Source organism: Ursus arctos, unplaced genomic scaffold, assembly GCF_023065955.2.
Source record: "Ursus arctos isolate Adak ecotype North America unplaced genomic scaffold, UrsArc2.0 scaffold_4, whole genome shotgun sequence".
In the NCBI taxonomy this organism is placed as follows: domain Eukaryota; kingdom Metazoa; phylum Chordata; class Mammalia; order Carnivora; family Ursidae; genus Ursus; species Ursus arctos.
In genome coordinates this window covers 76,016,512-76,088,600 of record NW_026623056.1, presented here as the reverse complement: position 1 = coordinate 76,088,600, position 72,089 = coordinate 76,016,512, and the positions used below count along the sequence as shown (strand labels likewise).

At 35.0% G+C, this 72,089-nt stretch overlaps 1 long non-coding RNA gene across 3 annotated transcripts; it reads right to left on the bottom strand.

Annotated features, from left to right (window-relative positions):
• Nucleotides 1-41,797: 41,797 nt before the first annotated feature.
• On the bottom strand, nt 41,798-63,440 carry LOC130542653 (uncharacterized). 3 transcript variants are annotated; one of them, XR_008957359.1, is made up of 5 exons: nt 63,242-63,440; nt 47,455-47,562; nt 44,258-44,412; nt 42,868-43,189; nt 41,798-42,711 (listed from the first exon to the last, which is right to left on the bottom strand). It is a non-coding gene; the product is annotated as an uncharacterized LOC130542653 (long non-coding RNA). The 3 variants fall into 3 exon arrangements; XR_008957358.1 differs by having other exon boundaries at nt 47,455-47,559; XR_008957357.1 differs by lacking the exon at nt 47,455-47,562 and having other exon boundaries at nt 41,799-42,711.
• Between the last annotated feature and the right edge of the window lie 8,649 nt (nt 63,441-72,089).

Sequence of the window (72,089 nt, the reverse complement as noted above, 5' to 3'; positions counted from 1 at the left end):
GATTGCCCTGGAGAGCTTTTCCCCCAAATGAAGCATTGTTTATCCTCACGAGCCAATTGTGGTGGACTGGCTAACAGCCCCCACAGACACCTATGTCCTAATGCCTGGAATCCCTGAATGTCTCCCCATTAGGTAAAGAAGGTATTGCAAGTGTGGTTAAATTACAGATCTTAAAGTTTGGAGGTTATTTTAGATTATCAGATGGGCCTTAACTACAATCACAAGTGTACTTATAAGAAGGAAGCTAAGGAAGATCTCTCACAGAATAAGAAGGCAATCTGATGACTGAAGCAACGTACTACGTTGTGGTTTCTGAAGATGTGAGAGGCCACAAGCTAAGGAAGGCAACTTAAACCACTCTAGAAAATGGAAAATTTTGATAAAGGGGATTGTCCCCCAGAATTTTCAGAAAGCATAGCCCTGTAGACATATTTGTTACAGCGAAGAGGATAACATTATAGACATCCAGCTAGGTCTGTCTCATCTGAGTGTGCAGAACACTTAAATCTGTGTAGTGCAATTTTTGAAATTTTTAAAAAAGATTTTATTTATTTATTTTTGCAAGAGAGAGAGCACACGTGCGCACCTGTGGGGGTGGGGAGGGGCAGAGGGAGAAGCCGACTTCCCGCTGAGCAGGGAGCCTGCCAGGGTCCTGGGATCATGACTGAGTGGAAGGCAGATGCTTAACCAACTTAGCCACCCAGGCGCCCAATTTTTGAATTTTTTTCTTTCCAGTCTGATTTCTTAATTTTAAAATGTTTCTACAATAAGCATGTTAGTGTTTACTTTAAAATACATTAAAGTATTATTTTTAAGAAGGAAGTTCTGTTTATGGGCAAGCTGGAGGGTTTGTCTCTGGACCATATGGCAGCTGGAGGACTGAGGCTGGAGTAGCTTCTTCATGTGTTGGGTTCCTTGGTACCCATCTGTCTCTCCCTCTCTTCATGACAGTTTATCTTTCTCAGTTCTCCCATGTCCAGTCTTCTTACATTATAGTGGTTGAAGAAAAGGTAAACTTCTAATATGATGGCTGGCTTCCAATGAAGCTACAAGGCCAGGTAGGAGCTATGCCTGGAACTCTCATGGTGTTATTACATGTCTATTTGGCAAAGAAATCACAGGACCCCCTGAGAATTAGAGAAATAGACTGCACCTTCAAATGTGGGCATGGCAAGGTTACATTGCAGAAGCGTGTGAAAATGGGAAACACAGCGTGGTCATCATTAAAACATGATTTCCTGAAAGAGGAAACTTTTAGAGAACAGAGATCTGACAATATTTTTCTAGGCCAGGCAAGGAAAAAACAACAGTAATTAGTGTGCTCTTGAGGTAGAATTGTTTCATTAGTTCTTACTTATAGCCTGAAGAAAACACTTCTATGATTATACTTTTCTCTTTGATCATCCCCACTGAGGAACTTTGTGCATAGTTAGCTAGAATTTTAACATGCCTGATGTGAGGGAACAATTATTCTAATTACCACAAAAGTATTGGGTTAAAATGTAGAATAATAAAAATGATATGTTGGTTAGTAGAGGCATTCATATATACATTTATACCTCCATATATGAAAAGATTTTTTTTTTATGTGCTAATTACTATTGAATGAAAGATGGTATATTGGATGTTCACCTTCAGGAAACAGTCTATCAGGTGAGGTGGTGAAGAGTTACTTAGTTATAGCCAGACTTTAGCAAGAGGTATTAAAGTGCAATCAAATCATCAGGATGATGTCAATGAGTAGTCATCACCTGGACAAGGGTATGAGGAAAAGCTTCTAGAAGAAAGTACATTGGGAACTTGGAGGACATCTAGAATTTCAAAAGTAACAATGTTGAAATGTCCTTCAGGTAGGGAAAATAACAAAAACAAAAGGACAGAGTTAGTGGGGAGTCTGGGCTATTTCATGTTTCTGAATTCATCTTTCCTTCATACCTTTACTCATTTTTTTCAGCTTTAGCAGGGAACTTTGATTTTCCTCCATTCTCAACCATACTCCCAACTCAGGAAACTGACACTTGTCAGTCTCTTCCCCCACGTGTCCACATATTTCCATTTCTTCTCTTTTCAAGTCATGGTACACTTACTATTTTCTCATTAAGGCCTTCCCTGAATTCTTTATTTCAAAGTACAACTCCTCCCCAACCCTCCCCCAACCCCAACATTAACTATCTCTCTTTTCTATTCACTTTTTTTGCAATACCTTTATCACCAGATAATATAAAATAAATTTCCTTAGTCATTTATTTACTATTGTTCTATTTTCTTCAACTTAAATACTAGATTCTTGAGGGAGGAAGTTTTGACTGGCTAGTTGACTCCTGTGTTTACACAATTTAAATATATTTGCCACATAGTAAGTCTTCATTAAACAATAACTGAATTACCAAATGATGAAATGTAATCTAAAAACAATGAATAGAATTGTTTTATATATAATATAATCTATAATAGTATTATATTATGTTATATTAGTAGTATTATATCATATTATATTATGCAACCTATATATATATATATACACACAAACACACATATTTAGTTTTATATATATATACTTTATGCAAGTATATATATATGTATGTATGTATATATATATATATATAAAGGGGGTTACTTGTAGGAGAAATATAATATGACTTCAGATGTAGAAAAAGGGAAATTCAAAGTGGGTTGTTTTTTTAAAGATTTTATTTATTTATTTGACAGAGAGAGAGCACAAGCAGGGGAAGCTGCAGGCAGAGAGAGAGGGAGAAGCAGGCTCCCTGCTGAGAAGGGAGCCCGATGCTGGGCTCCATGCTGGCCTCGATCCCAGGATCCTGGGATCATAACCTGAGCCGAAGGCGGATGCTTAACCGACTGAGCCACCCAGGTGCCCCCAAAGTGGGTTTTTTAATTTAAGGGTAACCAGAAACCCATAATTGTGATTAAGGACATATATCTTCTTTCATGTAAAAATCATGCTCCATGCCCTGTATCTTGACAATTTCACAATCCCAAGTGTGTTCTGTTTCATTTTTCTCCAATAGGTCTCTATTCCTAAGTCACCAAATGTGGTTCCTCAAGTTCCAGGATTAACATAAACATTCCAGCCAACAAAAAAAGGAACGGTAAGAAATTTATATTCTCTCTGCCTAAGGAAACTTCCTGGAAATTCCTCACTCCCCTGGGCAGGATTTGTTCCCTTTCACATCCATACAGTAGAATGCTGGAAACTATATTTATTCCTGTTAAAAATCAATATTTTTATTGGTATGAAAGAGGAGAGAACAAATCTTGAGAAATAGTCTCTGCCATACAAAAAGAGAGGAAAAATTAACATTTATTGAGCATTCACCATGGTCTAGCCATTGTGCAAAGAATTTTATTAATATTATATTATTTAATATTGGCAGGCTCTATAAAGCACAGATAAATGGTCTTCACTTATTATATAATTAGTGCTTATTAAGTATTTATAAAATTCACAGCTGGAATGTGATCCCACGTCTGTTTAACACTGAACACCATGCTTTTTCTATTACAGAAATAACTACAGTTGCAGAGTGGGACACAATCTCCCAAGGCCAACAGATTTCAATCCTTTCCATTTTTCAAGTAAAAAAAATCTCTTCTGATAACAAAAAAGTGTCACTGTGCAAACTTTTTAAAAAGACTGGGAAGGATAATTTAATATAAACCCCAAAGCATATTTATGTTAAAATTTTTTCCTCAAAATAGTATAGAACAAAAAACTCTTGATACTAACTCATGAAAAGTGTTGAGTAAATGTATATTAATATGATGAAACCAAATTAAAAAAAATTAAATTTAAAGTAACAAGAGAAATAGGAAAGTGTGACCAATTCAAGGAAAGAATTCTGATGGAATGATAAACATTTACTCTCCTTAATGTTACAGAAATTCCAACATTGATATGTACACAAGATAATGGAGTTTTAGAAGGATTTCAACCACTGTTTGCAGGATTTCTTCAAAATGTGATTCGACTTTTTAGTGAGTTATAACTATGGACTGGTTTACATTATAAATAAATTTCAGAAACCATTAATAACTCTTCTGGTAAACTAGCTCTGAGCAGCCCATACTTTTGCATTACGAAAAAAAAGGATGGAATTGTGCAGAGTTCATGTACAAAAGTCTGGGAGAAGACTTGCATTTTTAATTAATATACAAGCAAACAGGAGGGCTTCGTAATCTGTCAGTGGGCTATGAATACTCCTCTAATAATCACAGTGTAGATTCTTGAAACACAGATATAACGGTATGAATTTAATTTGATCCATTGAGTACTACAACTTTTTCTTAGAGTGTGATAATTGGCAATGTCAAGCGTAACACTTATGGTCAGTGGGTAAAATAATTAAACTGAGAAGTAGTGAGAAGAAGAATCTTCATTTGGGTAGTAGAAATAGCAAAGACAGATTTACCTAAAAGACACTTTTTTTTAAAGATTTTTTAAATTTATTCGACAGAGATAGAGACAGCCAGTGAGAGAGGGAACACAAGCAGGGGGAGTGGGAGAGGAAGAAGCAGGCTCATAGCGGAGGAGCCTGATGTGGGGCTCGATCCCATAACGCCAGGATCACGCCCTGAGCCGAAGGCAGATGCTTAACTGCTATGCCACCCAGGCGCCCCTAAAAGACACTTTTGAAATGGAACTTAAAGTATTTTTTTATTGACTCAGAATAGTTGGAGATGGAAAAGTCTAAAAGTTCAATTAAATAATAAAACTGGACCAATGGGAAGAGTTCTGAGGCTTTAAGAAAATAAGAAAGTCAGGAGGAGAAACCAATTTAGTATAGATGATACTGTGTTTAGTTTAGGTCATGGTGAATTCAAGGGACTGGAAGAACATTCAGGAATTTGTGAGTTATTTTTTGGTCTGGGATATAAACTTGAGGATCATTTAATTGCACCTTTAAAGGAGAGGAAATTACCAAAGTTGGCTGATGATAGATCAATAGGTAAGTAGATAGATAATCTTTATATACATTTTTTTTCTACTGAAACAAGTTTATAAGAGGACAGTGTTTTGTTCATCATTGTGTTACTTAGAATTACAGCTCAAAAAAATACTTACTATATGAGTGAATAAAAGTACCTGCTTCAAGCAAAGAAACTTTACTAGATATTATTTCACACAGGGCTTCATAACGCAGCTTCACATTAGACCCTGGGGAAATATTTTCAAAAACTCCAGTGCACCAATCCCATCCCAGATCTGTAACTTGAAGTCTATGAATTGTGGGAGTGGGATGTAATCGTGTAGAACTTGAAAATCTAATTTGAAAATTTCCACTTAAGATGAGGCCATTTTAAAAACAATGTAACAATTTAGGATTATTTTCAGCATTAGAACCTGATTGATAGTGAGGGGTGCTGAGACTTGTATTTTTGTTGCTTGGAAGAACGGAAATGATGGGAAAACACAATTAGGTAAAAATCTTATATTTACAAAACATGCTTTTCATGTTGTTTATATTGACAGTATTTAGTATTTTTGCTGAAAAAGGCTTGTGACTTAGAAAACATATTAATGCATTGCATTTTGGCCAAGTTTGACTTTCTCATAAGAAAAGAGGATTATTTATTTGAACATACTTTCCTAGCACTTCTATTTAAAATGACCACCAAGGATCTATATCAAGGCATAACTTACTAACTACATTAGCAATTAGTTTTTGGAACTGAAGCCTATAAATTTTTGCTAATTGCATTACTTTTATTTATTTATTTATTTATTGATGTTATTCTTTGAAAACAGATAAACTCCTATTTAGGATTTTATATTTACATTCACCTTCATTTGATTCTAATTTTTTTAATACAGTTGAGGCATTTGGTATATTTGGTCCATATTATTATTATTTTTTAGAAAGAAAGAAATGAAATGTTTAAAATGGTAAAATATGAAACTTGATTCAATACTCAAATAACATGTTTCTGAAATTACATTATTTGGGGAATCGAATGATCTCTAACCTAAATTGTCATAAACCATTGTGACACATTTTATAGGCTTCTGTTGCCTTTCTCGTGCTTACTTGGGAATCAGATACATCTGGCAACTCATTTAGGTCAGTGAAGTTTATTAATTACTTCCCATTATTTCAGTGATGATGTATGATGGCTTTCACACTTGTGAGACTTCAAAAATATCTAAAACTGACGCTTTCACTTTCCTCATTTAAAGATGATGACAAAGGGTTCTCCTGAGAAACAACCACCTGTGTTGTTAGCTGCTCCTGGTCACCCCAGGTTTCCCGATTAGACAGTTGGAATGTGTTCATATTCCATTCGCTACTCACTGATTACAATGCCTTTCAAGTTATTTGAATCCTTTGATAAGAATACACTCTATTTTATGATTAATATTTTACGAAAGAGAAGACCACTTACTTTGCACTACGTTCCTCTTGATACTTGAATTATATAGAATCAATGAAATGATAAATATAACAATGTTAATAACAAAGGAAATATCCAAAAACTCATAGGCAACAAAAAAGGTCTTCAGATGTATATATTTTATAGTTAATATATTTCTGAAAATAAGAGTCTTGTAAGTCAATGTCTTCATTAAGTTTGAATCTTATAACTCAAATTATTTAACTCTGTATACTTGAAAGAGAGAATTCCTATCCAATGCACATAGGATAAATTTCTCAGAACTATTTGAATATCACAGGGAGATGGGGAGAGCTAGAAAGCTGCAACTTATTAATCTGTCTCAAGAACCTCAAATATTATTTTTGTCAGATTAATGCTTTTTTGACATAATTATAGTAATGGCCACATAACCCAAATCTAGCAAATCTGAATTAAAATGATATTCTCAAGCCCAACACACATTTGTGTTTGTTTTGTTATTATATGACAAATTATTATCAGGGTAGAGAAAAATTTACTTAACGAAAGTGGTTAGAGAGACCTCATATCCTTGCGGAGAAAAAAATCAAGCGCATTTTCAAATAAAAAACCAAAAACTTCGGAGCAAGTACTCTTAAACAAAAAATAGAGGAATTAAGAGGTTTTTGAATGGTGAACTTTTCAATAAGAGAGGGTAAATGAAAATATCTCATATTATGGTGACAATCTATGCTGGCCAAAAAGAAAAAAGAAAAAAAAAAAAAGACTATCTCTGATGAGAAAAAAAAAGTTTATGAAATTAAAATCCAAAATAACCTGAAATTATAAAAGTCTGGGAAAAAATATATGAAAACCCTCTGTAAAAATGATTGTAAAATAGATTTCATCAAGACTCTCTGACAGTGCACAAATAAAAAATTCAAATGTGTTTATTCATTTTACAAATGTACAAATTTACCAAATTTACAAAGGTAACTCCTGTTAAATATCCTGATATAGTCTCTTTAAGGCTGCTCAGTTCTGTTATCACAGTCACTATGTGTGTTGAGCATTTTTGTGTTTGCGAATGAGTGAAAATGGGTGATAGCAGAAAGGATGTATTGTGAATGAATATCTCCCAATAAAACAAACAAAGAAAACTTAAAATTTCTTTATTTTCAAGAACAGGCTGAGTTTAATGATTGGCTGTTAGATCCAGTCAATTATTTCACCACTCAATATAACCACAGCTACATTTTATTTTTCTTAAAAAAATGGAATCATGTCTTGGTCATATTAATGAAATTTATTTGTGTCAAAACCTAATTTCTATTTGCTAAAGTTTATTTTAATTAATCTGTTTTCTATATTTCCATCTCAATATGCAATTTTGATCTCAGAAATTCACTGAAAAAATCTTATAGCTCCTTTCTTTTCTCTACATGATCAATTTTTCTTTCAGAACTGATGCAATAAATTTGTGCTCCCAAGTACTGAGATGAACATAAGCACATTGAACAAAAGCAGATCTGTTTCTAGTGAAAAACATTTGGATAATAACATAAGTTTGATTGTAACTGAAAAGCGGTTGCTTCCATTTTGGAGAAATGAGCATACTGTACTAAATTTTAGCTTCAAGGCTGTGGGGAGCAGTTATAACGGAAGAGAGAATTGCTGAAGTTCCTGCTGAGCAGAGCTTTAAGAACCTGTCAAGTAAATCTAATATTTTTCAAAAGTTGTAAAATCTATTTAGTGCATAGAAGGGAAGTTAATGGGAAGGTTTCTGATTCTGCCCAAGGAGGAGTACAGAAAAAACAAAAATGAAGAATGCCCTGGAGTTTTTTGTTTGTCTGTTTTGTTATTTAATTTTTTCAAATTTAAACTGACAATGAAGTAGAAGTAAAACTTAAGGAAAGTTAAAGGTCTCCATATCAGAGATGCAGCAAAATATAATATTTGAATACTGCAAGTATTATTTGATTTGAGATCCAGACTCTGAGTTAAATGTTCTTATAATTTAAGCAATCCAGGATATTTAAGCAATCTACTTGTTTACTATTTAAGTGAATATAGGTTGATACAAAATTCATACTGTTCTCTTTCTATTTTGTGCCTTGAAGTGTCTCAGGAACGTCAGATACAGAAACAATATTCCAATATTCCAGTGGCAAACCTAAGTGAAAGAGAAGAACGATGTTCCATCTAGTAGGAACTTTTATATATTTGATAGGCTGAAAATATTACTTTACTCCTCTGCTATGTAGACAAAGAATGAAGCTGTTGTAAACATATTTGAAAAAAAAAAATCCCTTGAATTGTTATCCTTTCATCCATCAGTTGGTATTTGGGTTGTTTCCACTCTTGGCTATCATGGATAGTGCTGCTAGGAACACAGGCACGCAAATATCTTCTTGAGATCCTGCCTTCCACTGCAGGCAGAGATGACATCTTTGGATCATAGTAGTTCAATTTTTAATTTTTCATGAATAATAAAATGTGGTATGTATGTACATACAATGAAATTTTATTCAGCCTTAAAAAGAAAGGAAATCCTGTCACATGCTACTACATAGATCGACCTTGTGGAAGATATAATAAGTGAAAAAAGGCACGTACTATATGATTCCACTTATAGGAGGTATCCAACATGGCCAAATTCATAACGACAGAAAGTAGAGTGCTGGTTACTGGAGCCTGAAGGAAAGGGAAAAAGAGAAATGTGTTTAATTGGAAGAAAGTTTCAGATTTTCAAGATGAAAAAGTTCTGGAGAACGGTGCTGTTTTACAGCGATGTGATATGCTTAACACCACTGAATTATACACTTAAAATTAGTAATATGGTTTTAACGTGAGTAAGATGGTAAATTTTACACCATGAGTGTCTTTCCACAACTTTAAAAGACCTCTTAAGTGGCTTATAGAATAGTCACAAGCTAGAATATACAATGTGAGATGTTTGTCCTTTGGTGAGACAGAATGTGTAGTCTGTGGGCCAAATAGATGCCAGAATGTCAGCTGTCCTCCAGTGGTTTGGATGGGATCCTGTCTAAGAAGATAACCTGCAAAGATGAGTGGTATTTAATGGTAAGGAGCTGTATTAATTATAATTTTAAAGGATTTTAAATGCTTTTTATTACATGTGCTCTTAGAGACTTCCAATAGTGAAGTCTCTACCTTACAAAAATATAAGATGTTCTTTTAAAAGTGATGACAAATCTGGCATTTGCATTAATATGGTTATTTTCCTAGAAAGACAGCATAGTCATCAAGTATGATTGTTTAAATCATTCACAATGAACAGGGGACAGTTGAAAATAACTTGTCATAAGAAGAAACAGGAAAACATGATCTATGCTCAAAAGGAAAGATTATCCATGGAAACCAGCCACAAGTTGACCCAGAAGTTGGAAACAGCAGACAAGGAACTTATAATAGCAATTATAATCATGCTTAGAAAATAAAAGAACGTATTCCTATAATGAGTCAAAAGGGGATGTCTGAGCAAAAATAAATAAATAAAACTGTAACAAGAAGCAAGTAAATATTCTCTAAAAACACAATATTTAAAACTTAAAAGATCATTGGATATGCTTAACAGAAGAATGAATATGAAAAAGTGTGACTCAATTTTAAGGTAGGTTAATAGAAATTGTACAACCTGAATAAAGTAGATCAAATATAATTTTTAAATGAGCAGAGACTCAGGGACGTGTGGCATAGCATCAAAATGGGTACCATATGTGTAATATATTTCCCTGAACGAAGAGGAGAGAAAATGGAGCAGAAAATAGTTTGGGAAAATTATGGCTGAAACTGTTTTAATTTTTTAAAGATAAACATACATTTTCAAGAAGCTCCTTGAAACTCAGGTGGGATAAATACAACACACACACACACACACACACACACACACACGTTCTTGAAATCTGTGAAATAAGACCAACAGCCAAATAAAACAAAAATTCCTACAACCTTAATAGTGAAAGGACAAAAAATACAACATAAATGGGCAAAGTTTTTGAGCGGAAACTTCACAACGAAAGATATACTTATAGCCAATAAAAACATATTTAAAAAGCTCCATACCATTAGTCGTCAGGAATGCAAGCTGGAACCACAATACAACATCACTATACAATTACCAGGACATCAAAAATTAAGGGGACTATAGCAAATATTGCTAAGAATTTGTAGCAACTAAGCCTCATACTCTGTTGCTGGAGTATAAAATTATACAGCCACTTTCAAAAATTCGCTGGTAATGTTTTGTCTGTTTATTGGTTTAGATTGGTTTGCTTTTGGTCTTTCTTTTGGCTGGTAGTGTTTTGTAAACCAACATGCATTTCTATGTTCCAACAATCCCGTGCCTAAGAACTTAAGTTTATAAATAGTTTTGTACAAGTATATTCATAACAGCTTTCTTTATAATTGCCAAAAACTTGGAACCATCCTGTTTTTCGTCCATAAGAAAATGAATATACAATATCTGGTATATTTGCACAATGGAAAACTATTCAGGAATAAAAAGCAATAGAGTACTACTGCATGCCAGCAAATTAATGGTTCTGAAAAACAGGAAGCTGAGTGAAAGAGTACATACTGAATAATTTCATTCATACAAACTACTAAAAAAGAAAAGCCAGTTTTTGGTGGAAGCAATTTAAAAAGTGGTTGCCTGGTGGTCGTGATGGGTGACATTTCTTGGGAAGTAAAATGAGGAAACATTCTGGAATGATGGTAACATTTTGTACTTCAGAGGTATTTAGGATGCCCAAGTATATACATTTTTTGGACTAACTGAATAATAATTAGAACTTTCATCATTGCATGTAAACTTTCCATTTGTGTTTATAGGACTAAAATGAAGATCAAGATTTTCTTCAGTTTTTAACCATTAATCTTTCCTCTTTATCAGATTTTCTCTATGTCGTTTGTGTTTTATGTCTTCCTTTTGTTTTCAATTTTTAAATAATTTTTATAATTTTTAAAAATATTCTGGGTATTATTTATTTTTAAATTACGTGTGTTGCATCTTTTTAAATTGGCTTGGATTACCACTTTCATTATGTGCATTTTGATAAATGCCAGTTCCTTTTTTTAATAGTTTATTAATCAATCACATATCATAGGCATGCTAAGAGGTGGAGTTACGTAACCTTCAACCCTCAGCAAAATATCTGACAGAAACAGATCTGGATATTGGAGTGATCAACCACGGATTTTAAAATAACAATGAATAATGTATCTAAGAAAATGGTGAAAAAAGTAAAGAAAGGCAAAAAAAAAAAAAGAATTTCTGGATTTAGGAAATGTTTGGAAAAAATGGAAATTCTTGAATAACAATACGATTAGGGAAATGGTGAAACAGATAAAGAGAATACATATGTTAACTTGAGCATGGTAAGACTAAAAAGTGGAAGAAAAGGAAGAGAATCTCCAAATCATGCAGCCCATAAATAATTCAAATCCAAAGAAAGTCAGGAGAGAGACTGAGGTAGGAAATGTTTGAAGAAATAATAACCAAGAATTTCCTAAACTGATGAAATAGATCCACCTACAAATTAGGAATATCAGAGAAAACTAAACATGATGAGTAAAAAGAAAATTACACCAAAATTAAAATTGCCAACAGATTTATACAAAGAGAAAATCTTAAAAGTAATAATAGGGCAAAAAATGAAAAATCTTAAAAAGAACAAATTGAGACCAGTGGCTCCTACATAAAAAGAAACTATTGAAGCCATAAGAAAATAAAATAATATTTGAAGTGACAAAATAAGTTAGCTGTCAATTAAATTCTATACCTAGCAAAAATTCTTTTAAAAATAAAAGTGCTATGATGGCATATTCAGATAAACAAAACTGAAAAGTATTCAGCATCAGCAGACGTGCAAATAAAAAAATTTCTATTATTTGTACTTTTCTGTTTTTTGTTTAAGAAACTCATAATTTTTTGGTTGTCACATACTTATTTTCTTTTATTGTTTTCTAAAGTTGTAAAGCTTTACCTTTTGTAATTGAGCCTTCAGTAACCGATATATTCGGTATATGTCATGAGGGAATGAATTTTATTTTACTGCAGAGATACGTAGTTGTGTCAGGCTTATTTATTGAAAATCCACCTACTTAAAATGAAAGCTATGTCATAAAGCATGTTCCCACCATGGACTACTGAGCGTTCTACTCTGTTCTATCGGTTTATTGATTATTGAGCCAAACTGATAATTGTCATACCTCACTTTGCCATATTATCATAACTGTGTTGGCTTTATAATATGTCTTTATGTGTTGAGAGGAAAACCTACTCACCATAGTCTTCTTTAGTAAACTAATTATTCTGGCCCTTTTGTGCTTAATATAAAACTTAGAACCAGCTTGTGTAAAGTCATAAAAATCTCAATAGGAGTTTATTTTTCTTTAAGATTTTATTTATTTATTTGACAGAGAGAGAAAGAGAGCGAGAGAGTGAGCACAAGAAGGCAGAGTGGCAGACAGCGGAGAAGCACTCCCTGCTGAGCAGAGAGCCTGACGTGGGGCTCGATCCTAGGACCCTGGCATCATGACCTGAGCTGAAAGTAGATGCTTAACCAACTGAGCCACCCAGGCACCCCCAGGGCTTTTGTTTGTTTGTTTGTTTAAGATTTTATTTATTTATTTGACAGAGAGAGAGAGAGAACAGCAGAGGGAGAGAGGGAGAAGCAAGCTTCCCACTGAGCAAGGAGCCCAACCCGGGGCTCAGTCCCAGGACTCAGGGATCATGGCCTAAGCGGAAGGAAGACACTTAACCATCTGAGCCACCCAGGCACCCTGGCAATAAGAGTTTTAACTGAAAATGATTTAGACCTATACTATTTGGAAAATTTTGAAGAGATTGATATTGTTACAATATTAATCATCTAGTCCATTAACATGTACATCTCTTTTCATCTGTTGTAATATATTACTTTCCTCCTAATAATTTTTCTCTGCATAGGTGCAACTGGGTAGCTCAGTCCGTTAAGGATCTGACTTGATTTCAGCTCAAGTCATGGTCTCAGGGTTGTGAGATTAAGTCCCACGCCTGACTCCACACTGGGGGTGGACTCTGCTTAAGATTCTCTCTCCCTCTCTCTATACCCTCTTCTCTCCCTCTCTAATAATAATAATAATAATAATAATAATAATTTTTCTCTGTATAATAATTGGATACAATAAATTAGATTTACTTATTAGAAAGGCTATCTTTTACGAAATTATATTGTCTAAGTGTTTGTGGTGCATGTCAATAATAAAATAGCTACTTGCTTTAAATTAATAAAATTTTAAAAATCGTACATAAGTGTACAGATCTATAAATTTTTTGCAAAGTGAATTCCCTAACTGGAACCAGCATACAGATCAACGAAAAGAAGCCCATTGCGCTTTCAAGATACTAATCCCAAGAATTAGCATTAATGTTTCTTCTAAAACCAACGAATAAATTTGCCTTTTTTGGAAGTGTCTGTAAAATGAACCATGGGCACTCATGTGTATCTAGTTTATTTTGTTCAACACTATGTTTTGAGGATTCATCCATGTTGTTTGCATGTAAAAACAGTTCATTTATTTTCATTGATGAATTACTGTATATTCCTTCACCATTTATTTATCCTTTCCAACGCTGATAGATATTGGTGTCATTTCCAATTTGGACAATTGCAAACAGTGCTGTTATGAATATTCACATGCTCGGATGTAGTGAACATAAATACACATTTCTGTTGGGCTTATTCCTAAGGGTAGAATTACTGGATCAGAAGGCGTATAGCCGAAGTATACTCCGCTGAATAGTTTTCAGAAGTGGTATAATAATTCATGGGTCCATCTGCAATATGCAAGGACATTGCATGAGCTCACTAACATTTAATGCCAGGACTTTTTTGTTTTGTTTTGTTTATTGTTATTTTCTTACGTATTATTTCCTTATGTGTCAGCTTCACTCTTTGATTTTAACTTTTGTTTGCTGGATGCCTAATAAAATTGAGCATCTTCTCATACATGTTCTGTCCATTTTGGTATCCTCTTTAGTGATATTGAAATTCTATATTTCTATGTTTGGAAGAAACAAAAAAAATAGAAAATAAATGAACAGCAGAACCATTTTTCTTGATTTTTTTCAAAGAACTAAATTTGGCAAATGGAACAAATGTTTCTTTGAAAACAATATGTTTGTGTCATTACTCAGTTCAATTATCTCTTCTTCTCCCTTATCTCCCCACCCCTTTCTCCCATTTTCAGATTATTCCTATACTTCACCAACTTACATTAGTCCGTTCTATCAAAACTATGCATAGTGTTTTAAAATCTATAGTATGTTTTTATCGATCTACTTCTTTTAGTTCTGTCAATTTTTCTTTACATGTGCTGAAGTTGCAATTTGGGGCTTATACAATGTTAGTATTTTTATGTTCTTCCTGATGAATTGACTCTTTTCTCATTACGTATCTCCTTTTGAAAATTTACAGCAATGTATCACTTAGAGTTTTCTTACTATATATTTTTTATCCAGACCAATATTCTATTTTTTTTACTGCTTTTGCATTAATGTAATATATGGGCATGTGTCATTTTATTGCACTTCCCAGATACTGCATTTTCTTTCCGATTGAAGGGTTGTGGCAACCCTGCATTGGGCTAGTTCATTGGCACCATTTTTCCAACAACATTAGCTTACTTCCTGTCTCTGTATCACATTTTGGTAATTTTTTCACTGTTTCAAGTTTTTTCATTATTATTATATTTATTATGGTGATCTGTAATCAGCGATCTTTGATGTTACCATTGTAAGTGTTTTGGGGCACATGAATCATGGCCACGTAAGATAGTGAATTGTCAATGCAAAATGAACAAAACTTTTCAAAAATTTTAAAGAGAAAAGAAAAGAGTTTTATTCAAGCTCAAGTTAGGACAGCTGCCCAGGTTACACAATCTTTACAAAGAGGAGAGTGATCTGGGGAAGGAACATTTGTTTCAGGGTTAATACATGTTTTTTGCATAAAGAGTAACAAATCATCATGATGAAGGACATTCCAGAAAGCCACAGACTTTATCTTATGTTTTTAGTATGTTCAAGTCTGTATGACTTTCATCTTATGGGAACCGGGGAGGATTTTTGTTTTCCTTATCTTTATGTTTGGAATGCTCCTTTTTATTGTTATTGTTTGTTGTTATTATTATTAATGTTATTATTTTTAATGAAGCAGATGTACAATGTGTGCTTTATTCCAATCTTTATGTTTGGAATGCTCCTTTTTATTGTTATTGTTTGTTGTTATTATTATTAATGTTATTATTTTTAATGAAGCAGATGTACAATGTGTGCTTGAGCAGAAACAGAGCCCATGCTTTGAGGCTTTGAGGAGTCATTCTGGCTCTGGTAAATACTAAAATTCAACTTCCTTGGGAGCCCAGAAGCAGGGCCCACAAATATTAAAAGTTGAAAATTTCCTTTATAAGAACTTAATTGATGAGTGTTGGGTGTGTTCTGACTGCCAATGTGGTGGAAACAGCAAAAGAACTAGAAGTGAGCCCGAAGATGGGATGGATAGCTGTCATCTCATCAAATGGATAAGGTGTTGCTTCCTACGGATGAGCAGAGTGTTTTTTTGAGACAGAATCAACTCCTAGTGAAGATGCTGTGAAGATTGTTGAAATGACAACAAAACATTTAGAATATTACATAAACTTAGTTAATGAAGCAGAAGCAGAGCTTGAGAGCATTGACTCTAATTTTGAAAGAAGTTCTAACGAGAGTAAAATGCTATCAAGCAGCAATGGATGCTACAGAGAAATTGTTCATGAAGGGACGAGTCAATCAATGTGGCAAGCTTCATTGTCGTCCTATTTTAAGAAGCCATCCCAACCTTCAGCACCCATCACCCTCATCGGTCAGCAACCAACAACATTGAGGCAAGAATCTCCACCAGCAAAAAAGACAACAATTTGTTGAAAATTCAAATGATACTTAGCATTATTAGAAATAAAGTATTTTTTACATTAAGGTATGTACTTTTTTTTTTTTTTTTTGAGAAAGAGAAGGCATAGCAGAGGGAGAGAGAGCATACTAAGCAGGCTCCGCACCCTGTGCAGAGCCCGACCTGGGGCTCGATCTCACAACTCTGAGATCATGACTTGAGCTGAAATCAAGAGTCAGGCACTTAAGCGACTGAGCCACCCAGGCACCTGTGTACATTACTTTTTTGGGACATAATGCTGTTGCATACTTAACGGACTATTGCATAGTGTAAACATAATTTTATATGCCAGGAAACCAAAAGTTTATTTGACACACTTTAATGAGACATTCACTTTATTGCAGTGGTCTGGCAATATCTCTGAGGTATGCCTGTAAATAAATTATTTTCTTTTCTGTAGGTTATTAAGGAGTTATTACTTTATTACACAATAAGTGGTATACTAGAGATTAAAATATGTATGTAATACAATCCCATATAAAAACTTTTACATTTATTATTTCCCCCAAAATACTAGTACCTAGAATTATTTAATTCCATTTACTTCCTTCTGTCTTTTGCATCATTATGAAACATCTCAATTACATATATTTTTTAAATCAAATATTATTAACAACTAATATTCATTTATGCATAACTAGATACTTACCATCTCTCTTGCTTTTTATTACTTCCAACAATTTAGTGGTTATCACTGGTATCATTTTCTTTTTCCTGCCTGAAGTCCTCCTGTTGGGAATTAAATCAGATATTTTACATTCATAAGATTACAAAAATAAAATGACATCTTCAAATGTTAGCATGCATGTGGATTCAAAAGAAATACTTTTTTTCCTTTAAAGACTTTATTTATTTATTTGAGAGACAGAGAGAGAGTGAGAGCATGGGCTTGGGTAGGGGGAAAGGCAGGGAGAGAGGGACAAGCAGACTCCCTACTCAGCGTGGAGCCAGACATGTGGCTTGATCCCAGGACCATGAGATCATGACTCCAGCAGAAACAAAGAGTCAGATGCTTAACCGATTGAGCCACCCAGGTGTCCCCAAAAGAAATACTTTTACACAGTCTGCGTTAATTTAAATTATTACCATCATTTTGGAAAAGTGTTTGAGATCATGCCAACACTCAAACGTGTGCTGGTAGCTAGGCCCTGTTTCATCTGCTTCATTCCTCACACTCTTCCTTCTCTGTTACAGGAGTTTGACATCTGTGAGCTGAGTGTCCCATATCCCAGTGTCAGCTGCCTTCCTGTGAGTTCTACCAATGGGAATTTGGTGGGGAGGAGAGGGCAAGAGCCAAGGCATGTTTCCCTCTCTCACCATTCTTTCTGCCTCTGAAAAGAGAACCCAGAACCTGAGCTTTTGAAGCACGCTTCCTGCCCTTGTCACTCATGCCTGAGGGGAATAGACACTTCTTGCTCTCTCCAGGTTCCGCTTCTCTGCCACCTGGAGGGTTCTCACCTGAATAACGTATTTTCTGCAATACACTCCCCATGGTTTAAGAGCTCAGAGTTATTTCTGTTTTTCTGTTTAGACTCTTGAACAAAACAATTTCATTCCTAGATATCATCTTGCCCATATACATCAAGAAACAAATGCAAAAACATTCAGAGTAGAATTATTTGTAACAGCTCCACACTGGAGACCTCAGAAATGCCTGTCAGTATCAGCATAGGAAAAAAACAAATTATGATTTATACATAAAATGGATTTCATCAGTGAAAAATAGATGGCCTACGATTAACACAACCACATGGATTATTCTCAGGAACATAAGGTGGGGATTCAAGCAAGTCAAAATCTAATGCAGTGTAATCTATTTATATAAAATTTAAAAAGAAGCAACACAACAGAGATGGAGAAAAACAAAAAATATATTGAATATTTGTTACACCTATGTGGGGAAGAGAAGATGATTGAATCAGAAAGGAGCCATAGATTCTTTTGAAATATTTGTAATATAATTATTTTAAATGGTGTGTGTCTAGGTGTTCTTTTTTATTTTTTCTTTATACATTATACAAGATTTAAAATGTCTTTTCATAACTTCTCAATATAATCACAAACAATTTATTGTGAGGAGTTTGTAGTTTAGAAAATACACTATCAATTTGTTTCTACTGCCTATTTCTTTTTTTTTTTAAGATTTTATTTATTTATTTGAGAGAAAGAGTGAGCATGAGTTGGGGAGAGGGGCAAGCAGACTCCCTGCTGAGCAGGGAGCCCGACATGGGGCTCTATCCTGGGACCCTGAGATCATGACCTAACCCAAAGTCAGACACTTAAACAACTGAGCCACCCAGGCACCCCCTACTCCCTATTTTTTATCTTTCTTTTTCTTGAAATATGATACTGTAATTTAGCACTGCCTTTTTTAAAATTCTAAAGAAAACATAATACATCCTACATGAAAAGTAAATATTAAAATACTGTTCACATAATAAATACAATATATATGTGTGAATGTGTGTATATGTCTGTGTATCTGTGTATATATGCATACATATTTACAAGTATAACTATATATAGGCATGTATTCAATTAAATAAGCTTGGTTTTACATTTTAAATATCATGCAATGAATTGATTAAAATTTCTAACCTGTCAGTGGTAATTGTTTTAAAGAGGACACTCTCTGTCAAGTAATAATTTGATGATAGTCTTGAATTCCTACAAATATGTAACTTTCGTGTATATTTGACAAAAAAGGGGGAATAGGATTAGACTAGTAAAATCAAAATCAATAATACCTTTTCTGTAATTACTCAGAATAACACTATTTAAAAATAATTTGTGAGAAATAACTATCTAGGAGTCATTTATCAACCCATTTATTCATTTGATAAATTGATACAGCCCTCGTGAATAACTTGATGAGACAGTGTTAAGTGAGCAACTTTTGAGAAAAAGAAAAATCACCTAATAGTATTGAATATACTTTTTCTATGTTATTACTAAAAGTCTATTCTTCAGAAATGTTCATTTCTTTATGAAACAATAATCCCACAAGTTAGGTACCCCTTTTTCCTCCTTTTATTGACTCTTGTTTGCTGCCTATTCATTGATTTTCAGACTAATGTAATCAACAATCTGTTATCATAACCCGAAAATATTTCATTGCTATTTCTAAAGTAAATGGTATTTATTTTTCAGTAGCCATTAGTGTTTCCTTTGTTATTATTTCTATAGTTATTTTCTATAAACAATACAATTCAATCAACTACTTTCCCCAAGAAAAGTAATTTTTATTTCTCTCAGTTTCTGTCCTCTAATTTTAGAGGTCAAAAGTGGTTGGAGATTACACACACACACACACACACACAGAGAACCCCCCCCCAACACACACACACATACACACATCTGTGAATGGCTGTGGAAATACAGTAAAATTGTTATCCAAATACTTTTTTAAAAAATTTAGATAAAGCATAATTGGAAACCATGAATGTCTGTCTCCATGTGAGAGATTGTTCTTGTTCTCCTTGGTCACAAGATTCCCTTTTTTAAGTTGTTTCTTCAGTCACTAGAGTTAATAAAAAATAAAAATATTTCTGAAACTCATAAGCATATAGTTTTTTTTCAGTTATGGACAGTTTTTCATTTGACAGTTTTTTAAATTATATCTTTTACATAGTTAAGTACATGATAAAAATTACCATTTGTTTTCAAGGACTGATTTATATATAGCACATCATTCTGATAGCAAGCAACACAATTTTATTTTCTAAAGTTAAACTGCTTCTGGTCAAGAGGATTGTAGACACCTGATTTGTTCTTTTGCAAACTTCGATACGCTTGTCCCTGTTAAATGCAGTTAATCTAATCTAATTTCTATTCTCAAAGAGATATGCTTAGCCAATACTTAGTTAAATAAAAACCTCTGCATTTTTCCTTCACATTCTACTCTGAACTCCTGGAATACTGCTTGCTCACTTACCTGATTATGTTTCTTCTTCCCTGGATTTTAGACTTCCACAATTAAATATATTCTAGAACTGTGCTGTTTAATATGAAAGCCACTAGGCACGTGTGGTTGTTGAACACTTGAAATGTGGCAAGTCTGGATGGAGATGGATTTATACATAAAATATACACAGAATTTTGAAGACTTATTACCGAAAAGGAGTGTAAAATATCTCCTTAAAATATTACGTTGATTATATGTTGATATGATAATACTTCAGATATATTAGGTTAAATAAAATATATTATTGAATTCATTTTTACTTTTTAAGAATGCACGTAGTAGAAAGCTGAAAGTTACATGTGTGAGTCACATTATATTTTGTTTGGGCAGCACTTTCTGTTTGGGTTTGGTTTTGAGTAATCTCTACACCCAACCTGGGGCTTGAACTCACAACCTTGAGATCAAGAGTCACACACTTTATTGACTGAGCCAGCCAGGCATCCCTGGGTAGGACTTTTCTTGAGGATATGTCACCTCTTCTCAGTCATTGTCAATTTCTTAATTATTATCTTCAGTATGTGACTTTGTACATACAATTGCCTGTATACTTACAAGCTGTTTTTCTAAAATAGTGATAAATGATTTTGTCAAAACATAAAAATAACTTTGACCAGTAGTGTGAATGTAAGCCTGTAGGGACCCATGTTATTAGTTCTTCTTCCTGTCACAATCATCTGAATACTTCAATTTCTTTTTAAAATGTTGCTGCCTTTGGTGTCCATTCATGCAACTCTTGGTATTTCTAGCATCTTCCAAACCTACTCTAGTCCAACTCTAAACCATCACACTACTATATTTTATCCACAATATTTGTTAACATTCATTATGAAATGAACAATTGAAATATTTGTATACAAGTTGTTCAACAATTGTAATTACCAAACCACTTGGTAATTACAAATACCTATTTGTTTATTGGCTTACATCTCCCTGAGAAATTAGCTCTAGGAAAGGGCAATCCTTGTCTGTCATTTTTTTTTAAATATTTTATTTATTTATTTGAGAGAGAGGGCACGAGCACGAGTTGGGGGGAGAGGCAGAGGGAGAAGCAGACTCCTCGCTGAGCAGGGAGACTGACCAGGCAGATCCCAGGACCCTGGGATTATGACCTGAGCCAAAGGCAGATGCTTAACCAACTGAGCCACCCCCACACCCTCTTGTCTGTCTTTCTTGAGCTGCAGCTCTTAGAATAACACTTTGCTAAATATTTTTCAAACGAACACATAAATATAAAATTTTTGGTAGGTTGAAAGTATTAAATATTTCTGTTATACAAAATTCTGCAAAAATCTTTTAAGATCCAGGCACGTTGGATTTTCTCTTTGATTTACTTATTTCAAGGATTTTTATGGCTGTGACATATCACTTGTTTACCCTCTGTCATCTCTTAACTATATTCTCCTTCTATTCTCTGTAGCTAATTCTGTTCAAGGGTAGAGCATTTCTTTCTTCTCTTCTTATTGAAAAATTAAATAAATGGAGATTGACCAAAAGCAGGGTTTGTCAAAGCAATCAATACCACAAGTGTCTTTAAAGAATTATATTTAGTTAATTCATATAGCATGTGGCAAATAGACATGGTCCATTTAGAATTTCCGTTAAAGATTGTTTGTCAGAGCAACTAAGCAAAAATTGCACAAAAATTTCCACTGTGAAGCTGATAGTTTTGCCAGGGCAAAAGTCATTGTGTATCTACATAATTAATAGGTGAAAATAATTTACATAGATTGCAAAAAATATTAAAATGTATACTTCACTAAAACTCCTTGCCAGTAAATTAATATATTATAGGGAGATCTACCATGATATCAGATTGCTATCCCTGTTCTGTTGTGTATACTTGGAATCTTATAAAAAGTCAGCTTTATTATTAGAAAAAACAATTTATTTTTATATTTTCCAATTAGGTAAGACTTAGCCATTTTCATTTTATTTATTTTTTTAAAGTTTTTATTTTAATTCCAGTTAGTTAACAGACAGTGTTATATTAGTTTCAGGTATACGACATAAAAATTTAAGACTTTTAAAATTTGGTTCTACATATTTAATCTAAAATATTTCAGTTTTCTTTCTTTTTTTTTAATTTTAGAGATTTGGAATCACCACTTAAGAGATGCTAATAACATTAAGTTCTGGCCAAGATTAAAGGAAGAAAGATTATGCAAAAGCATCACTTGTTTTTCAGCATCACATTATTTATATCTTCTTAAGTGTAATTATACCTGACTTTATTTTGAAAAAAAATGACACTTTCAAATATGATAGTATCAATTTTATTCATAATGAACAATTATTCACCAGTTAATGTGTGGACACATAACTTTTAATCATACTTCAATATTGAAGAACTTGTTTATCACATGGTATGTTTGTAATAATATTTACTAAAACCTAATTTATTAGTCTATTAATAAATCAATTATATTTTATATTTTTATATGTGGTATGATGGCTTCCTTCATTTATTCTTCTGGACATTTAACTTTGCATAAGAATATTGGAATAATTTTGTTAACAATTGCAAATACCATCTCACTATAAAATACCAATGGGCAGCCCACATTTAATCAATGTAAGTTATTGATGAACCATCAAAAAAAAAAGTTTAAAATTATGGATAGCATATTTCATCTTTTCAGGATCACTGAAAGTAAATTACTTAAATGTCAGAGTGCGTTTGCTGGAAATTATACTATTTGCTTCAGTATCACCACAATGTTTCTGGATGACAATAAAGTTATGACAGAATAAGGAATTGTTTTTCCCCTAAATTCAATGAATCGAGTATGCTTCCCTTCTACCTCCCATCCATACTGTGAAATGGGGAGAGAGAGAAGACATTATACAACCACTAGGGGAAAAGGCCATTATGCAATCAGAAGTGTGAGAACAGTATCTGAGTGCTCAGGAGAGCAGAGCAGAATGATGGAAGGACCCTGACCTATTGCCAATGTCATGAAGATTCTTCACAAGCCTTCTAATGTCTACGTCTTCTCCTGTGAAAAGATAAAATCAACCCTTATTTGGTTAAACTAAAGTATTTAGAGTCATGATAGGTACTTCCAAATACAATCTTAAGAATATGTGGTGATGACATTAATTACATGTGTGCGTGTTAATGTTCATAATGCAAAAAAAAGTGCTTTTTTCTAGATGATATCAGGTCAAGATGGCACTGAAACTTTATTTTGTAAAATCTACCCACTTTCTAATCCCCCCTGACTCCCCAGATATCTTCCAAATATATATGTACATATTCATAACCATGATGCTAATATTTGTGGACCACATAACACATAGAAGGAGCTGGAGGTATGGGTCTCCTGGAATTTGGGTCTAGAATCAAGCAGAGGTGACTAAGAATTTGACTCCTGCAGGGTCACTGGACTGGAAGAATACCAGGTATGATAGGACCCTGAGGCTGGCTTATTTTTTGAAACTAAGCACTGTGGGAAGACTCACACAAATTCTCACACAAGAAGACATTCATGGAAAGTGAACCAACTGCGTCTACATAGTGTTAAAAGGAATGACACCTGGGGCGCCTGGGTGGCTCAGCCCTTAAGTGTCTGCCTTCAGCTCAGGTCACGATCCCAGCATTCTGGGATCCAGCCCCGCACTGGGCTCCCTGCTCAGTGGGAAAGCCTGCTTCTCCCTCTCCCACTCCCCCTGCTTGTGTTCCCTCTCTCACTGCCTCTCTCTCTGTCAAATAAATAAAATCTAAAAAAAAAAAAAAGAGAGAGAGAGAGAAAAGAAAAGAAAAGAAAAGAAAAGAAAAGAAAAGAAAAGAAAAGAAAAGAAAAGAAAAAAGGAATGACACCTGGATTCAGGAAAATAAATTTCCCTCAGAATAACCTGGGTCCCACTCAACCTTTTTATCATCATGCTAGTGTGCATGTGCTTGTGGTGTGCGGGTAAGACGGGGAGCCGTGGATGAGACCAAGCACTTACATAGTGGATCTCTTTGAAAATTGTACCTGACTGGATATCTTTGGCTGTGCTCTGTCTTTCCATATTATTGACAGGATAGGCTTCAGGGAGTCTATCTTGTCTTGCTCCAGGCTTGCCCTTTTCTGCTTTCCTCCTTGGAAATTAGTTGCAATATCCACTTCTCCTCCTGCAGTAATTTTTCCTGAGCCTTAGATTGCTGTCCTGCCGGCATTCACCCTCATTTGCAACTGGATGAGAAGTTGTGCCTAGTTCTGACATTTAGTTAATCCACATACTTGGCCAAAACCCTACTTCGCAACCAAGGCTCTATCAGCAATAAAATTGTTAGCTTGGCTTCAAAATTCTTCATATATATATATATTATTTCTTAAATGTTTACATCTGGTAAGAAGGGAAGGATACCATTTTTAAAGACCTCCATCCCTCAGACCATAACTAGGTTGGCAAAAGAATTCAGACAGCCATGATCAGTGCTTGCTGCCTTTGGGATGGAAAACTTGTAGCACCTGTCTTTTTTGAATTTTCCTCTCTTCTGTTTCTTTCATTCTGTAGTCACGAAACTCTTACTCCTTGTAATTTTGTACTTCTTAGTATAGCCACCAGGTCTCTCAATATCTTTCTTGAATTTACCAATCATTTGTTTCATTGTGTTGTGTTCTAAGTAGATTTAACAGCAGTCAGTTATAATACACTTATTCTTTCTGGGTCTCTACTTGGGAATTTATCCATGGAAAGAGTTGTTTGTTTGTATTTATGGCTGCAGATTTGGTTTCTAGGATATATATTCGGTCGTATTTCATATTCACTCATTAGTTCAACTTACTTGTTATCGTTTTATGACTTTCAAAGATGGGTGAAATATTTTATATTTTCTATTATTTAATTGTATTGAAAGGATTTTATCTATAGTATTTTAATTTGGTGGCTCTCTTTTTAAATATTTGCTTCCTTTGTGTGTTCTAGAATATTAATATCATCATGAATAGAAGGTGTTTTTCACCCTTGCCTTAAAATCACTGTTCTGTGATTGCCCATTTTATGATGTTCCTAAAGAAATACAAGGTCTATCATTAGTCTGAGGCAGGAAGAGGATTACAGATTACGCTGAGATGTGATGTAAAATCAGAAGGATGTGTATAAAGGGACATTCGTAGATGGTGGTAAAGTAATTGAGAGAGTTGCCATCTGTTGATAGCATTTTCTCATCTGATATATATATATATATATATATATATATATATATATATATACCAACGAATACTTACCTGGCCCTCTTCTACTGTGTCCCTTAGAAAACTTTTTTCCCTTAATCCTCTTCATGGTTTTATTCCTCTTTGTTCACCTCTTTAGATATTGAAGATTTATTGCCTATTATGATTTTTCCTTCTCTGATTTCATACACTCCCCTTAGACAACCCATCTAAAATTGTAAGTGCCTTCGTGAATATGATGGCATGAAATCGTCAATCAAAATCAACTATGCCTGCTGAGTTTAGATTTCGCGGTACCTATCTTCCCTTTGGTAATCCATAGTTACATAAAATCCCTTATATCTTTAAATATATATATTTTACATTGCTGTCAATACCATAAACCTGAGATTATCTTTGATGTTTTCTTCTCCTTTGCCCTTACATTAGAAAAAATGTTTTTAAAAAATTTTGGTAGAGGAGGGGAAACTCTAATTTTAATATTTGAATCCTGTCTCCATTTCTCCTCTTCTCCATGTGCACACTGTTGCTGAGGTGAATCCCTGATTATTTCTCACTGGATCACCGCTGCATTCTTCTCCGAGGACCTCTGAGGTCACCTTGACTGCCCAGGAACAACTTCTATCAGCGTCCACGCCACTGCTCAGCTCTTTCTTCTAAATGCCCTAATGTAATTGTCAAGAGAGTTTTGGTGGGGTTTTTTAGTTTTTGTGGGTTTTTTTTTTTTTTTGCTTTGTTTTATTTTAAGACTTATATATAGAGAGAACATGAGCAGGAGGGACAGAGGGTGGGGGGAGAGAGAATCTCAAGCGGACTCTGTGCTGAGTGTAGAGACCAATACGGGGCTCGATCCCAAGACCCTGAGACCATGACCTGAGCTGAAATCAAGAGTCCAACACTTAACCAACGGCACCACCCAGGTGCCCCTGAAGAGTTTTAATATATTACTCTAGGTACAGAATCTGAGGCAGGAATTATTCAAATGTATTTAAAAATGTAGTTGGAAGACAAAATTTCTCAAGCTATGAGATCTCCAAATATAAATTTTAAAAGCTGAACAATATGAGACTGTGATGTGAGAGTCATGACTAATTACACCAAGCATGGAATGATGAGAGAAGAAACAAAGAGAAGGGATTGTTTGTGATGCACGATAACTTGACCTGTAAAAATTGTTTTATTTTCATAATTATTCTCTGAGAGGGCTAGGTCCACCTTGGTTCTAAGTATTTTACCTTTCTCAAATTAATAATCATGATAATTTGTCATATAGTTGTTGACATTTTCCACTGGGAATGAATTTCAACTCTACTTAAACAATACTTATATAACTAATATAAACGCCTGTAATGTCATAAGGTGTCTGAAAACTATACAGCAATTGCATGAAATCTATACATTTCAGAAAATTTGAGTTCCTTAAACTTTTAAATTAATATTGACATTATTATTATTATTACCAAAGCTAGTATATTTCTTGGCCAAACCTTTTTCTTGTGTTATATATGTGTTGAATAGTATTTATCACAGGTTTTTTTTGCTTTAATACGATGAAGTTTCAGAATAATATTATAAAATATGTGATTCATATTCAAACTATGATTCACTTTTATCATCTATTCTGATAGCTTTACCTACATTTTAAAATTTCTATGAATAAAATGTGTTCTTTTACTTGAAGTGAATTTTTCCTATACTTTCTTCTTGCTTGCCATTCCACAAGAGCTTAATTGGTGCCCTCTGGCAAAGAAGCCCACTGGGTAAAGTGCTCACACTTGAGATTTCTTTAAAAGCATCAAAGAAAATCAGTTATTATAAATCTAGATTATTCCAAAGGAGTGGGTAAGAGGCTATAAAAGAGACAAATTCAGCTTGTTGTTAAAGACTATGTGTATAGAGAGAACACCTGCATTCAACTTTTTTTTTTTCAACTTCCTTCCTGCCAAATAATTACTTGTTTCTGTTGCATTTTTCATCTGGCACACACAGGACACTCGAACAAGAGATAAGAGAGGCAGATAAGAAAGTAGCAATATAAGGCAAATCATCCTCAGTTTGTACTTCACTTGGTTCCATAGTCTTTATTCAGATTTATCTTATAATGATTTATTATATGAATTGATGAGATGCTCTCCAGTGTGACTTTGTGGTTGTGAATATAAACAGACCTGAACAACATAACTGAATTTCCTAATCACATTGCCAGTGCTGTCTAACAGCCTCATAATGGAAAAGAAATGTAATGCAATGAACACTGGCACAAAGGAAAAAAAAAATAGGAAGACGTGGCTAAAAACAATAAAAGCTAAGTTGAATCAAACATTGGATCATAGCATTAATTCTGCTGGCTTATCATAGAACATCTAGATGTCTGAGAGCAGCAACAGTTTGGGTCTCTAGATCCTGACCTTTGTGGGTTCACTATGCAAATTAACTCTAGTAGACCCATCTTCAATAATTTTTATTAGTCTAGTTGCTCTTAGCCACCAGACTTAATTTTTTTTTTTGAAATCCAGTATAACTGATGACAAGGTTTCTATTCATGAGATTATCCATTTCAAAAATTGCTTGAGCCCTATAATATATAATGTCCTGTTTTAGAGTGTTGCATGTCATAAAGCAATGCAAAAATAAATTCATCGAAACTCTACGTAGTTCAATTGTTTACACCGCCATGCCCTGGTGACCTTTAAATTATGTAGTATGCTTTAATTAAAAAAATACTATGGTATCATTATTGCTATCAGAAAAGCAATATGATATTTGTCATGTCAGAATAAGTGTATCTGAGCAGCCATGGAAGTTGTACGTTTCACAATGATGAGTATCATTCTTCCTTGTCGCTTTAGATAGTTATCTTTACTATCTTGCAAATAAAGAGAGATTTTCTGTCACTGTTACCATGCTATAGATTATACAACTGAAATGTGAGTGTCATATCTAGATACAAGGATCACTGTGCATTCTCTAATAATGATGTATTGTTCACCTATGAGGCCAACCCATATTCTTTAAAACTATATTTTAGGCATCATTTCTGTGCTTATAATCTTGACATGTTCATTTTATTTGCTTCTGAGTCATTTAGAGAATTCTAATTCTATGTCTGAGCACCTGTAAGGGATGTAAAAACATAAAACAAGCATGAGGAATTGCTAAATTATTTAGGTTTGGTTAGGTTAATGGGAGAAGTAAATGTCACCTGCATGTTGATATTTGGTGGAGGCTTAAAAAAAGAAAAATCCAATTTAGCAGTTTGTAATTGGGTCAGAATATTTCCATGGTCTGCTGAATTGGGTCAAAATATTGCTATGGTTAGTTGGTTTAATTTTGAGGAATATGATCATTGAATGTAAAATAATTTCCAGGACACAGAATTTTCCATCATTTGTACATAAGGAGAGAAATCATTTGTATATTTGCAAAACAAATTTTGTCAAACAATAAATAATATACATCAGTAATAACAAGTCACATTTGTGTAATCCAATAAGCTTTTAATTATTTGTTATAGTCTTTTCGATTCAAAAATTATCTAAAACATTGGATGATGAATAATAAGTCTATATAGAGATTTAAGAAGGGATCACTATCTCAAGATGATGCATTAGTTTTAGTTAACTCTTCAGTCGTGTAGGGAAAATTAATCAGACTCATTTGGAGGATTCAAAATTCACATCCTTATCAGGAGATTAAGAGAAATGTACTTTGAGAATCCCAAGAATATTCTCTGTGAATTTAACCTTTTTGGGGAAGGGGAAGAAATGATGCTATAATCAATCTCTTCCTGATTCAATAACATACGTAAATAAGAACTATTTACCAGTGTTTCTCTACATTCATGTGCAGAGGTCAGTAATTCTTTTGAATGCCCTTGCAAATGAAGATACTGACACAAAGGCCAAGAACACTTTGTGAACATTCATCTGTCCCCATGCCTGTAGAGGCTTACAATCATTATAGTTATGTGGATATTTTAGTAGCACATCTGATAATTTAAGCCTAAAAACTTAGATTAAAAAAAAAAGAAAACCAACCTAGAATAACAGTTATTTAAACATTGTTTTTTTAACTCAAACAAAGTGACTCGAACCACAATACTTTAGAATAGTGGCTATTTTCTGTAATATATGAATAATTGATTGCTGGAACTTCAGTTACAGTACCTATTTTTACGTTTGCTTTAAGCTTTTATTTATATTCTACTTAGTTAACATATAGTGTAATACTGGTTTCAGGAGTAGAATTTAGTGATTCATCATTTACATACAACATCGAGTGCTCATCACAAGTGCCCTCCTTAATACCCATCACCCACTTAGCTCACCTCCCCCCGGCCCCCCACCTCCCCTTGAATTAGAATATCTAAATCATTTCTCTAAGAGGTCAAGACTGAAAAGTAACTAAAATGTGTGAAAAGCATCTGTTAACTTAAATGTACGTAACATATTTCCTTAGCAAATATGACTTAGTTATCTGGAGTTAATAGGCCTATATTTTAAAGTTAGTGTAAAAAATAGCAATATATATATATATATATATATATATATATATATATATTTTTTTTTTTTTTTTTTTTTTTTTAAATAGAGACAGCCAGCAAGAGAGGGAACACAAGCAGGGGAAGTGGGAGAGGAAGAAGCAGGCTCCCAGCGGAGGAGCCTGATGTGGGGCTCGATCCCACAACGCCGGGATCACGCCCTGAGCCGAAGGCAGAAGCTTAACCACTATGCCACCCAGGCGCCCCAAAATAGCAATATTTTTATTACTCAGAGCCCTGCATTAATAAGATGTAGTAGATCTTTCCCCCCAACCCTGTCCCTTTCTCTCTGTCAATTACTTTATTGAGGGAGATATGTACCCAAATGTTAGCTGGTTGTAGGAAAATGGACCTCTTGATACTTCTAAAATTTCACAAATTAAAAAAACAAAAACAAAAACAAAAACAACAGTTCGGAATTGTGAGCAAATCCAGACTAGTCAGGGTTATATTTTATTATGCCTTCCTTGGTCGCTCTACTCTCCTTTCCTCAGCAAACGCATAGACAAGTAATACACTGACCCGCGTGATTCAAAATGCAATGGTTTTTGCACACAAGGGAGCTTACGCTTCATGAAGGTATGGATGTGTCTTCTCTACGTACTATTAGATCTTTGGCAGTTAGCTCCGCTTCTGTTAGAGGGTATGGGCTTAAGGTGTATTAGCGTGATAGATTAATACTGAGATGAGAAATGCACATTTACAACGAATAAACAGTGTGCGTGAAGTAAGAGAAAGTGGAAATTCACCCACTGGTTACTTAGTGGACAGTAATAGCCTTCTGTCTTCCTGCAACTAGGTTTGGCTCTTCCAAGTCACTCTTTCTTAAAACTTTAATTTGCTTTCCAGGGTGATCATCTAATCATTCTGAAAACCTATTTGTTGAGACTACATTAAGCCCAAGTTGTAAGGTAAGTGGCGATTGTATCCCTGTAGTCTTTCTAGACATCTTCTTTAGTGCTACCAAAAAACCCACAGAAACAAACAAACAAAATGAGGGAGGGGATGATATTTTATTTTTAATAGGTTGATGTCTTTTGCATCCAGGGGGCTTTAAACCTTATGAAAGCATAGACTGTATCTGCTTTGCTTACCATTTTATTGCTACCATCAGGTTTCTACTAAATTTCTACTAAAGGGTAGACTTTTCAGGGCTCCTCATTGCCTCAGGGTAACGGGCGAATGCTATGGATTCAGACAAGGCTGTTTACGTCACTATCCTTAAGTGCCTCTGCTGCCTGTCCACTACGCCCCCATCTCACTTGAGGATCCTGAACCCGCTGCTCTAACTCTTGCTGCTCACACAGAATCACTGTCTCCTAGATCGCTCTCCACCTCCAGCTCTTTCTGACCTACATCTCAACTAATTCTAATTCTATCACTTGCCCTACATCATCCTGACATGTGAGATCAGGGTTAATTTCCCTTTCTATTCACTCCCAACCTACCTTTTCCATCACAGACGTACTCCTATTCATATTATTAGTATTAACCTCTTTCTTATGTAAACCATATACCACCAATCTTTCAAGAACAGCCTCTACTTCTGCTACATGTTATACTTGATGCCAGTCATAACTCTTTGCATCCCTATCTCCCCCAACCAATATCGCATCCCCAATACCCACCAAAAGGGCAAAAAAAAAAAAAAAAATCCACAAACTATTAGGAAGAAATCTAGATTCTACTGAAGATTTTAGAAAGAAGAATAAAGAGGTAGTAGTATCTATTTAGTCTCCAAGCATGTTTTTATTATTATTATTATTATTTTGTTTATTTAAATTCAATTAGCCAAGGTATGGTATATCATTGGTTTTTGATCTAATGTTCAATGTTTCATCAGTTCAGTGTAATACCCTTCCAATATTTTCAAGTAGACCGTCTCTTTTGGACTATAGCACAAATCTCTTTTTCTTTGAAATGTTCTTCTTAGTTAAGCATTAAATTTTGTTCTGTGAATTATTACAGCTATGAAAACAAAGGAAGCATATGAATTTCCTTTTTTTTTAAAAAAAGATTTTATTTATTTATTTGACAGAGAGAGACAGCCAGGGAGAGAGGGAACACAATCAGGGGGAGTGGGAGAGGAAGAAGCAGGCTCCCAGTGGAGGAGCCTGACCTGGGGCTCGATCCCAGAATGCGGGGATCACGCCCTGAGCTGAAGGCAGATGCTTAATGACTGCGCCACCCAGGCGCTCCTGAATTTCCTTTTTATCCTTGTCAAGCAATATAATATATTAAAACAAATTAAAAAGAATTAATTCAGTGAAGTCCTGTTCTCTCCTTTTTTTTTTTTTTTTTTTCCTGGTAGATCTAAAGAAACTGTCCAGAATGATTATGGAGATATAATCTTAATATATCTCAAAATTCAGTCTTTCATGTGAAGAAGCAGGTTTTCAGAGTGCTTCTGAACCTCAAATTACATAAATACAATGAAGTGGATTTTATATTTTAAAAAGGAATATGGAGTTAAATAATGAGATAATTTTTATAGTTTAATTATGAAAATACTAAAAAATATCATCCTCATTTAAATGAATACCCTACATCTTGAGCATCTTTTACTTTGTTTCACTTTGCCTGAATGTTGAAATCAATATGTATTTTCCAAAGGTCAATATGAAAGATTTTCATGAATGATTAAGTAATATAAGTTAATATGATTTGCTTATTTGTACAGAGTTCATTAACTTTAGCGTTGTCACAAAATTTATGTAGAAAGAGGAATATTGGCTCCATTTAGTTTTTTCTAAATAGTGTGACACCAAATTAGTGTACAAATTAAAGGTATTGCTGCATTAAAAACTTTCTAGAAAAGCTGACAAAGTTGTAAGAGATAAATTATTTATGCTTGAGGATTTTTGTTTCCACTCTGAACCTCATCAGTAAAGCCAGACTGCCATATGCAAATGCCATCAAAACATCCAGACCTGGAGAGCCTCCAGGCATCTTTAACTCAACTCATCTAAAACAAAACACTTGCTTTTCCCCAACTACCCTTCCTTCAGTCTTGCCTCTTTGACTTGGGGGCAGCACTGTCAATCCAGCTACTCGGTCTAGAAACTTTGAAATTATCCTTAACTCCTGTCTTCCTTGATCCCTCACATCCATTGCATCAGCTCAACCTTCAAAATGTACTTAGACTTGAACTACGTCTCCCTGCCTCGGGGAGAACCACCTTGATCCAAACCACTAATATCGGTGATCTGGATTTGTGCAATATCCTTTTACCTTCTCTTCACCCAACTCTGTATCTTTTCTTTACACAACAGATGGAGAGAATCTTTAAAAAAAAACTTAATTTCAATCATGTTACTCTTTTGCTCAAAACCCCCAAAGGCATCTCTTCTTTCTCAGCATAAAACCTAAGACCTAATTAAGGAGGGCCCTCGATAATCTGCCCCAACTCTAATTCCTTCCTCTTTGACTTCACACTCAATGCCTGTCTTCCTCTGTTCCATTCACACACATTAGCCTCCCAACATCCAGGCACATGTCAGTGTCAGGGTGAATAGACTGGAGCACTTTCCCTCCAATCTGTATGATTTCCTGTCATTTCATTCAGGTCTTTACCCAAATATCCCATCACTGAGACTTTCCAGAACTACTCTAAACTCAATCCTCCTTTTCAATATGCTTTCCACACGTTTTTTTGTTTGTTTGTTTGTTTTTTCTCCTGTGTGCTGATCATCATCTGATATATTATGTATTCTATTTATTTGTATTCTATCTATCTTCCCACCAGTGGAATGTATATTTCATAGGCACAGGGTTTTTTCAATGTTTGTTTGATGCTTTATCCCCAGTGTGAAGGACATATAAATGACACTTGATAAGTACTTGTTGGCTGAATGCATTATGGAAGCAAGTGATTTAAACTATAGAATAAATAATGCATTATTTCAATTATTGATGTTATATTTACATGATATCGTGAGGTAGGTAAGAGACGGCACTGCAATGCCCATTGGATAGTTGAGGAAAATGAGTATTGGCAGTATTCCCTAAATTATAACCTAGGCTTCTCAAATTCCTCAAACTTGTCAGATGCATTAGATTCTTATCACTGTTGTAACAAACTACCACAAACTTAGTGGCTTAAAACAATACAAGTGTATGCTTCTGGGGGTTTGGAATCTAAAGTAGGTCTCACCGTGTTAAAATCAGATATCCGCAGGGCCGTGTTTTTTTTCTCAAGGCTTCAGGGGAGAATCTGTGTCCTTGTGTTTTCCAGTGGTTACAGGTCACCTGCACTCTTTGGCTCATGGCCTTCACAGATACCTCACTCTACCCTCTACCTCCATGTTCATGGCTCTGTCTCTGACTTGCTGTCTCTCTCTTACACTTCTAAAGACACTGTGATTATACTGGGTGCACATAGATAATCCAGTATAATCTCCCCAGTTCAAGATCCTTAATCATGTCTACAGAGTCCCTCTTGTCCGGTAAGGTAACATATTTCTAGCTTCGGACATTAGGAAGTGGGCGACTATGGAGGGCTATGATTCTGCCTCCCCCATCAAAATAGTATTGAATGCTCTATATCATATTATAACTGTAATCTTACGTAAATTACACGAGTGAAAATTACATGATTTTTCTTAGAGAGGTTTTTAACTTTGAATCATAAATTTATTTAAAAAGTTATTAATCTGGAGCTTGTACTACTAGATAATTTTCTGTTGCTAAATATCTTCCTTTGAAATGGATAATATACTCTTTGCTTGTGTCTTTTCCTTTGGTTCTAATTATTCAAAGTAATTATACAATTTAATCATTGATTGAAACAACAGTTTGAGTCAGATGGTCTCTTTCACAGCATCTTTCCCCATGCTCATTTAAGGAGGTTTTTAATGTAAAGCTTCTGAACATTTTATTTTCTTCAGTAACTAAATATGAACAGTATACAAATTTTAAAAAATTAAAGGAGGCATGCTTTACTTGAGACAATATTAGTACCTGGAATTATCATTAAAATTTGGTTGGAAACCCATGAGGACTTACTGTACATCAGAAACCAATCACTTATCTGAAGTGATCCTGGTCCTGAGTCTTGGTGAATCAAACATTTTATATTCCACAGTTTACATTTTTCCCCCAAAGTAACCACTGATAAATAAAATCATGGGTATATTAACCTATGTTTGATATATGTGTGATTTAAGTGGAAAAAATGAGTAAATTTACTCTTCTTTTGAAACTTGTGAACAGAAATGCTGTCACGCTGTCAGTGAGTGGCCCACGGAGGCAGCTGGGCTTCAGGGTGTGTGCTATCAATGATTCTGTGTTACACGGATCCCCACAAATAGAAATGACTTTAAAAAAGTACATTATACATTTTGAATAAGAGCGTATCCAAATAAAAAATTACTATTGTGGTTCAATAAGTATGTAAGACAAAGTAAAAGGAGTTGAAATAGGGCAAAAATAATAAAGTAGATTTTACTCTTTGCATTGACTAAATAAGAAACATTTTTGTAAGACAAATTACAAGCTATTAATCGAAATTGACATTAGAAGTTATTTATGGCAAAAAAAGACAAACCACAGAATGATACTTCCTTGTATGAGGTATGAGGCATTTGAGTTATTCTATTTATATTCCACAAACATTCATAGTACAACTTTTGTGAATAAGGTACACAGAAAGACTGACATTGTGAAATGTTTTCTATGTGCCTGGCACTGTTCTAACTCTCCTATGTTAACTCATTTAATTCACTTATATTATACTAAAGAATGAAAGCTGAATTTTTGATCCAAAATTGTAATTACCAATTATAAAAGAAAGGTGTTGTTAGATGTTCATAACGCAGATTAATATACTGTCCACTCCACTTCACTCTTCAATCTGCACCTGTTTCATGACGGTGCTAAACTCCAAAAAACTTAAGTTGCCCTTGATTTCCACATGTTTCTTATTCAGATGCAGAAGAAACTAACCTGCAGTCTCCTGTAAAATATTTTGAGCTGATTTGCTGATTGTAGCAAATAAAAATAATCAGTTTCAAGATTTGGTAAGTGCAGACAGATACAATTTGTTTTGGTTTAATCAGCAGTAGCAATAGTTCTTTGGAGATAAAGTACATGATCTATTATAAGCTTAAGCCCTTAGAAATTTGTTTTTGTGAAAAAAATGGAAACAGAAGATTTCGTTTTTATTATGAATGCTTTAATATTTTCCTAAATTTACGTTCAATGATAGCAGAAGATAATTTATGGCTGGTATGTTGACTATAATTGTGTCTATACACTTTCTTGCCAGAACCCAAATTATTCATAACACCAACTTTGAATTTATGGGGCATTAATCAGAAAATCAGTTGTTTGAGGGAGTGTTACAAAAAGAGCCATGGTGAAGGAGTGTAAAGAGAAGCTTGCTTAGAGACGTACCATCAATTACAGACATACCATCTCATTTACTTCAGTAAGTCTTAGCCTAATATTTTGTTGAATCCACGTATCTTTTACACACAGATATCCTTATCTGTTACCCCATGTGTCATCTGACCTTTTACTCTCTGAAATTGGTTTGGAAATGTTTGAGGAAAGGAATGTCATTAGCTCTTTGGTATAGGCTTTCTGATCTTAGTATATCCTGCTAATAGAATCTATTTAGCTTAAAAATGAGCTACTATTTAGCTTCTTTAATCGTGCTTTTGTAAATATCCAGAATAAACATGCAAAACTGTATCTATACCTTGAAAGAGGCTGTAATGTTTCCACCAGCATCTATTCTTCTTTATTTTTAGCAAGATTATTTTTAACAGGATACATAAATATCCACTACAGACTATAATTTCTAGCCTTCTTGCACTAGAGCAGAAGAGATGTGTATAACCCCTGGAAAGTGCTTTTAGAAGGAAAGGGTACTTTCCCTTCTCTTTCCTCTGTGTGTGGACTGCAGTACAGGTATTGTGTTCAGTTAACCTTCACCAAGTGGACCTGTAACCCATTCTACAGATGGTCTGCTTTCCCAACATCATCAACCTTCCATGCCTGCCTTTTTCCGCTTAACATGAATACCACGTAAGAAGGAAGCAAATATATTGACTGTTCAAGCCACTGTGTTTTGTTGTCCTTTATGCAAATAACCTAGCTCATATTTCAACCAATAACGAATTTAGTAGAAAGATGTAGGAAAATTCTAGATGGAAAATAAAAAGCATGTGGTCTTGTCCCACTGGAACAGGGAGAAGGCTGAGCAAGGACACAGCTACTGCTGCTGGAGTTGGTAACCTCTGGTAAGTCACAGTAAAAATGTCACCGGGGATGCTTTAGAAGTTCTACCATATACCAACAGAGCTTCTTCTCTCAGCAAAAATGGTTAAAAACATGCAAAATATTTTGTTTCATGTTACTTTTAGTAATGCTCTACTAGAGAAGAACTTAGATTATTTTTTAAAAGGTGGCTCTACCCGAAAGAGGCAGGATATAGTACTGTGTCCCTAGGCTTTTCTCCATCTCCTCAGTCAGTCCAGCTGCTGGCATTGAATTAAAGACTTTGTTTGTTTGTTTGTTTCCCTAGCCTATGGTTCCAGATGACCTTAATGCAAGATCGGTGTATGCAGCTGAATGATTCATTGCAAAAGCTACCAGTGAAGAGGGCAGGTTGGGGCTGAAATCTAGCTTTGGCTCCTTTCAACATGCAATGGAATTGGCAGCACAGAGAGGGAGTAGCTTTCACTTTTTACAAAGGCACTGTGTCAATGCCTGTGGGAGGGCTGCAGCGCCTAGGGGGACCCTCTTTCTATGCTATTCATCTGGAGTGGTGTCTCATCTTTACCTCTCACTTTGAAGCCCCGCTGTCATTATGTTGTTATGTTGGCAAAGTTCTGAGGTTAGTCAAAATTTTTAAATGCAAAACAAAAACAAAAACAAAAACAAAAACAAAACAGTTTCAGAGATCAAAAGAAACAAACTAGCTATTTAAAGATAGAGCCTTTGATGCTGCCACTTGCATGTGGAACTTACCAGAAACAAGTAAACTGAAATTCTCCTATGTATGTTGCAGGAACTGCCTTGCAGAAATAAACGAACCAACAAACCATAATTACCTGGGCTGCAAAGCCTGTGAGGCATATCCCACAGGAATCAGGCGAAAATGTTGGGTAACTCTCAAGGATATAATTTCCCCTTTCTCATCCCTATCCCAGATGTGGCCTCAGAGGCAAATGAGCAAAGAAGAATCTGTGGAACAGCAACCCAGAACCGCCACATAAACTCGCCCAGGGGAATTCCTTGAATGCCAGCGCAGAGACTTCTTACATTCATTCCTAATAGGTATTGGCAATTGTTTGGAACAGAGGATGCTTGTTTCCGATGCTTTCATTTTCCAAATGGAGTTATCAGGATAGTTATCATGACCCTATTCTGATTTATATTTTACGTGGGAGAGAATTTAGTTTAGCATTTGGGTTAAAAACCTTCCGGAGAGGATTGCTTGTCATGAAAACATTGTGTAATTTGACCTTGGGATAGTAAGTGGACACGTTCTGTGTTGCCATTATTGGATTAGAGATCAGGTTATTATACTGGGGGGAAGAAGGATTTACATGACCATCCAGCTAAACGCTCTGTGCTCCCCTTCGTTGCATGTGACCTAATGTCCTATTGTGATTAATGAGGTAGAAGTAAAAATTATGTGGTCAAATTCTAGATCACTTTCTTCAAATGATATGAGTTACTTTCACTCTTCCCCACTGCGGACAAAAGCCTGTAATGATGGGACAGTAAAGATAGAAGGAAGTCTGGCTCCATAATAGGATCAAGCTGCTACAAAGGTCCTGAATTCTGCCTGGTATATTGGGTGAGAGATAAATAAATATTTTCAAGCCACTATATTTTGGGGTCTCATAAGTCATACTATTAGATGGATCAGTAATAAAGTAGTTTGAAATTTTACAAAATTTGAAACCTGGCATAAAGATGAAATAGCCATTTTGAATAACAATGGTTTCCTGCTAATTAGTTTTGCACTCTGGCTCACTTACTGTAGCAGAAGATGATTTATACCTCGCGTGCGTCTGGCACACGGCATTCATTCAATAAGTGTTTGTTGAGTGAATCCATTTAAAAATTCTCCACCATTTATTATTCATCATTCATGCTTTCCAAAGACAAGAATTGTGCCTAGAGAAAGTTTTCTAATCTCCATAAAGTTGCTAGAATTTTAATACTATTCTAGTGCCTTTATCAAAATACAAACATAGGAGCCAAATTGGCCTCACAAAGCCAAAATGAAATTAGCTTTTGACAGAGCAATTCCAAAATAAATTGCCCCAAACAGGCTCTTTTATCCTTCCTAAGTGCAAAGCTCGGCTGTTAAGCATTATGCTTCTGTGTTTGATAATGAAGTTGATGTGATCGGCCCTTTCTTTAGATTTACCTCTCACTCTGCTCGAAACCAGGTTTGGGGCTCAGTTTCCATAACATCTCATTAACTACACTCATTTTGTAACTTTCTGCACACGGCGCCTCTCAGAAGCAGAAATGAAGGTATGCAGGAGCGAGGGGTGTCGGTCTCACAAAGAGACGAGCTAAGTGATGACGAGTTATCAATTCTTGATGTTTCATGCATGGTGTATGTTTCATACATCAAGCATCGATTATTTTACTCTTGTCATCTTACACTATTTTATAATATATTATATGATCCTATAGGAACTCAGAATTCTATTTTAAGCCCTACCAAAAGATATAAACTTGGTACAAATCAAATAATTAATAAATACTACTGGTAGTTTTTGATAACTTACTCATTTAAATGAACAAAGCCATTATTACAGAGGGATGTGAGTCTTTGGCAGTTAAATTCCTAGGATTGGGTTGCTTTTCATGTCCAGTCACAGTTACAATGAATCAATGAAGAACTAAGAGGTATCAATGATCACATGGTTTCCATACATATTCCTCCTTGTCCCATTGCATAAAAACAACCCAACCACTATCTGTTCATTAGGGTCAGTTACCCCCGAGCACAAAAAGTCCAAAGTATCCTGGGATATATTTACTTATTTGTAGTTCATTGAGAACTTTCCCCCGTTTCCTGATAAGAACATGTCTCCCTTTGGCAACCAAAAGCTCCAATCCTGCACAACCCCAAATTGCAGGGACAGGAAGCACAAAATCACCAACAGTAAGTGCAATAACTGGGTGACTCTTGGTTTTGCCCCTTGGATCCCAAATGCATATATTGTCCTGAGGAGAAACACAGTGCAAAGTCGCAGATTTAATACATATGTGATATTCTGAAAAATATTTCCATTCTGGAATTTTATTTATTTTTATTTTTTATTCCTTCAAAGATTTTATTTATTTATTTGACAGAGAGAGTGCGCGCACAAGCAGGGGGAGTGGTAGAGGGAGAGGGAGAAGCAGACTCTCTGCTGAGCAGGGACCCCGATGCAGGGCTCCATCCCAGGACTCTGTAATCATGACCTGAGCCAAAGGCAGATGTTTAACAGCTAAGCCCCCAGGTGCCCCACCTTTCTGGAATTTTAATTCATATAGTCCTCCTTGCTTCCACAGCTATCTGATATTTCTAATCTATATATTTTTTTATATTTGGATTTTTTCCCCTAATTGTTGCAATGGCTTGCAGTTACCTTCTACATTCTAAATGGAAACAGAAATTGCTCCAGGTGTATCCATTTATATAATGATTAGATTCTGGAAAAAACAAACCAAATTATTAAAGTGTGAACCTTTGGGTAGAGCTAAAATTGGAGGAGGTGATGTGGATATTACACATTTTATTAAAACATGTTTACATTGTTTGGAAGTTTTATATATATCACACACTCATGCACTCTATTTTATTTTTTTATTTTCTGTAACTTTAAAACAAGCTTAATGTTTACCATGAGAACATTTTGCTGCATTTCTTAATTAATTTATTTAATAAACAAGGTGGACCCTAGAAACTGGAAAAGTCAAGGAAATGGATTTTCCCTGAGAGCCCCCAGAAGGAACTCATGCCTGTCATGAGTTATGCATGTATGTATGTATGTATGTATAGAAATGGCAATTTGCTAGGTGTCCCGAAAATCTCCGCAGTCCACCTTTTACAGATAGGTCAAGACACATGCAAATAATTTGAGACTCCTAAAGCATTAAACATCCTGTAAAAACATGAGTTTGGGTACATCATCTTAGGCACACAGAAAGTCCTCTGTGAAGGCACCGAGGGGGAAACCATTTAGTTGATTTTCAAGTCCTGAAAAAATTCGTTTGTGAATGAAACAAAGCAAAAGATAAGATTAAAAGGTGGGTCATAGTTAGTTCGTGCAAGTCATTTTGTCACATAATAATTATTTTGATATTTTTCCTTAGTTACCGGAGACTCGTGGTGGTGAATGAAAAACCAGAACTTTCAGGCTCAGTGTCCAAAGCTCTTACATGTGGAACGTTCACAGGCAGTGACACTCCTGCCATCCATTAGCCAGACATGGGCAGTGCCTGTATAGCTATAACTTTTATACGGCACTTTTTAAACATTTATTTTGAGGAAGGGAAAAGGTATTTGTCTGAATATGGATTCTACACTGTATATATTTCCTATCATTCTAAAAAATGAATTTGTGAAGCAAAATTTTGTGAAGTGTTTACCTTGGAAATGTAATATACCAGATTATTTAAATACTGCTCACTAAGTAGTTTACTTTAAAAGGAAAATACATCTGTTAAAAGTATTTGAAGAACATTTCATTTTTGTCTAATTGTAATTAAAAGAAAATGTTAAAATGTTAAAATAAAAATAAAAGTAATACTTTCCAGCAAAGATCTCAGTGAGTAATATTTCAGGAACAAAATATGCGCTTGTTCGAAGTAAATCATATATAGGCCAAATCACCAAATAAAGTGAATTCCAATGAATTATTAAAAAAAAAAAAAAGATACTGTCAACCCCCACTCTCTGCGAAGATGTCCATTCCCTAATCCCCAGAACCTGTCACCATGTTACCTTACTGGACAAAAGGGACTTTACAGGTGACTAAATTAAGGCTCTTGGGATGGGGACCTTATCCTGGATTTTCCGTGTGGGTCCAATGTAATCATCAGGGTCTTGTTAACAGGGAGGTAAGAGAGTCAGAGAGAGAAGATACCTGATGAAGGAAGCAGAGTGGAGTGATGCACTTTGTACGGTGGAAGGGACCATGAGCTAAGAGAAGGAGGTGGTTTCTAGAAGCTGAAAGGGTCAAGGAAACTGATTCTCTCCTAGAGCCGCTGGAAGGGACTCATGCCTGTCAAAACCTTGATGTTGACCCCATGACACCCATCTTAGATTTCTGACCTCTGGAACTCTAATATAATACATTGCTGTTATTGTTGTTGTTTTTAAGCTACAAAGTAATTTGTTTCAGCAGCAGTGGGGAATTCCGACAGCATTGTTGTAGCTTATTCATTCCTAAAGTCATATGGCCCCACGTAACCCTGCCGTTTCAGAGAGATAGTAACCTCTGCGGAAGGAATGGTAAAGTAGGGAAAAGAGATGACGTAGCCTTGACGGCTTCTTCATGAGAAGGTGACGGCGGCCGGGTGGTTACTGAATCACAAGCTTCTGAGAGGGAGAAGCATGGGGTGGTATGTCTCGATGCTTATCTCCTTCCCATATTGTTCTGATCATTCATCAGTTTTCCAGGTGTTTTGTACTGAACCTGCACTTCTCCTTTGGGTGTTCGTCACTGTTTGATTGGAAAGCTGTATAGGGACAAACGAGCATCAGTATCTCTCACGGTTCTTGACAAAAACTGTCAGACTAATATCTTTTATGAATTTAAATAAACTGTAATCAAATTTAAGAACACCAGAGCAATAGAAACTTCGATGGAAACCAGAAATCTGAATGCAAGTTACCGTATTCCAAGAAGAATCATCTAAGCGCAAAAGTTCTCTTCAGTGAGATTACGGCATAGTGACAAATCCGTGTGAGTCTGATCTACCAGACGGCAGCGCACACCCACCCGCCCCAGAGATTCAGGCTTTTAAAGGGTGACGTAGTTGGTTAAGCCTACGACTCTTGCTTTCAGCTCCGGTCATGATGCTGGGGTCGTGATGTTGGGGTCGTGAGATCTGGCCCTGGGCCAGGCTCTGAACTCAGCGTGAAGTTGGCTGGGGTTTCTCTCTTCCTCTGCCCCTTCCACTCCACTCTCGCTGACTCCACTCTCTCTCTCTTCCTCTAAAATAAATAAGTAAATCTTAAAAAACAAACAAACAAAACAAAACAAAACAAAAAAACCCAAATCAACCATGGTACAGCATGCAGTCTCAGCAAAAACAAAATGAAAATAAAACAGCAAAATAACATTAACCCTTGAAAAGAAATGTAAATAATACAATTAAGCTTGAAAATTATGAACATAGATATATGACCAGGACTTTTATAAGTTATTTTAAGTCTTAAATTAAAGCAAACAAGGAAGATTGCTAAATTTGAAAATGAGAGACTGGTTGCAGTATTTCTTTATGAAGTCTATGATCCTGCTTTGCAGGAGCTGATAAAGGCCGTGAGATTTGGTCCCAGCTCTTCAAAACAAAGCCTGAGTGGACGCTAGAGTCCAGAGGGCAGATTAATTTATAAGGCACCCAACTCATCACTATGGATTCTAACATGAGGCTGAATTAAGCTCAGGGCAAAAAACTCAGAAGGAATTGGAGTGGTGACAACCGTCTTGGTGTCTCCCTCTGACAGGAAAAGGATTTCGAAATATTTTCTGTATTTTTCCTTGTCTTCAAGCAGACCTTCGCTAAGGCGGCAATATGTAACAGGATGGTGTAAATGGAGTACAGATTATAAACGTTCCAAGTAGCCTCACGATCATGTATTTAATTACAAATGGCTTTATTTTTAAAAATTTCATCTGTACCCTAAACTCCACTTATACTTTTATTCATAGGTTGTTCACCAAGCATGACCCTCCAGCCACACCCTGAAGAAATTTAAAAGAAGAAAACCTTAGAAATCAAAATGCAGTTTGGTAAAATTATTACATCTGTTGAATGATAATCATATATGTTAGATGACATAGATAGGACCATAAAATAAATTTTCATTTATATTCAAATGCTATATATTATACGATCTCTATAAAGTTACTTAAGACAAAAGCAGCACAGAAGTCACGTATTTTTATTTTAAAAACATGAAATACACATTGTAATATTAAAGGACAAATATTCGAAGCGATAGATGGCAGTATTGATGCATTTTTTAATGTTATTAAGATTTTTTTTTTTGCTCACTTACCGCTCACGCAGCAGCCTTCATTTCTTTCTAAAGTTTTATAGGTCAACGTATGAAGATATTAGAAATGTTAATTTGAAGACTCTCTTTCTCTCTTTTTTTTTTTTCTTAACTAGACAACTTCGATTTGCATTTCTTCTTTGTATAAAGGACATTACCTGGAGAACGACAGGAGTGTGAAAGAAAAGGTTTCCATTCTTTTACATCTGGTCTGCAGAGCTAACCCCCAAGGTCAGGGGGGTCTTGAAACTGGCAGTGAGCTGCTGCGGACTCACCTTTTAGTTCATTGAGTTTGTGAAGGATTTTCAAAACATATCATTTATATTATCTATTTAGCCTTTTAAATCCCTTTGATTTCCACATATTCTTTGATTCTGGAGTTAAATGAAATTTATCTATTTCACATAACTTGTCTGCTGTCCAGTAGGTATTTTTAAAGAACATTTTTTAATGAACGGCTAGATCTTATAAAGGAGAGGAAAATAAATGGTTTATCTTTTAAGCACTAACAAGACGACTATGGGAGATGTATGAGGAAAAGCTGTCCTAATGAGGCTACCATAAAGTCAGCTAGACAGAGAACAAAAGGGAAAATGAGTACTGGGTCATCCAGTTAAAATTGTTTTCTAGAATTTCAGCGTGTAAGTGGAACTACAGACCCAGACATAGTGAATGTAAAGCTTTTGCTGCAGCAGGAGTCATGTTTGATACCTAAGTAGGCAAAGAATATTTTTTGCTGCATCCACTGAGTTGAGCTGAGCAAGATTTTTCTTGCAAGAGTGCTGGTTTTCAAAAAAGAAAAAAAAGCACTTAAAAATTGTACTGTTTCCTTTTTTTTTTTTTCATAAAAAGATCAGCTATCAATTGGAGTTAATAGCTGAAGTAAGAAGGTACCAATTTAATCTCATCAAATTTTTGTGAGGGCTTTCAGCTTGAAGAATGCGATATTACAGTGCCACAGTTAAGTGATGTGTTATCAATGTTCCTTTTTGTATCTTCAACATAATATGGCAGAATCTGTCATGAACCACAAATAGCAACTAATGTGGGAGCAAGCGAAGCTTCTCTGTACACTTTATACCATAATTGCGACACTGTAAAGGGTCTTTCTTTTAAGTATCTGTATTTGACCAGATAACACAAAATGGTCAGGATCAAAGTTCTTTTTTGTGGATTGATGCTTCTTTTACTTTTTGTCTCCAATTTGATTACCCAACCTGCACAAATAATGATAGTTCATTTTCTTAGTGTTAATGTTAAAACTGTTTGTGATTTTCAATAAACTTTTATACATACTACATAATTCTATCCTAGAAACTGCCCTTTAAGAGAGCTGGTCCAGTTATTGCAATTCCAATTACCATTTGTGAACAACTCGATACAGTTTGAACAAGTCAAGAGCCTCAGTCAAATTGGGAAAAAAAAGTCAGAGACTACACAGGATGAGTTCTGAGGATCTGACACAGGAACTTTCTGCTACCTTGGGCAGCTTATAATTGGGAAAATCAGTATGTTGAAATTATTAATGTTAAAGACTCAATGGTTTTCAAAAGCATTTAATTATGTGTTTGAAACCACAGATAAACACGTAAAAGGATCCTTTCACTGTTTTTCAAAATGTTGTCATATAAAGTAGAAATAGTAAATAGAAGAATTTGTTTGGTAATTTATTTGTATTCATAAAGCATCCTTTACTTATTGTTTGAAAATCGACCATGATATGGAAATAATCTATAAAAATTATAAACAATTTTAAAAATTCATAAAAGTAATTTTTAAAATTATGAAAGCTAATTTATAAAAGTATTAAGCTATATAAAATAACTCATTTTTTAAATAGTGAAATTGCTGAACCTGTCAGGAAATAATGTCTGACTAAGTTCTAGAGATCTAACACACTGTATAATGATTATAGTCAGTAATACTGTATTATATATCTCAAAATTGATAACAGACTAGATCTTAAATGTTCTCACCATGATGATAGATGATAGATAGATAGATGATAGATAGATAGATAGATAGATAGATAGATAGATAATTATGTGACATAATAGAAGTTTCAGCTAGAGCTGTGATAATAATTTTATTATAACATGTAAAATACCAAATCAACACATTGTACACCTTAAACTTACAGTGTTTTATGTAAATTTTAGCCTGATAAAAAATAATGCTTACTCAACTGTGCTGCTCTTTGCCATGCAAATATGTATCAGGGGGCTTATTAAACATCTTAAATATGCAAAAAATATACATTTAAAGAGTATCTTAAAGAGTATTGGGGGAAAAACAACTTTTTTTCTCAACTAATCGGCTTAAGAAATAAACAGAACTGCATTATGGCTCTCACTGATGCGTTCTCAGGATTTCCTTTCAGAATTAACCAAAACTCAATACTTTTATTTTCTGTCCAATATTTTTCTTTCCCATATGTTACTTTATGATGAATACATGTGCACTTAAAATATATTTAGTGATTTGTTTCCCTAGTCTTTGAACGTTGTCTATACTACATTGTAATTATTCTTCTGTAAATTATCTTTCTTACTCAGCATTATGTTTGCATGTTTCACACTTAAAGATTTTTAATATTATGTAGTATTTTAGTATATATGCATAATAATATATGTATATTTGTATATATGTATATGTATAATATATGTACAATAATATAATATATAGATTATACTATGTATAGACATACACAGTAGACCCATTTTCCTGTCAGTGCACATGTGAGTCATTTCTAAGTTTTTGATATTGTAAATGATGTTGTCATAAAGATTATCTGTAGGATTCTTAACACAAAAATGCAGATTTTAGGACTATATTTAGGAGTGTAATTGCTAGGTCATGGGATAAATGTATATTTAACTTTAGTAGATTATTCCAAATAGTTCTTCAACGTATTTATAAAATTTTACTTTGAGCAATGCATTAGTTCTGGTTGCTTTAAATAGTTTCCAAAGTCATTATTGTCAGATTTTAATTTTTGCTAAACCTACAGGTGAAAAATAAAATCTTAATTTTTAGTGTTTTAATTTGTGTCCTTTGCCCAACAAGGCTAAGCATCTAGTACTAGATTTATTGCCTATTTGTTTTGTTTACTCTGTGAAATACTTTTTTTATATTCTGTATCCATTTTTTTTGCATTGTTTGTATTTATCTTATTTTTTATAAATATCTTCTAGAGCCACCTGGGTGGTTCCATTGGTTGAGTGTCAGATTCTTGATCTCAGCTCAGGTCTTGATCTCGGTGTCACACGTTCAAGCCCTGCGTTGGGCTCCACTGGGCGTGGAGCCTACTTAAAAATAAATAAATAAATAAACAAACAAACAAATAAATAAATAAATATTTTATATAGATTTGCACTTACTGTCAGTTCATAAATTCCTTCATATTTTCTGTCCTGTTTATGACATTATTGACATTACTCTCTTCTAAAGATCATAAAGATATTCCTTTGTGTTCTAAAAGATACTTTCATGTCTAATCTTTAATGCAACTGGACTTTCTTTTTTTTTTTTTTTTGATGGTGAAACATAGGCATTCTTTTTCTTTCAAAAAACGGGAAACTGTTGAAAATAGTTAAGCTTTTCCATACTGATGAAAGGCTCCACCTCCACTGCAATCATACCAGAAGTTTCTACGTACAGAAGATCTGTCTTCAGGCTTTCTATGGTATACCCCTGGATTATTTTCAACAATCTCAATACTTTTTCCTTCTTGGAATACTCTTTAAAATTTTTGTATTAAGGATATTTTTCCCTGTATATCATGATGTTTCTCCCTACTCCTTTCTGTCTAATACTTGAAAAAAATTGTGCAAATTTCTTGCCATTTGTTCCTTCAATTCTCAGAAGTATTGGGGCCCCTAGGTGGCTCAGTCTGTTGAGCATCTGCCTTCAGCTCAGGTCATGATCCTGAGGTCCTGGGATCAAGCTCCATACGGAGCCTCTGTATCAGGCTCCCTACTCAGCAGGGAGTCTGCTTCTCCTACTGCCCCTCACCCTGCTCGTGCTTGTTCTCTTTCTCTCGATCGCTCTTGCTCTATCTCTCTCGAATAAATAAATAAAAATTTTTTTAAAGAAAGTAAATACTAGTAAAATCAGCTGGATTTAAAATTTCTTTGTTGGCACCCTTTGTTTGTCATTTTAAATTTGTGGTATAATTTGCATATAATAAAATTCACCTCTTCTTAGTGTATCAGATTGAGGGAGTTTCCTTCTATAACTGTTTATTGAGAGTTTTTATCATAAATGGATATTAAATTTTGTCAAGTGCTCTGTGCCTCTATTGAGATGATGGATTGATCACAGTTTTTTCTTTTGTTTCAGCCTATTGATACGGGACATTACATTGATTGATTGTCAAAATTTGCAATAATCTTGTATTCTTGGGATAAATCACAATTGGACACAATATCTGTCCTTTCTACAGATTCCTGAACTTGATTTGCTAATATTTTATTCAGAATTCTTGCATTTATGTTCAGAAAGGATATCAATCCTTAGTTTTTGTTTATTTTTTGGTCTGTTCCTTACAACGTATTTGTCTGGTTTGTGGATGATTTTAGCTTCACATGAGTTGGGAAGTGTTTCTGCCTCTTATTTTCTAGCCAAGTTTGTATACAATTGGTATTATTTATTCCTCATATATTTAGAGAAAAAAACAAAACAAAACAGTGAACTACTCAAGACTGAATTTGCTTTCAGGGAATTAAGGATTCGATTAAAAAAAATAAACACAAGATGATTCAAGTTATCTACTTCTTGAGTGAGCTTTAGTAGTTTTTTGTTGTTTGTTTGTTTGTTTTACCACCATGGCTTTTGTACACTTCATCTAAGTTGTTTAAGGAAAGAAGCTTTTGAAGTACAGATTTAATTTCTTTAATAAATGAGAATTTACAGGTCTTCTGCAGTATTTTTTTTTACAGTTATAGGAAGTTTGTATCCACAGATTTTCCATTCCATCTATGTTTTCACATTTATTGGTATAAAAATGTTCATAATTGTATCACAGATTTTTAATACCTCTAGTACTTATCCTTGTATTTTTTTTCCTTTTTTCCTGGATTAGACTTTCTAATTACAAATGTGTTCACCTGTATCTTGCTTTATCTTGTCTCATTAATATCTGTTTTTATCTCTATTATTCACCTTCTATTTTTTATGGGTTTAAATTTCATCTAATTTTGTCAAACTTCATGTGTTAATTCTTGAACCATTCATTTTTAGAATTCTTTCCTTTCTAATGCAGCAGATGAGGCTACAACATTTCTAAAACACTGCTAACATGTATTCCACAAGTTTTGATTTACTGTATTTAATTATAATTAAATTCTGGTGAAGATAAATTTTGTAAGTTTCTTTGTAACTTCTTTCTCCACCTGCAGATTATTTAGTTTTATTATTTAATTCCTAAATACATATAACTTAATTCTGTTCTTGTCAGAGAACACAAATAATCATAGCCCTTCAAAACTAATTGATCTTGTCTCATTTTATGATCAACTAATTATAATCTACCAATTAATTTTGGTAAACGTTCCATGTCAGCACAAAATAATGCATAGTTTCTCTTAGGTGCAGTTTTCCATAAAACTTATTTAAATTGGTTTTGTTAAATCAATCAAATTTACTATATCCTTCCTGAGTTTTCTCTGGCCTGGCAATCCATACAAAACGTTACAACAAGATTTGCTTTATTTGTTCATAAATAAATCCACACATAAGTCAACTGCCTAGATAGACCAGGTTGTGGCAGGAATAAGACATCTTTCTTTCAATGCCTTTTTGTCTATATTTAATTACTTTCTTATGAATATATTGTGTTAAGAAAGAATAATACAAAATGTTGTTTTCTCTTCTGCTAATTTCAGTTTCCCAATATGTAATTTGAAGTAAAAATTTTAAATTTATAATAGTAATTTTCAAACCTACATTTATAACTAAATAAATGAATGTGAAAGAAAAAAATTAAAGTGCTCATAGATAAAAAATAGCTGTCAAATAATATATTTCTGGCTCAATTTCTTCTATGATTTTAGTGTGAACTATATCACAGCCGTGTAACACCATGATGCCATACTATGCATTATTTTGCATGATGATTTATATTGGCTTCTATCCTGAAATCAATAAAATTAAAAATTTCTCAGTGTATGCATGACCTGCTTATACTAAAAAATAGAAAAGAGCATAATTTGGAAATTGGGGCTGGCAGAAATTGGTACACAGAGTTTACTACCAGTTTCTTGATAATTCCGTTGTCAGATCAGTTTTCAAATACGTGACTTCAGAGGCAATCCAAGTGATAGTAACTCAGAAGTCTGGAATAATTTAAAACATGAGTAACATATGAGTGAATCGAGTAAACATGTACACTATGTTTTCTGACAATTGATCATTTTCTAAGTGTTTAAGTAGACTTTCATTAATAAAATTTACTTATGTAATATATTTACTGTGGTTATAGAGGCCAGATGCCAGGAGGGTAAAGAGAATTAAGTACCCTTATAGCAAATCAAATCACCTTGCAGCAAATTATATCACCTTTTTTTTTTTTAAGTTTTATGGCCTTATAGTTTGAGAGTTCCTTGATTTAATGATTATCAAGAATCTCTTTTAGTGCCATGAATAGATTAATCAGCCATTAAAATTGCCCTAGCAGTTCTCTGACCTAAATGAATAATTTTAATTTTTCTTTGGATCATTTCCACTAAAAACTGCATTTAGTTTTAGAATAATATGTTTTTCCTCTTTTCTGGAATGTATAGCCCCCATTCATTTTCAAGAATTCCTTTAGAAAAGGTGCTTTATTCCGAATTTCTTTATTCTTTCCTATAGAGAAGTAATGCAATGATCAATCTGTCCATTTAAGTAAGGCCTGCTTTTAATTGATCCTGAGTTAATAAAAACTCCTATAAACGGATAAGTTCTGAGGACTATTTCAGATTTTCCATTGAAAAGCTCCGTTTAGTTACCAGTTGGAAATATTTTCCAGGTTGCAGTATAGGGAGAGGGCACACACATGGAGCACAATGATCTCATTGATGTACAGTGATTGATTGAGTTGGCCTCTGGAAAGCCAAGGTGGCTGGAGTTCCCAGTGTAGATTATCAGAGAGTAGAATACTTATGGAGAGAAAATTCTAGAAAATCCATACAGGGTCCTCTTCAAGACTTCTGCTGAGTATTGATCAGCGTATGTGTATAAGAAAATGACCCAAGTCAAGGAAAGAACTTCTCAAAGGATTATAGGAGGTAATACTTGAGCTGCCAAGAGGTCAGAGATTAGTACCTGTTTTCATGTGCTAGAGTGGAAAACCTGATAATTCATTGGCCATGACGAAGGCTACCCAGAAAGCTTTTGCTTTATTGAATTATTAAAATATGGTAATTATTTGTTTTTGAAGATTCTATTTATTTATTTATTGGGAGAGGGTGGGAAGGGCAGAGGAGGAGGCAGACCAGCAGACTCTCCAGTAAGCATGGAGCCCCATGCGTGGGGGGCTCATCCCTGGACCCCAAGATCACCACCTGAGCCAAAACAAAAGTCAGGCACTCAACCCACCCAGCCACTCAGGTGCCCTTTCTGGACTAATTTTAATAACTGTATTATATCTTTGCTGATATGTAATAGTTCAAGTGCTTATACCCTATATGTTAAGCCTATTTTCTTCTGATTAAAAAATATTGTTATTATCCTGAGCCACTTCCCTACCATATCTATTTTCTCCTTTCCTTATGTTGCTCTGTGCCCCTAGAAGTCAGTTTCCCTTGTTGAGCCTTGATGGGTTTTCCCAGTGGGAGACGTTATTGGTATCCCCTCTTTTTGTTCTTGCAGCAGCTATAATCCTCTAAGATTATAATTCTTATAGGAGGACCCTGCTTCAGTTGTTCCAGTATCAAATAATTTTGTCTTTTGCCACTTAATGCCTAAGAGTAGTTATAGATTTCCATTGTTACTAGTATCTGCATCCCTCCTCATTCCTTGTTGATTCCCTTAACCCCAGTTATACCCCTGTAAAAGCTTTCTTTAATGTTTTCTCTTCTGTTAAATTCATTTGGCGGTGCATTCTGCTTCCTGTCTTATGCAATGTATCTTTCTCTATATAGCCCGTTGACTTGACATATCAATAACTCTTATCTTTCCACACTGCAACATAGCTGATTAGTTTAGCTTGTTCCCTTGGAGTATTGATCTTTGTGCTTCAGAAGGAGGGAATTGGAACTAAGCAAAGGTGCAAAGTGAGAATTCTTAGTTACGAGATACCATCAAAGTTGAGACCAAGAGGAAGACATACGGGGTGTTTGCCAATGTAGTTTTATATTATTACAATACCCACTAAGCCCCCCCCACACACACTTAAATAAAAAGACCAGTCATAATAAAATTGCTTCAGGGACCACATGCCTGGGAGTTTATGAAAGGCATGCTCATGGCAGCTGGACACCAAAAACATCTTCTTTGAAAATACGTATGAACATTTGCCTCTTTAGCAAAACTGTGCTAAAGAGTTTATTAGCACAAAATTGGTATGACATAATTAATAGAAATTTTCCATGCTTTTTGTTTCAAACAATCAAGCACTCAGCTCTTCTTTATCGGATACAAACTATGTACAAGGGAATATTGGCCATATTCAGATTGGATTTTTTTTCATCAAATAACTTAAAATCAACATGAGGCAAAATATAGATACACTTTGGATTATATATAAACACTTACACAGTGCCTGTATTACATTTTGTAGGTGAGGAAACAGAATTAAGAATGTAATATAACACAATATAATTAAGAAAGTAGCCCAAGGTCACACAGTGGGCTCTTGGTTCTGGTTGAGATTTGAACCCAAGTAATCTGCCTTCTAAGTCCAACCAGTACATTATGCTGTTTCTCAATATCATTGCGATATTTTGCATTTAAAAAACATAATTAGAATATTTTTTACAAGTCGTTGTCACTTGTTACTTTTCCATACAGAACAACTATCACAGTGATTTTATTATTTAAAGAGCTATCTGAAGTTAAAGAATGACTACGATCAAACACAACTTTATTCTGCGGTATTTTATCTTTTTATTTCCAGCCAGTCATGCCTGTGTGAGAGGTTACAGAATTTAGGAGTTCTGAATCACACTGAAGCTTTCATAAACCAGTGGTTGAAATGACAGACAGATGTTCCCCACAACCAGTCACTCACAAGAGGAAAAATGGCAATGATTGGATTAGAAGTAGAAAGACCCATGAATTTGTGTCCTTAAGGGTTAGAAGACAAATAGATCTTTCAGCTCTGCAAGGGAGCACAACAAGCAATCCAAAAGCATTATTTGTGCGAGGTAGTTTGTAGAATCCTGCTCCATTTGTCACTGGAACTAGTGATTGATGTTAGCAGGATTTGAGTTATAGTTCAGGCCCAAGATCAGTGGCCCCATGTTCAAAGCGATACTTCAGGTTTAAAGGTGATTCACATCCCTAAAACACTCAGCAATAGCATCTACCTCCATTACCATTTTTTACGTTGCAGTGTAGTTTGGAAGGGGGAATTAAGCTTGGCTAACCTGAGGAAATGGGGAAAAAATGCAATTCTACAAATGATTTTCCCCAAAGCAGATAATAAATTTATTGCAGATAAATGATATTAATCCCTCTGAACTTTCCTTGTGTTTATAACTATACATTAATCAGAAGGTGAGGCAAATCTTTGCCTTTGATACTATTCAGTGTCTTTTTCTTTCTTTTCTTCTTTTTTTTGAAGATTTTATTTATTTATTTGAGAAAGAGAGAGAGCGAGAGAGAGAGAGAGAGCCTGAGACCATGACCTGAGCCAGAAAGCAGACACTTAACAGACTGAGCCACCCAGGCGCCCCAATACTATTCAGTTTCTGAGCAGAGAGTTTCTCAAAATGTATTTTTGAAACTTAAAAAAGAATAGAAAACAAAAACAAAGGAAGGATGTCTGGAACTATAGACTTCCTATATTCATCAGTAATTAGAGAAGAAAAATGTGAGAAGCACAGTGTCTGTGACATTGATACAAAATTCAAGATATGTACCATATGTATTATTATTCATTGACAGTATGGGAGCCTGGAGACATAGAGTGGATTTGATGGTGTCAATTCTTAAATATCTACACTAAATAAAAAATAACCAGGTGAGGGGCACCTGGGTGGCTCAGTCTTTAAGCGTCTGCCTTCGGCTCAGGGCGCGATCCCTGCATTGTGGGATCAAGCCCCCCATCAGGCTTCTCCACTAGGAGCCTGCTTCTTCCTCTCCCACTCCCCCTGCTTGTGTTCCCTCTCTCGCTGGCTGTCTCTCTCTCAAATAAATAAAGCACCTGAAGCAGCACCTGTCACACTGACTGTATATGGATCAATCTGAATATGAATATTACATATAGATGTAGAATAGCTTCAGTGTTTAAACTATTTTCAAGTGAAATCATTTCGTGTATCAGAGAGACAAGCCGAATAAAGCGAATTCATTGTTAAGGAGCAAATGTATGCCAGTATCATACCATGTGAGGGACACAATTCTAGGCACTGGGAATATAATATTCCGAACCTCAGGTACCTTACATTTAAGTGGGAGAGGCAGAGAATAAATGATAACAGACTATGCTCAGTGCCGTAAGGCAGATTCTCAGGGAGCATGCTGCAGGAAGATCTCTCTGAAAAAGTGTGTGTGGATCACTGAGGAGAAGGAGTGTTCTCACAAAGGACTATGTGAAGGCATTGCAAGGAGTGTCAAGGCCCCGAAGAGAGGAGGATGGAATATGTGTTGGAGGAAAAACTAGGAGGGTGGTCTTCTTTATGAAGCAGAGTGAGCATAAGGGGTGAATGGTAGAGAAAACAAGCAAATAAAACTAGAGAGGAAGCTGCGGGTCAGATGATAAAAGATTGTGACGGCCATGGGTTTCTATATCATGGAATGTTTAAACAGAACTTCGTAGAGTGTTACAGTGTCCCCAGGGAACACAATGGAATATAATAATATGTTAATGATATTCTGTAACCACAGTTTCACAAGTTATTTTAGGGCATAACATACTATCCTCCCAACATTATTTAATAACAGTCATGGGATTTATTATTTACACTTGGTTTCACTGGAGCTTTGAGGGGTTTGTTTTTTTAAAGATTCTATTTATTTATATGAGAGAGAGAGAGAGAGAGAGAGAAAACGAGTGATGGGGAGGGGCAGAGGGAGAGAGAGAGAAGCAGACTCCCTGCTAAGCAGGAAGCCTGATGCAGGGCTCGATCCCAGGACCCAGAGATCATGACCTGGGCCAAAGGCAGATGCTTAACTGAATGTGCCACCCGGACGCTGCTGGTTTTGATATTTAAGTCTGTTTAGGTAGCTGCAATGCCTATGGGACCAGTTCACTATGATAGACTCCCACCTGGAGCAGACTTTGGGCTTCCTGCCTGACACCTGGTTCCCAGGTGCTTTATACACATGCTACTTCTAGTCTGAGATCTGGACAGTACACACCTTAGGGGACCAGTGGTGGAAAAACAAAGACTCAGATCTTTTGCTGTTGGCGTACATGTCTTCTTCCTCCATGAATATATGCAGTTTGTGACTTGAGTCTTTCTGCAGTGAAATCCTTATGGTACACATATATGATTGATGTAGTTCCTTACAGTTTTCAAAATAATCATCAGTATGATTATTTGTGTTTGATACTTTTGGGAGTTATTTGTGATAGCTTAGTCAGGGACACTTGGGTTGCTCAGTTGGTTAAGCATCTGCCTTTGGCTCGGGTCAGGATCCCAGGGTCATGGGATCAAGTCCCACGTGGGGCTCCTTGCTCACCAGGGAGCCTGCTTCTCCTCTGCCTGCAGCTCCCCCTGCTTGTGCTCTCTCTCTCTCTCTGACAAATAAATAAATAAAATCTTAAAAGAAAAAAAAAAGGATAATGTGATAGCTTAGTCAATATTTGATCTTTATTTATACATTTAGATATTTTCAATATCATTAATTTATAAGTCCTGGGCTAGTGAGTGTATTACTTCAGTGGTAGTATTAAATCATTATCCTCATCCTTAACTCCTTTCTTCAAAAGAACATTCAGAAAAAAGTAAAGTGAAAAGTGTAAAAAGTAAGAAGCGTAGACTACATCGAGCAAGACTTCTTGGGATAAAGGAGAATAGGAGGAACGGAATCCTGTTCACTGTTCTTGAATAATAAAATTTAATGATTATTTTCTCCATCAATGTCCATCACCACAACTATGGCTTGTAATTTTTGTGAAACATTGAAGAAATTTTGGAAACAGACATAAATCCCCTCCATGTTGGGTCAGAATCGTCTTCAAATGTTTAATTCCGAACATACACAATGTGTATAAAAAAATCTTCTTTTTTTGTTTTTTTTTGGTTTTTGTTGTTGTTGTTGTTCGGAACAATGAGTAAACGTTCTGAGCGCTAGCAATGTTTTCGGTGTGATAAGCATCTTGCAGATACATCCGGTATTGAATGCTGCTGCTGCTCTATTGCTTTAGAATAATAATAATAATAATAATAATAATAATAATAATATTAAATATGCTGAACAGTGGAACATAGCATATGATGAATAAAAGACATTTTTGCCTCAAATGTTCCTCTAGTCTTAGGACATGAGTGATCAACACAACTAGTTTGTGACAGTTGCCATAACGAAATACCAGAGACTTGGTGGTTTCAACAACAGAGTGTATTTTCTCACAGCTCTGTAGCCTGGAAGCCCAAGACCCAGGTATAAGTGGGTCTAGATTTAGATTGAAAAATAGTTCTTTTTTTTTTTAAAGATTTTATTTATTTATTTGACAGAAAGAAACACAGCCAGCAAGAGAGGGAACACAAGCAGGGGGAGTGAGAGAGGAAGAAGCAGGCTCCCAGCAGAGCAAGGAGCCCGATGTGGGGCTCATTCCCAGGACCCCAGGATCATGCCCTGGGCTGAAGGCAGATGCTCAACGACTAAGCCACCCAGGCACCTCTGAAAAATAATTCTTAACCAAATATGCTCACTTTAAAAAAACTTTTTTAACCAAATATGCTCACTTTTTAAATTTTTTTTTAGATTTTATTTATTTATTTATTTATTTGACAGAGAGAGAAAGAGTACAAGCAGGGAGAGCAGCAGAGGGAGAGGGAGAAGCAGACTCTCCACTGAGCAGGGAGCCCGACATAGGGCTCGATCCCAGGACTCGGAGATCATGACCTGAGCTGAAGGCAGCCGCTTAACCAACTGAGCCACCCAGGTGCTGTGAAATATGTTCACTTTGATTTTATTTACATGTTAAGTAAATAATTAGCCTGACTTTCTTGATGCCTCAATCAGCATTATTTCTTCATTGCTCTGAAGTTCTTTTGATCAATATTTTCAAAATTATATATCTATATCTATATATATCCCTTTTATATGTATATATTTATATATATCCTAGTATATATATTCTAATCCCTAATCCTAAACCTGTTTTCCAAAGGTACATCTTAAATCTCAGAAATTACTTACTGCAAGTATTTACATATTTTATCTTCTTTAAGAATCCCATTGAAATTTACTGCATACTCCATTTTTGAAACATCTATCTTATCTTAATTAAAGATCATTGTTCTGGGGCGCCTGGGTGGCACAGCGGTTAAAGCGTCTGCCTTCGGCTCAGGGCGTGATCCCGGCGTTCCGGGTTCGAGCCCCACGTCAGGCTCCTCCGCTATGAGCCTGCTTCTTCCTCTCCCACTCCCCCTGCTTGTGTTCCCTCTCTCGCTGGCTGTCTCTATCTCTGTCAAATAAATAAATAAAAAATCTTTAAAAAAAATATATATTAAAAAAAATAAATAAATAAATAAAATAAAGATCATTGTTCTTTCATAGCCTTGCATAGATTTTAGCTCAAGAAATCAGCAAATCAACAAATATTGTTAAAAAGAAAGAGGATGAATCTTTGATCAATGGTAATCTATAGGTAGATACAGTGATAGAATACTATAATATGGAATAGGGAAAGCTGTTACAAATATCCAAGAAATCTAACTCTCCGTCCCTACTTTTATAGGACTTGCATCATATGGAGGAAATGGAGCACAGTCCCCATGGAACCACACACAGATGCTGGGCATCTTTTAGAGGAGCCCGATTCTTCTTGGACATTCATTTAAACTTCGCACCAAAAATCTTTGCAAAAACTCAAATTTATTATAGAGCTAAATCTTCCTAGGTTACTTAAGGTTACTTAAATTACATCTATAAAGGCAAACACGTCATTTCCTCTTCTTTTCTTGAATTCCCCTTCCTGGTACTCTTATTTAAAATAATTTTTTTTTTCACTTTATTCTTCTTTGCTTTCGTCACCAAATTTCAATTTACCTGCAGATTTCCACTATGACCATTTAGAATCTCCATTCTACGTCAATACATCTCTCCGAAGAGTTCAATTCCAATTTTTTTAACTAACTTTTTTGTTTTATTATCTTTAAAAAAAACAGTTTTTGTTAGGTACCTAGTTGTCTCCATAATGGTCAAACTTCTGGAATATATCGCCCATATTGTTTTCTACAATACCTTGCTTCACATTTAGTTCTTAATCCTGGCATTCTAATTGTTTATGCACTATTTCTTTTAACTTTTTTTTTTTTTTTTGCCTCCATAGACAGCAATCATATACCTGGGCTGTAGCCCCACCAAAATAGGAAGCCTGGACAGTAGCCTCACTTGACAGTGAAGTACAGTCTCCAGCCCCACCCAACTCCCCTGGACAGCTGGGGTCCCAGTCTGATTAGACAGCCTGGCCAGTGACCTCATCCAACACTGGAGCATGGCCAAGAGCCTACTCAATCACAGAACTCAGCCTCATCTGCCCATGGAACATAGCCAGCCACACTGCCCAACCAGGGAGTTCACCCAGTAACCATTCTTGAATGTCAGTCTAGCTAGGAGGATCGCCCAAACACGGGGCCCAACCAGCAAAACCATGCCCTACCTCAGAGATTCTGAATTAATTTACCTGGAGAATGGACATAAGAACATGAAGGAGAGAAAGAAAGAAAGAAAGAGAGAGAAAGAAAGAAAGAAAGGAAGGAAGGAAGAAAGAAAGAAAGAAAGAAAGAAAGAAAGAAAGAAAGAAAGAAAGAAAGAAAGAAAGAAAAAGAAAGGCACCTTCCTATATGACTCGATTGTGCAGACAAGACTGAAGGTAAAGGGAACATAGAAAGAAGAAGTCAAGAGTATGGGAAGTTTGAAGAAAACAATTCCATAGTTTCCAATGGAATAATCCTAGTGAGTTGGAGGGGAGATATAAGCAATGGAATAAAAAGGACAATGCCATATGGGGAATGATGACCATTTTATGGATATGTCCTGCATAAACCACGTAATTCAATTTTGAAAACTAATGTTCCTTGTGGTCTACAAGCTTTTAATTTTAATTATCAAAGATGTTATTCTTCTACCTTTGAGTCTATATTTCTTTTGTGTCTTGCTTTAAATTGATATATTTATCTTAAAACTCATTTTTTAAAAGGAATTTTTGCACTTTTGTTTGTCTGTTTAGCTTTTTACTTCATGGTGATTTTTAGAGTGTGAGGATTAGACTAATGAACACCCATTCCCAAGAGCTGTTTGAGCAGTGGATTCTTTCTCTGTATTAGTGACGGTAACCTATCTTATGGGTTTTTTGGTTATAGGGAGAAACAAAAACAATCGAAAATAAAAAGTAAAGATCACATAGCGACCTTGAAGTAATATTGGAAAGTACAGTGTATGACCAATATCTGCTCATTGCATTGAATTATGTTGACCAACTAATGGTTCGACTGCACATTAAATAGATAGTCTAATATTGCCCTCAGTCATTTGGGGTCTTTGAAAACTAAAGTCTTCCTTAATTTGATATTTTCTACTTTAGGCTTAGAAGGACTGGCTTTTCTCAATCTGAAAGATCCCAAATTTCAGTAATCTGAATCTATTCACTTTCATAACATACAATCCTAAATCGTTTAAATTCAATGCATTCTCATGGATCCCACAATTTGTTTCTTGCCAATTCTTTCCACTATGGTTTTTGCCAACTCAACGTTCACATCACTGAAATACTAATACTATTCAAGTCCATATGCTTACTCATCTTGCAAGCTTGAAAGAGTCTGCTTTCATCTCTGAATGTGGGAAATACATTTTGGGCTTTAGCCAAGTTCTTTCACTCCTTTCCTATATACATTCCTGTGAATAGTTTCCAGTGATTTCTTCCAAACTCAAAGGTAAACATGAGATGTCATAATGATGCAGCTATTAGAATCACAATTATATTTAATATCTCTAAAATTAAGGAATATTATTTATTAAGGACTTGATGCCATCCATGATAGCTACAATGTCTACAGAAGAGGGATAGAAGCCAAGTAATATTGATTATACTGAGAATTATTTTCTGGTACACAAATTTTTAAATATTTCAGTGACAGAGTACTAACTAAAAATATGTTACATACTTGAAACCATATGAACTACACCAAAGAAAAGAATGGATAAAACCATAAAGCCAGCATAAAAAGTAGAATAACATTGCCAGGCTCTGTGTGAATCAAGATAGGAAGGTACAGAGTCTCTATACTTTTCGTCCCTTTCTCAATAACTTCCTCTACCAGGAGATCTCAAAATTCCCCAGAAATCATTCAGTCATTTTGAAAACCACTAAGGTGGTGGGTAAGACCCATGTCCAAATTTAGAAAGCCAGCGTTATCCTGATACAGCTTCAATAGAGCTAACTGTGTGACTTCAGTCTCTGGGACTTTCAGCTTTTTAAAACCTCAGATAAACTACTGAAAGTAGGATGGAAGTAGATGACTTTTCAATTCCACCCTAGTCAAAACATTTACAATATTTGATCTATATTTAATTACTTACAAAAATAAAAAGGCTTAAGAGTTTGCAATCAATGTATTTCTGAAGTCCAAAATGATAAGTTCCCCAGAGGAAATGTAGCCATAAATTATTGTTCAGACAGTTTGAAATAGCAAGCAATCTTTTCCTTTGTGTTTTAGAGCAATTTCGAATTGCATACAGAACCCCTGTGACTCTCTGTGATCATAAAAATGAATGACTAGAATGAAACAGATGAATGGCCAATGGCTATAATACATATTAATTGAATTATTTCCTAAGTACTTCACAAATATGAATTCATAATGGCCTATTACAGGAAAAGAAATTTCAGTCTTTATAAGATCTAAAACTCGCCAGTCCATTGTAAGCACCTAGTGTTCTCTTTTTTCCTAGATTCATGGTGCAGGGGATTAAATGAACAGAAGAACAGGGGGTTTCTAAGAACAAAATGGAGTATTTTTCGGGTTTTGTTCTTGTATGTCAGCTTGGTTTTGACTTGTAGAATATATGCTGCGAAGTTCTGTTCACTATGAAAATGTGGACTTGATTATTAGTCTACTCTAGAGACAACTAAATTTAGTAGATCCAGATCTATGAGAAACAAAATATTTTGAAACAATCAGAATATTAATGAGTCCATTATACAGTATTCCAATAAACAATTAATTTGAGTAAATATGTAATAAAATACCAATCAAAAATACAAATATTTTGCATATAATTACCAATCTTCCTTAGTTCGGTGGTTGGTACTGTGTTCCCTTATCATCCACTTGATCCCAAAATCTACCTTCCACTCTTCCTAATGTAAGGACACTGACTCACAAAAAAGTATTAAAATAGTTTCCTGCCCTCTGAAATCTAATTGAGTTTGGCCCATTATGAGAAAGGAGAATGAGGTCAGTGTACACATTTGCCTGGCTTCCTCACCTGGGACCCACAGTGTCATTCAATTAAGGATTATTGCTTTCCTTCAGGTGTCCTTCTCTGCAAGACTCTCTCCTTTGGATCTGGATAATCACTTGTCCCTCTTTTCTTTCTTAGGGAGTATGAGTGGCAATATTCTGATCATCCTGCTTCTGTGTTGCTCCATTTTTCCATATGGTTTTTCTACAGCCCGCCTATAGCTTTGTAAATAGCATCCATATGGAAACCTCCAGAAATTACGCTTTTCGCGTGAGCCATCTGCTTCTTGTGGGTCAGTGATTAATACCTGCTATAACTTTTAGCAACTGGTAATACAAAATAACATCTTAGTTTGGTCCTTTAAAATTTTTATTCGATCTTTAAGCAAATACTACATGAATGTTCACATGCAAGGCACTCCGTTGGATAATGAGGAAACAATAGTATATTATTTGGCTCATCTTACTCTGTTGCTGATGGTATTTAAGTAACCACTGCCTCTAAGGTTTTCTCAGACTCAATGTACAATTTTTGAACCTCAACTTTCTAGAAATATACAAGGCTTTTACCTCACCGCTGCTACAATTTAGAAGGAATTTTTGTCTTTTCTTCTACAATCTTTTCTCTGTTCCAGTTTCATTTGAGGATTCCTATCCTGAGCAGATAGCCCCCACGCATCGTTATTGGCCAGACACTAGGCTAGGTGCTAAGTTACAGCAGCGAGCAAAATTTACAAACCCTTCTGTCCTCCTGGAGCTTACATCCTGGCTGGTATTGGTTCTTTACATTACTCTATGAGGTGGACACTGTTCTTTGATCTGACCAGGAAAACATGAATCTTTATTACGTCGTTCTATTGCAATGCGTTCCATTTCTCTGGGCCTTGGGATACTTCAGCCATCTTTTTACACTATTTTTATATGTTCTTTCAGTCTTCCAAACTGCTTCTACATAGAAGTCTTTCTACAATCTTTTTACAATCTACACAGAAATCCTCCTATGGCATTTTAGAGTGGGTAACTCTCCTTGACTTTCAGCCTGGGGATCGTATTTCCGCATATTCATTCATGTGATCATGCAATTTACAAGAGAAATTTTACAATCTATTTAAAGAGGTTTACCTTTGTTTTCTAAAAATATAAATATACATTTGAATAGCATCATTTAAGATTTAAAATAAGTGTCTAATAATTTACTCACATTTGTCAGAAGGCATGTTGAATTGAAGCTTCCTGAGAAACATAGATGACATAGGCAGGGATTGTTTATTTATATCAAGCCTTTCTAGTTATTTTTGGCTAAATGCCTTTTTTTCAATGTAAGGCTCTATCTTTAGAATTATTTAAGTAAAACAAAATTAAAGACCTTGTTTTTCCTGGAACACATTCCTACTTCCTATCTGAACTCTGAAATCCTTACAGAGATGTGATTTTCCATACTATTTAAATTATGAGTCAGATTGCAACGTCAGGCTCTATAAATATTTTGGAACCACTAAGCTCTCTGGTTACTGGTGACATTTTACAACCACTGTCTCCTTGCCAGAAGAAGAATTCTTTGAGAACACGGCAATGTTCTGATTTTTTGCCACATATCCAGTTTCTAGCTGCTGTGTAAATATCAGGCATAATATGAGATCAAAATAAATATGGGTTTAGGATTATTTTGTTCTCAATTTATCAACCCATCAGATAAAAGTTTCCAATGTCCTCACAGTAGGCTCCCTTCTGATTTCAAGACGGTGAATGTAGAGATTTCTTTGAATTAGTAGAAAACAAGAAGGAATTCCACCAGGTGACACAGAGATTACTATTTGGTTAAAACCCTTTGAAATTTCGGAACAGGAAACTGTGGATGAACTTGTCTCTGTGTGTATTATCACCTGAGGTTTGTGCATACTTCAGCGTCCAGCCTACTTCAAGCAGCACCTTGCCTCAATCTTAATTTTAGGATTGATCTGAAAGAGTAATCTATGTGAAATTGATTGGTATTTTTAGTCATTTCTACTAGAACTGCTGTCCAATATAATTGAGCAAATAGAAACAGAATCACTCTATTAAATGTGCATGACCACACAGAATCAAAATAAATATGATTTTAAAATTCTATCATTCCATAATTAGTATATACAATTAGATCATGAACAGAAGCAAGATTTTATCCATTCTTAGAATTCCATGTGCTTGCAGGTTCAACAGTGAAGGCAGTGACTGAAGATAAATCCAGAGTGGATGACCTTGAGAAACAAAATTATCAGCAATTTTATATATATATATATATATATATATATATATATATATATATATATATATATATATGTGTGTGTGTATGTGTGTGTGTGTATGTGTGTATATATATACACATTGTTACAAAGTCTCAACCCTTACAGTCTGTTTTGGTTAGTCTAGACAAGTTAATAGTATAGTATTCAGTCAACCCCCACATTTCAGTAGCTTGAAACAACCGTTTCACTTCTTATCAAGTTATATATCAGGCAGGAGTTCATCTTTGCTCTGATACTCAGGCTGTTGGAGACATTCTCTGTTGGGAGACAGTTCTCCATGGATTACTTGTTTCTCCATGTCTTCTGAAGAGGCATTAGCAACTTCTATTCTGAATTCTATTTTCAAGGACATTTGAATAGTAAACAGTCTTAGAACAGAGATAACATCATCCTTCTGAAGAGAGGGCAGATTTACTTCCTGACCAGGATAATAGAACTATCATCTGTCTCTGGAGCAAAGGTTGGGCAGATCTGCTAGCAGCCCCGTGGTTATTTCCTCAACTCTGGATTCCTCAGTTGTGGCAGAACTCACCAAGTGCTGTGGTCACCTGGGTCACTCTCCACGGGACTTGAGGCAAGGAGAGCCAATGTGAACGTGAAGCTCCTGCTGTTTGCTGTACTGTGGGAAAGAAAGCCATTTGACCCTGACCAGAAGTGTCATGTGTTCAGCTAACATCGATGACATTGTAGCAAGTTAATTTGTTAGTTTGCAAATAGGGTATAAGTACAGTTTTTATGCTCCCACCTTCTGTATTATCTGAAACATGAGCCTCTGTAACAGCAGTCTAGGAAATTGTAGCAATATAGAGAAGTCACACCTGACTTTTTAATCTTCAAGCCGAAGTGACACATTAAAGGGCCATTGATTAGAATGTCACATGACTCTAACAAGTGAGAGGGTCAATGTACCCTTCCTGGAATCAGTTCTCCAGGAAAAAGGGTACTATAACTTGGTGAGTGCTAGGAATACATATCTCCACAGACTATTATGTGGCCTGTGGGCTGAACCTCCTTCCCCATTCTAGATGACAGATATCGATGACCTGCCACTGATGAAAGAATTTATATGAAGGATGTTCTCTTTTCATGGCTTGTGCTTATTTCTAGCTTTCAAATTTGGGAATACTAATAATTTTTTTTAGGTTTGTGTTTAAAAACTGCACTTTTTTTTTCCAGGAAAGATTATATTGACTTGCCTTTTAATGCATTATTTCACTTTTCCCTCGCGTGCAAAAATCTAATCTTTATAATTTCATATATTTAAATAGTTTCTGGTTGTTGATATCATTCTCTCTATATTAATTAATATTTTCCTATGTGTATTTACTTTCAATCATTTCATTTAGTTTTTATAATGAGTATTGGGAAGGGAGCTATTAACATGCCATTCTTTCCAGATGTTCTGAGAAACTTTGAGATTTTTAAATCCCTATACAGTTCTTAACAACTATCAGCTATTCCAGGGTATTTTAACTACTTTATGTGGTTTCAGACTTTGAATGATCAGGAAATCGTTTCTGAAGAATCAGTAGAGGCTGCCTAGGTTACTGTGTAGAAAAGTTGTTGTGGAGCCTATGTTGTGAGCCTATGATAGAGGAGAAAGAGAACATGCACTGAAAAATATCCCAACTCAATGCAAACCTCTCAAAGCATACATATTATAAAAAGACAGAGCCAGGCTAGAAGAAAAGAGTTATCAGATGAAGCTAGAAAAGTCTTCATTTGCCAGACCAAATGGCACCTGGTGGAGAATATTAAAGTTTTTGATTTTTATGCCAAGAACAATGAAAATCCACTGAAGGGTTTAGCTAAGATCGGTCTACTGAATCCGCTTTGCTCCATCCAACATGCACTGTGGCTGCTTTCTCTTTGAAATAACCAGCCTGTTCTACTGATATATTGTCTAAAACTAAAACTCAATCCATTAAAATAGCTAATGCAACCTTGAAAGAAAGGGTAAGGTAAAATGATGATGGAGAAAAGTGAGAAGTTTAAAGTATTTCCTGTTGGGGGCTAGATGTTGGTTGAGCGACAATGATCAGGAAATGTCTTGGAGGAGAAGGTCCAGGGGAGACCTCAGAAAACTAGAGTTTGTTCCTAAGCCATCTCCACTTCTCTGAAAGCCGTGACCAGTGCTCTGAGCTTTGAAAACATGCTCTTCTTTTATTTATGACTGTAATAGTTTGATATGTTTATGACAGGTTTTTGGTGATTATTTGATGCTATACATTTACAGCAACAGAAAGTTAAATTTAGCTAAATATTTACCAATTCTACCAGACTGGAATTTTTTCTTCTCTGGGATTTTACATTTGACAATTTATAGAAGATGGTTATGCTTTTGTGGAAAATTGTTTTTAATTATTAAATAGACTAAACTTATTTTGATAACTTTGAAAACAAATATTATTAAACCTAGAATTGTGATAATTTACTTTAAAAAGCCATAGGTTTAAGGGCACCTGAGTGGCTCACTTGGTTAAGTGTCTGCTTGCAGCTCAGGTCATGACCTCAGGGTCCTGGGATGGAGCCCTGCATTGAGCGCCATATCAGGCTCCCGGTTCAGTGGGGAGTCTAGTTCTTCCTGTCCCTTTGCCCCTCCCCCTGCTTGTTCTCTCTCTCTCTCTCAAATAAATAAATAAATAATCATTAAAAATAAAAAGCCATAGATTTAGTATATTTAGTACACTAGAGGAAGTAATTAATCAGAATAAATAGTCATTTTCAGTAGTGGCCTGATGGAAGATCAGATAAATCTTCAATCCACAGGTATAGTATACATGGAGACTTCGAGATTCTGGCTTAAATATCTCTTTTGTGTGCAACATCTTGCAATGCATAAAATAAATTGCCAGTTGTTCTTTTAACTTGGCCTAAGGATGGGAAATGTGTATTTGGATGAGTTCTGTAAGATGTGGATCTGAGTGCATCAGACCTGGGCTGAAAAAGAATGTTATCCGGAAGAATGCTATAAGCAACTTAATTTTCTAACGTTACCTGCTCCCTATCCCATGAATTACACTAATTATTTTGTTCTTATGATTCATAAATCAAAATAAGCTTTTGAGATGGTAAAATAAAAGCATTATCATCATTATTATTAGTTTTAATACCATTTCACAAATTATCTACACAAGTAAAACAGATGGAGGGAAATCTATATAAGGCTAAGGAATGTGATTTATGACTGTAAACACAGGCTTGGTATGAATACCAGGTTCAGAATCTATTTTGTAATATAACAATGTTGAAAATCTTATATAAAGAATAGAATTAAGTAAATCTTTTTCATCATAGATATTTAATGAACCTTTCTCAAGTGAATGAACGAATAAATGACTAGGATGTATACAATAAAATTATCCCTGATTATTTCATTGGTTGAATACAAACAAAAGATTTTAATAGAAATAGATGTCAAAACAGATTATTTTGCACTAATAAAAATTGCTGTTTAAAAAATCAACTTTCTAAAACATTAAAAACAGGAGAAAAATCAGCTTTCAGTATACCTCAGAATTTAATTTTGTTGAATAAAATTACTAATAAATCATATTAAGGAGGACTCCAAATTATAAAATTTGTAGAATTAGAATTTCAATAATCAGTGTTCTTACAAATGAATTTCTCTAGTTTATATGTTTAATGTACTGATAAAATTTACATTGACAGAAAACAAAAGTAAATTATAATTTCAAATATTTTAAATTGAATACACTACATATTTTATGAAAAATTTAATGGTTCACCAAATCACTGCAATTTTGTTTTGTTTTGTTTCTTAAGGTAAGCATGGGATGGGACTTACAAACAACTCAAAAAAATTATTTTTACAAAAACAATAAAGTGAGTATCTCTGCTCTCCTCCCGTATTTGCTTTGATCCACACACACACCAACTGTATGAGGTCAGGTCAGAGCTCTACGTAGAATTCTAAACTCTCTTCTATTGATATCAAAATACAGAGGCCAACAGAGTCCTGCTCATACACTACACGTAACTCTGGGATCATCAGTGCAGATTAGATTTAGGATACCTGGGACTGAGCCTCAGACTCATCATTTACTTGTTATGTAAATTTGAACACGTTATTTAACTTCCTCAAGATTTGGTTTCTTCCTCTATAAAATAAAAACAGTGGAACTAATACTTACCTTCAAGGATTATTTTGAAAATAAAATGGATAATATACGTGAGGCATATATTACAGCATTGGGCACATGGTAAATGTTCCTCATTAGTTTGGTATTATGATTTATATAGAATATTCTTGGATTTTAATGATCCCAGCCTCATCTGTCAGGATCCTGGTCCTCTTTTCAGGCATTTACTCCTATCTCTCAAACCCTTTCTTTGTGGGCAATCTTCTTCATTCTAATGCAAACGGAGATCTATCTGGAACATTATCCCTGACTGACAAACACAAATTTGATATAAACATATAATAAAAATAACATATAATAAGGGCTTAAGATATAATCCTTCTTAGGATGTTTGTGTTGTAAAATAAGAAAAAAAAAAAAGAAGAATATTCTGTATAATAAATGGATACCCTGCTGTCAGTCTCACCCCTGCCAAGCTCCTCACAGAAGTTACATGTGCATGATTTGATGGGGGTCATCACATCTGCCTGGAGAAGTGATTTGTCTCAGGCTCTAATGGAGGCTCAAGGAGTCCCCAGTTACATCAGACACTTTCCTAGTTCTTGCAAAGACCTGTCTTCAAAGACCTGAACAATTTGTGTTGGTTTCTATTTGTTCTTTCATGTTTGATGTGTCTTTTATGTTTATCTTAGCAGTAATATTATGTGACTTGTGATTTTTGGGTTTTTTTTTTTTCCCCCATTTCATTGACTTATCTTTTATCTCCTAGAAGGCAGGCAGGACTATGGAGTTAATCACTTTGTTTTCTATAGCACGGTGCTAGCCGGTACTCAGTGATCAACAATTCTTGGTTCTCAGCAAATGCTTAATAGAATTTAATTCAGAATTTTTTTCCCCTGGCAAAATAATATTAAAAATTGTCCCAGTTTTAGAAACAGAATTCTTAAGCTTTTACACCGCGGCAAGGCATGTAATTAGGTGATGATTTGCTTTAATTCTCCCAAGGTGGATGCCACGCAGTTTTATTGGCAGGATAAGTTAACCTTTTATTGAATGTGCAGCTGAGATACTCCATTAATTGGATTAAGTGGGACTCTCAACCTGGAATGTTCTTTTTTAAATTTTAAATATGCAAAGATTGTTAGATCCTTATTCCAGTTCATGCAAGGTGTTCATATAAGGTGCTCCCTGTTCATGCAATGACTGTGCAACTTGACAGTTCTTTCTAGTAAGTATGCATTAAACATTGCTGATTTTAGCAATGAATAATTATTTTAAAAACCTGTTAATCTAATTAATGAAATTTCTAGTGCATATTTAGGATACGACTTACTAAGGTCTTGGTAGTCACCTCTGAATGTGGATTCCAAATGTGAGAACTTTTATTTTTTTATTTTTTATTTTTGAGAGGGAGGGCAGGGGGGAGAGGATGAGGCAGAGAGAGAATATTAAGCAGGCTCCACACCCAGCAGGGAGCCTGATGCGGGCTCAATCTCACAGCCCTGAGATCATGATCTGAGTTGAAATCAAGAGTCAGCGGGTTAACAGACTGAGCCACCCAGGCACCCCTCCCAATGTGAGAACTTTTAAACAAAATGAACACAATTAAAGTTGTATATGTTTGAATTTCTGTTTATAGTAGTTCAAATTTTGAAATCTGCCCTTACATTACAGATTAATTAAACTCACACTGTTTATATATTACACTGTTCTAGTGGGCATATTTACTATATATATTTTTATGTGGATGTGGTTGTGTGCATATATATGTATTATTTTATGTGTATATATATATGAAGTTTTGTATTATCAGTAAATCCTAATTATGTATAATCATTTGTCACCTGACCTATAGGGGATACAAAGGAGCAAAACAGACAAAAAGAAAAGACGGCCTCGGAGGAAACAGATCAGATGGGTGGGAGGAAAAGGGACATACAGATACCTTCGAAGATTTTCAAAAAGATATTGCTTCTCTGCAAAGGCAACAGAAAAGAAGAATCTTGTGAAAATTAAAAGTATAGTATCAAAAGAAAAGCTTAACTTTGAGAAACTCATCTTGAATCTTGAATAGAATATAAAAATATAAGGAAGATACAAGATGAAGGAGACAGCGAACTTCTATCCAGGGAGCTCCCAGAACTGAAAATTCAATTAATTTTATTTTAATACTTTCATTAGAAAACAAGTTAAATTTTCTGAAATAAACTGTATATGGTTTAGCAACTAAGCATATTTTAGATTCATTTTTAAAATATATATGTATTTTTAATGTAAAATAACTGAAAATCTGTATCTATTTATCTATCTATCACGTATCTATCTCTTTTTGCTTCTCCATTTATCTCATCCATTAATCTACCATCCGCTCATCTGTCTGTCCGTCTGTCCATGAGTTTGGCCATGCATCCCTCCATCTGTCTGTCTACCCATGTGATGCATGGATCTTCTGTTTAGATGACTTTTAGAAAATGTGTACAATTTCAAAAATATAATAGTATGTCAATATATTAGACTTGCAGTATCTTTTGTTTATATCATTATTTTTGTTATATTTTTGTTCATATCTGTTATAGATACAAATACGATAATCAATGCATAAAATAAAAAGGATTTCTTTACTTCACAATTCTTCAGGTTTCAGTTTTAGACTGGTCTCTGGTGGCTAGCACTTCGGATCTCAGGAGAACTGCTTCATGTGTTTGCATTAAGCTGACGGCCTTCTAGTCGGCTTTGCTTCCGAGTATAGTCTGCTGGACAGTCTCACTTGTTCATATGATGAAGACCAAGCTTGTTCACGTGGCAACAACAGAATTTAAAGGAGAAAGCAGAAGCCAGTAAGAATGGTTCATCACTATGATCAAAACTGGTATACTATCACTTTATGTCAGACATACGTTGGTCAAGTGAGTTTCAAAGCCAGCAAAGTTTCTGTTGGTGAGGAAATAGACTAATTCTTAATGGGATGATCTTCAAAGGAGCATTTCAAAGTATGCGTGTTGGCTATTTTTGCCATCCCAATTACCCCAATTATGATCTTATCTTGACTTTGTTACTGACTTAGAAAAGTTAACAGATGACATTATAAAAGTGCTAAATTACATTTCCTATTTTATTAAAGTGCTAAATTATTTTTCTCTGTTTTGTTTCTTATTTTTTAAAAGATTTTATTTATTTGAAAGAGAGAGAGAGAGCGCATGTGTGAGAGAGAGCACGGTGGGGGGAGCAGAGGGAGTGGGAGAAGCAGACTCCCAGCTAAGCAGGGAACCCAATGCAGGGCTCAATCCCAGGATCCTGAGATTATGACCTGAGCCAAAGACAGATGCTTAATGGATTGAGTCACCAAGGTGCCTCCTCTATTCTGTTTCTGCTCTGCTTTGAGTACACGCTTCAAACTGATCTCAGTAGTGTCTTGTTTCTTGCAACTGGTGCCAAGGTTTCTGTGAGTAGGTGTATTTTGTATGTACGTGTATGTATGTGCATACATTATAGCTGGATTATTTTAAAAGTATGGGTAATAGCAAACTTCTTTAAAGTAATGATGCTAATATATTCAAAATCTAGTGTGGAATCCAATCTATTACTTTATATCTAAATTTTAAATAAATATACAATAAATCACATATAATAAATATTTAATATATATATTTAAAACCAATTC